This window comes from Dermacentor andersoni, chromosome 3 (genome assembly GCF_023375885.2).
Source record: "Dermacentor andersoni chromosome 3, qqDerAnde1_hic_scaffold, whole genome shotgun sequence".
In the NCBI taxonomy this organism is placed as follows: Eukaryota; Metazoa; Arthropoda; class Arachnida; order Ixodida; family Ixodidae; genus Dermacentor; species Dermacentor andersoni.
The window spans coordinates 137,057,165-137,129,253 of record NC_092816.1 but is presented as its reverse complement, the minus strand read 5'-3'; the positions used below and the strand labels follow the sequence as shown (position 1 = coordinate 137,129,253).

General features: G+C 45.9%; 2 protein-coding genes across 3 annotated transcripts in view; both read left to right on the top strand.

Annotated features, from left to right (window-relative positions):
• LOC126525178 (transmembrane protein 47) overlaps positions 1–23,902 on the top strand; it is a 110,627-nt gene extending 86,725 nt beyond the window's left edge. For both annotated transcript variants that reach the window (XM_050173231.3, XM_050173230.3), the window contains 2 exons: positions 11,466–11,802; positions 13,086–23,902. In XM_050173231.3, the coding sequence (XP_050029188.1) occupies positions 11,466–11,802; positions 13,086–13,315 (567 nt within the window). In that variant the 3' untranslated portion in view covers positions 13,316–23,902. The remainder of the gene's footprint in view (positions 1–11,465; positions 11,803–13,085) is intronic.
• A 6,873-nt stretch (positions 23,903–30,775) lies between these two features.
• Positions 30,776–65,351, top strand: LOC126525176 (2,4-dienoyl-CoA reductase [(3E)-enoyl-CoA-producing], mitochondrial-like). The gene is made up of 8 exons (XM_050173228.3): positions 30,776–31,009; positions 32,005–32,192; positions 37,279–37,336; positions 40,169–40,403; positions 43,498–43,597; positions 49,597–49,669; positions 61,363–61,506; positions 64,329–65,351. The coding sequence occupies exons 1-8, from the start codon at positions 31,007–31,009 to the stop codon at positions 64,449–64,451; spliced, it is 924 nt and encodes a 307-aa protein (XP_050029185.2). The 5' UTR covers positions 30,776–31,006; the 3' UTR covers positions 64,452–65,351.
• Positions 65,352–72,089: the final 6,738 nt, after the last annotated feature.

Genomic DNA, 72,089 nt, shown 5'->3' with positions numbered 1-72,089 from the left:
TTGATACCGATGCAATGGCCCCGAACTTCGTCCTCGTTCGCTCCGCGCACCATGCGATGCCCCGGTCCCATCTCGATCAATTTCTGCGCCATGTAGCATCGGCGAAGTCTCGTCCATCATCGCCAAAGGCATCGCTGAAACTTTCCACAATGGCCTGTGTTATATACATATACGCTGGCTATTTCTCCGTAGTTGTCGTTTCGTTGTTTTTTTTTCTCTCTGTCCTTTACTGGTCTTGTCACTTTATCTTTCTCTCTCTCTCTCTCTCTCTTATCTTTCCAGCCATATCCTCCATCCATGCCTCTCGCTTTACCTGCTCCGTGGCCGTTACTTTCGTTCGTTACTAATATCTGCACCGTTCGAAAGAACTGCTCATTCGACCTACGACTCGTACGTCGTCGATGGTTGCTTTATTCAGCGGCAGTTGGTCGCAAATGTTGGTTGCTTCACGTGCGCGAGGTAACGGTATACTCGTGTGGCACGACTTCAACCCGCTGTTATCAACAAGACCGCTGCGTTTGTGTACAAAAGCAGCAGGGTGCGTATAGTAACGTTGTTCGTCAGTCAAGGTATATGGATGAGGCAAAGCGTTTGTTCTAAGTGCAACCGCTCGCATTTGTTTACAGCTCGACGAGTGCGCGCTTCCTTTATTTCGCCTCTCTCGTGTTTCGTTGCCTTAGCCTGCATCGCACTCTCTCTCCCTCTTTTCACGTGCCCTTAGTACACAGTTGTTTACTTCGACGCCGCGACTTATTGCGGCTGCATGCTATTAGTGACACCGCGGTCGTTGTCTTCATCTTTTCGTGCGCCAAACTGACGGCGTCGCGTCTCCTGACGTCGTTGCAGGCCACTAGCTTGTATCCGGAGCGTCGGAGTCTATACGATTATCGCTGTCTACTGACTTCGAAGCATGAAGTTGTAGCTAGGTTGCCTGTATACGCCAGTGTGGCCAGCACCTTGCAAAGGAATAGGTGCACGATTACATTTGAACAACTGTTACAGCTGGGGTGCGTGAGTGAATCACTTTCGCTAAAGCTTCGCATTTTTCAAGGGTGCGCGGCCGCGCCACTGCACAGTGTGGTGTCCGCGTTTCAGACATTTCCGGCGAAGTCGAGCCACTGCCCTCAAGCCCAACAGCGGGACGCGCGTGTATGTACCACGACGCTTTCCCCGTCGTATTCGCTGCCATTAGTCGCCTCTGCTGTGGATGTATGTACCCGCTAATAGGCCGTATCCACGCTGGAGCTATATATGCCGTGTCTGCAGGGTCCTGCCAACGATTCACCGCCGTCGGAAGTATCAATCTTGGGGCCCGTGTACTCCCCCTCCATGCACTGCCTCGCGGGCCGGTATGGGCTTTTTCGTTTACGACGTTCGCTCTTCTCTTCGGTCCTCTTCCTATTCTTCCGCCTCCAGGTTCCTGTATATGTCTGCCGCATCGCTGTCCCCGGGTCGACAGCGACTAGAAAGCAAGAAACAGGAACGACCGCAGAAGGAGGGTGCTACGGGCGAGCAGCCGCTGTTAAACGGTAGCGTGATGTAGACTGGTGCCCCGGAAGCGTACTTCTGAACCGTTATGGTGGCGCCGGCCTTTTTTTATGGTCGCTGCTTCTGGTGGTCTTCCGGTGGTGATGCGGGGGATGTCTTCCTTTGTTCCCCGCTTCCTTATATATGCGTACGTCGGCGCTATAGAGCGGCTGTATCTTTCTTTCTCTACATTCTTCTTCTTCCCCTTTTCGTGCATTTCAGCCTCGCCGAATTTTCGTCCGGTAGTGCGTTTCGTCTCCCTGCCGCAGAATTGGCAGCCCGTAAGCGGACCCGTTTCGGTGTGATGACCGCTATAAGCCCGTTGTATTATACGTGTATTATTGCACTGCTACGCGGCGTGCGTCTGACATCTGTGCGGTGCCGCTGTGTGACTGCGGACTGGCTTGTCGGTCGCCGACTCCAGTGTTGTCTCTGCATGTCCAAGGCTCGAAAGACAATTTCTTCCTTGCTTGCTTGCTTGCTTGCTTTTCGCGTAGTATGTGTGTTCGGGTCCCTTTGTGTCCAACGCAAGAAGCTGCATTTGTCTTGATTAACGTTTCACCGAATACATCCAGGCGTCGATGTTCACGTGGAAATTTAGTGGTTATGTAATACGAAAGTATACCGCAAGTTCAGGTGTGTTATATTTGCCACCCTGTATGGGTAATTCGAGGGGGCAAGCTCGGGAAAGCGTGAACAAATAATAGGTGCTGTACGCGCGCGTTGCTTATGCTGAGAACAGTTACGTCGGAGACTTGCACGACGCCCTCTCTGACTGTCGTGTCCCCTGTCCCTCGGCAGCTTTTCCATCTGCCGCCATCGCTGGCCTACGATATCTAAGCCGATATGGCGACTAGTGCTAATCTGCGCAATGTGTTTGACCTTTAATAATTTACTATTATTCACTTATTGTTGTTTGTTAGCTTATCATCATTGTAATGTACCCCGCTACATTAATACCATCTGTGCACATGTAGTGATCTTAATACATAAATATAGCAAATAAATAAGTACATAAATAAGTATGGTGCATGTGGAAAATCCGAATAAAGAGATAAATGTTGCGTTTGTTCGCGAGTCCGGGGCGCCTTTCTGCCTTTTTATTTCGCCTGTTCGCATTGCGTGGTTCCGACTCGGAAAAACGAAAGAAGCAAATGGAACCCTCTGAAGTGCCTGATTGTCTTCCTGCGGCTTTCAATCTCCCTTGCCGCAACCGAATATATGAACGTGACGCAGGCATATTTATCTATAGCGATAAAGCACAAGACGTATGGTGTGCCCCTGCGTAAGCTCAGCGTACCTCCGATTCCGCAATATCCTGCGGCCGTACCACTTCGCGTCCGAGCCGAGTCCCGTTTACATTTCTGCGCGCGTAATAGTACTTGCGGTTGTGGCTCCGTGACGCGGAGCATTTGCCGGCGCACCCTAGGGAAGTTGAGAAGGTATGTCCTTCTTTAGACCGACACACTACGGCAGAGACAAAGTTCAGTTCACTTCTGAAGGGAGTTTCGACCTTTCTTTTTCCTGTTTCTTTTCTAACGCCATCGCGCGTGCGGGCTGCAACGTTTATATAAAAGCAGCCTCCGTCACAAGTGCAAAAGGGCTTCTTCGTGCAACAGCCGAGCTGTCGGCCGAGTTTTGAGCTGGCGCTGTTCAGAGCCCGGGCACCCAGTGACTGCACTGCGGGAGATGGATCGCTTCGCTCTGGAGCTGTCCACCGGACCGCGCGGTGCCGTCGTGCTCTGCTCTTGTGCGCCGCCGCTGTGTTCCGTCATGCGGCTGGGCGCCTGTCAGAGCGCCTGCATGCAGGGAACGCTTTTACGCTCACCTATACGTTTTCCCTGTTTCGCCCCGTTAAAAATCTGCACGTGTCTGTGTGCGTGTGTGTGCGTGTGTGCGTGCGTGTGTGTGTGTGTGTGTGCGTACGCGCGCGCGAGCGCCTGTTTCGTTCTTTGTTTGCTGTGATGACTATCTGCTTCTCAATAGCTTCGCCGCTCTTCGCACTGTGCTTCTGAGGCGCCACTCGCGCTATCACTGTTGTGGTGTTAGCAGCGTCCGCTTCTAGAGTATACAGTACGGTCCGCTGTTTAGCATATCAAGTTTAGCGTGTCATTAGCTAACAGGAAAAAAAGGTGGTCGACGTGACGCGTTACTTAGACCTTTAACATTATGTTGTTGTTGTTGTTGTTATTATTGTTGTTGAGGCATTCCAGTCGGAAGTGAGTTGTGATGGATTCCCTTCAACAGTGAAGCGAACTGTACACGCAACCCTGTTGATAGTGTGCATATCCCACTTATATGTGCCATTAGAGTAGACTGCGGGCGATTCTTGTATGCGACTCTCCTTGCGCCATAACCCAGAGCCCGCGGCAGCTTCAGAGATTTGGAGCGATAGTTCCGCTTGCTTAGCAGGCTGTAGAAAGGCTTAACGATGCGACAGCAGACACTGCGCAGTTCTAACTATGATAAGAATTCGTCGCTCTGCACTTTCGACATAGGTTGAGGTGTACCTTTATCGATCGCGCAAGTGAGATGGCCTCCGATTGCTAGCAGAAAGGTGAATCGATGTAAAAATACGGCGTTGTTGGCTGCTATTTCGGAAGAGCGGTCGTCCCACATCGGAAGTTTATGGTTTAGGCCCCCTTTCACGAATCACGTCGACTTGTTTCGGGTTTCCCCACGTTCGCCTTCGATCTGGCCGCGGCCCACTAGTGCGCGCGAGCGAGCGTATCGTGCTTTCTCAACACATTGGAGCTGCGTCTCTGTGTAACCCCTGTCTGCGACATACGGTGGTTGCCGACAAAGGAGAATATTTAAAGAAAACAGGAAGAGAAAAGGCTGAAGACGAAAGAGAGGGTTTACAAAACACTCGCCCGCTATATGTCGAAGGAATCTGCCCGACCGTTCACTGAATTTCGCCTGCCTGTTCCCAAGGCGCAGCGCGCAGTCTTTGCAGAAAACTAAAATATAGAACCGTCGAAGACGCCTTGTGGTTTGCCTGCGTACTCTTGGCTCCGCCAGCTGCTCACGACATCCGACTCCTTATATGGCGGCGTCTGCGTAAGCTCGAGAGAGCACAGTCGAGTCGCTTGTCAGTATTAAATCCAGTCGCCGGGCTGTAAACACTATTTGAACTCTAGCGGGGGCGGACCGAAGGAATGCAGGGGTGGGTTTGATTAACCCGCCTGCTAGGGAGCGTTGACTCGCTGGACCCGCTTCGCAAAATGCACGTAAAAGCGATGAGTCGGTCGGGTTCAGCCCGACTTCTGATGCGCTGTCATTTAAAGGCACACATAACGCGCTCTGGCTCTTGGGAAACGTTAAAGAGCCCCGGAACTACTTTTTATCGAAGTCTAGAAATGTGTTGGAACTTAAAATAGACTACTTCAGAAATATTTTGCCGCGAAAAGTACTTCAATGCCTTCAGCAGAAGCGGAGTCATTGACAATCAAACGCGCCCTTCGCGGTGCTTCCGCTCCTTCTTCATTAGAGAATTTTAGTGCATCCGGTATTCCGGCAAGCGCGGGTGGTTTGCCGGATGAGCGGGGGCGTAAACGTGAGCGGCCACATTGGTGGCGCCAGCTGGTGGTGCAAAGCTGAGCCACACAAACACAGACCCAATTACTATATTCTGCTTAGCCGCTGGTGTAAATTTTCGACAGCAGCGTAATCGTGTTTACAATTACTCCGCTGCCGTAACTTTGCACCAGCAGCGAAGCAGAACGTAGTAGGTTACTGCAATTTTAGAAATGTGTTTGTCTGGTTGAGCTCTGCGCCACCAGGCGGCTGCACCGCCTCGGTCGCTAACGCTTGCGCTCCCGCGGATACGGCAATCCGCCCAAACCACATCCGTTTGCCGGAATAGCGGGCAAGCTAAAAGTTCCTAATGACTTGCACTGCAAATGCTACGGCGCAGTGGGGCGTACATGTCCACAACGCTCCATCTGCTGAACGTCGGCGCGGCGCGCAGTTCAAATTTGATTTTGGGTGTTCACGTAGACGCCGTAGTTTCCGGTTTTGGCGCCTGCTGCGCGCCATCCGCGGTTGTTCTCAGTGAGCCGCCGTGCGTTCAGCCAGCGGACTCGTCGCGCCACCCCGCGGCGGCCGCGGTATCTACGCTACCTAGCAGACTGCAGCTACACGCAAGTGTTCTGCCTATGTGCAGCGTTTGCTCTGGGCACGACAGGGCATCGGCGTGCTTGTCTCCAGTCTGGCCGTGGTGCAGACCGCGGCTTTGTCTTGCACCAGCTTGACTGACGGATAGTAGCCGCATCCAACTTGCGCATTTTGAAGCGAAGTCTGCCAAGGCGTCTGACCGGGAGTGGCCACAGTGCCGAGTGAGCACGCGCTAGCAAGCGTTCGAGGCTAGTTGAGTGTTCAAAACGAGTCGAATTTAGCTAGTCCCGTAGGCCACAACGCCGATAAGCAGGGTGGCCAAAGTAATAATTCCTACTTGGGCGGCCGCGACCGAGCGCCGAGTAACAGTAGGGAGAAGCGCACTGATCCAGGCACCCTTCTTGATTAATGTCGGCTATTGGCCACCAGCAGCCGCGTATGGGAATCTGCTATTTTACGAAATAAAGCGCCCAGAAAAGAGTGAGGAGCAGGCGTCTGTTGAAAAGGGAACGCTAGAGAAAAAGGTGGATTCGCGCTCCGCTTGCGAGCTCTACGTGGCGCGCACGACTGGAACATTTGGCTGAGGGGTTCACAGCACCGTATGCTATCCGCTGTCTTTCTTCACCATACCCAAGGGGTGGTTCGGGATCCCTGTAAACTAAATAACAAAAAAAAAAAATCAGCAGACACGATTAAGGCAGCTTACGCGTGGGAATGCGAAAGCATTTTAATCGCTTAGGTGAAATGTTTGCGATTGGTGTTTTCAACATGCATTCACGTTCTTTCTGGTGAATCGGTGCGTGCGTGCGTGCGTGCGTGCGTGTGTGCGTGTGTGCGTGTGTGCGTGTGTGTGTGTGTGTGTGTGTGTGCGTGTGTGTGTGTGTGCGTGCGTGCGTGCGTGCGTGCGTGCGTGCGTGCGTGCGTGCGTGTGCGCGCTCTTGCTTGCTTGTTCTTGCTTGCTTGCGTATACGTTGGCCACAGGCTGGAAACATTCGGACCATTTTGGTGCCGAACGATGACCTTTATTTTGTCCCTGATGGTAGGTCTGTTGTGAATACGTCGTCTTTGTTTTGTGTCCCCGTGCTTCCTCTTCTGAGGCGTGCTTCCGTGGGCGACCGCGTTTCACAGCTGCTGCTGAGGTAGACGCTTCGGAGCGCATCGCAGTAGGCGCAGCACCGATGAAATCAGAAGAGCAAGTGACGCGCCGGAGGCAGCGACGTGACGTGTGCAATGACGCACGCACTGGGCACAACTTTAGTATCAACCATACCCATGGAGCCACCGTGGCGTCGGGGAAGCGCGATCGTCTCGCTCCCCGGAGGCACGGGTTCGATTCCCACCGAAGCCGAAATTTACCTGATATTAATTAATTAAAATCAGGTGAAGAGTAAATTAATGTCTGGCCGCATTAATTTACTTCGTTTGCAAAAGCTGCCTGACAACTTTGACGTCAATGCGAGCATTCCTTGACTTTTTTTCTTTTTCTTTTTTTTTTTCTGTTCGCGCCGGCGGCCATTTTTGGTACCGTCTCTAGCTCACGCCGGCGACGACAGCGCCGGATTTTCGCGTAATAGGGCATATAATGCTTTTTGATTAAAATCAGCTAAGGGACAAAAACATCCCGCTTTCATTATGAAATAAAGAAAAGACCGTGCTCCAGTACGTAGAGTCTTCTCCCTGATGAAGGCTGCAATCTTTCATCCAAAATTTATACCCGTACTCACGCCAAGATTACGCACGCAGCGTACTCGCGTCAGCTGCAAAGGCGCGCTCCCGTGCGTTGAAGCAGAAGTTTGGATGCTTTGTTGCGGAGAGGGTTGATTTATGACTCGGCGCGAAGCTGCCGCCAGCCCCACGCTGGTCAAGAGTGCGGCTCGGCCGCGCAGGTTGCCTGCATAGCGGGCAAGTGCTGCTTCAGGTGCAACGGGCATGTTTCTCGTAACGGTGCGGTTTATCTTTGCTCCTTCTCTCTCTTTCTTTGCGTTTAACCGCGCAAAGACGCTTTTGTAAACCTATGTGCGTGAGTTGTTCGCGTGGTTTCGCTAAGCAAACGGAAGTGAGCGCTTGAAATGACGTGCGTATGAAGGAAGAGCGACGGACAACTAATCAGAACAGAGGCGCGGCACTCTCGCGTTCTAAGCGCACGTTGAGACGGCAACGAGCCTGTCTTTTTTTCTTATTATTATTTATTGTCCGGCCATTCTCATCGTATATTCCAATCATCGGCGCTCTCGGATACGTATAAAACGTCTAAGGAGCGAACGAACGAAGGAACAGTAGCCCCGGGGTCGACCACCTGTGGCTCGCCCGGCCTCCCCCCCCCCGAGTGTGTGTGCCTAATGGAAATTCGCCGCTCGGCCGCGAGCCAGCATCGTGGTTCGCGTGCGCGACGGCGATCAATGGTGTGCGTAGCCCAGAGTGCCCATGCCACCACCGCGAGGGCTGCACGTATTTTTAAAACAACTTGCTCGCCTCGCGGCGCCTTTTCCCGCCGATCGCGGGAGAGGGTCAGGATCGGAGTCGACGAAAGGGTGGTGCGAGGGCGGCCCGATCCTTTATCGCGCTTCTTTCTCGTTTGTTCTAAATTAGGCACGCCCGCCGCGGTGGCGGTATGTCTCCACTTTGCCGAGGTGCGCGCTTCCCGGGTCACGAAACCACCAGAAGCTCGAGACGGATCTTTGGCACTGCGTGCGCGTGTGCCAGGGCCGTTGAACTTTAAAGAAGTCTCACTTGAAAGTTTTTCGCAGCGGCTATATCTGCAATGCCGCAACGGAGACGCCCGTAAAGGTGTATTCCTTGCACAGCTGTCGTGGTAGCTGTCTGTTCGTTAGCGCGATGCTGCACGCACAAGTACGGGCCTTACTCTAAGAAGGCTCCTGTTCCGATATTCCTAACGGGGGAAGGGGGGGTGGACTAAAGCCACGAAAGACTGTATACTGAGTGTTAAAAATGGTGTTTAACTGAGCTAGTTGGTTCATTCTTCGATGATCGTAGCAGCAGAACTTAAGGGACACAGACACAGAAAGAACGAATAGACGTGGATGCAACTGCTGCAGTTGCGTCCACGTCTATCCGTTCTTTCTGTGTCCTTGTTCAAGTTCTGCTGCCACAATCCCCGATGTATACTGAGGTTTGGTTGCATCGCAAAGAACACGAGGTGGTCAAAATTATATTCAACTTCATTTTCTTAGAGTACCCTATAATTGGTCCGGAGCCTTCGGCATCCTTCACAAGCGTAGGAGTTATCAACGTTATTCCAGTCATTTGTGCAGGTAAAAACTCACGCGTGGGTTACCAGTCAACGTATATCCCAAGCATACAAAGCAAGAGGGAACACTACTACCCTCCGGTAAGGGTTCTCTGTCCGTACCGCGTGACGGAACGCGGCGAGGCTGTTTGCATGGTTATCGTAATGTAGGTGGTTTGGTCCTACCCCTTCTTGAGTATGCCCTAAAGGGCGCGATGTTATAGTTACTGAGCGTGAATACGGGATTCGCCAAAATTCGCCGTTTTCACCGAGGACGCCAGACTCTCGGTAAATGCTTTCGGATTCGGGACTCGTTATTTATTTGGCGCACAGTCGGATTACATTCGAAACCTTCTTTGCTTAGTAGCGGTCCGTCCCTGCTGAAAAAACAATGTAATAAAACCGCAAGGCTGAGTAGGAGCTGTCCAGTTATTCATTGGTAATGTAAGTATCTAGGCGTATAGCTACCCCCGTATGCTTTCGTAGTTCAAAACAGATCACCAAATACCACGCAGTGATACAGCCCTCAGTCTAGACTGGAATACATTCGTCGCTTATGGCGCAGTCACTGCAAGGGATCAGGTTTTCCGAAACGGCTCAGTTCCTAATACCAGCGCAGTTCTTTTTCTTCTTTTTTTCTCTATATTATTTGTGTGAGCATGCGCGCGTGGGCGTGTTTGTCGGGGGGGGGGGGTAGGGGGGGCAGTACACAAGACCCGGAGAAGAAACGTCTCACCGTCTAGGGAAGAATCGTGAAGGCGGCGCTGGGACAGGCCTCCCCCGGAAACGAGGGACACGGCTTCCCTAGCTCCGCACGGGGGAAATGGGAAAACTTTAGGGAACGGGCGTGCGGGCGCTAGCGGCTGGCTGTGGACTGCGGGAAGGAACGGAGGGGAGTGTTCTTGCCCGGGACCGAAGGTCATTGTCCTCTCCCGCTCGTTGTGCTTCGCACGATGGTCGCGCGAGCGCACCGATCGCTTGTCGGAGCTTTTAGAAAAAGAAGGAAGTAAGAGCGCGCGGGGGTTGGTTGGTGTGCAGTATGTCGCGCGCTGCCTGTTGTGATGATGTCGTCACATATGTATTCGAGCGGCGTCGGAGGAGGTTTGCAGGCCACTTGTTCGCGCCCGCCGCACTTCATAGGATAAAGCGTGCCGCTCCGACGTCGCACATGAGCCCGTTTTTGAACGCTGGATGATGTGTACGGCACTTTGATACGCCCGTTACTTTTTAACCCCACCTGATTAATGTTGCGCATTGTTATTCCCTCTATACGTCTCCCCGTTTCTCCACTGTTCCTTTGTCTCAGGCAAGACTTGGTCGTCTCGCCCGCTGCGATGATGCGAGTTGGTCTGAGGATTACCTGTTTCTTTTTGTTTTTGTTGTTTCTGCTTTCGCTTTCAATTGCATTTCACGGGCGACTGTTAGAAGTAACGGTACATAATATACAACTGAAGAAAAGGAAAGGATGTTGGACATATGGCTAACAGCCGTAGGAGGAGTCTTGAAGGAAAACTTTGACCTTTCTGAGTTGGTCACTACGTGGTCGCTTGGCTTGGCCGGTATTATACTTCCTGAGCACGGCAACCCTGCTGACCTTTGCATTCCCTCTACAATATGGACGCTGACAGAAGACTGAAAAGAAGACGGGGCTTTATGAAGGCGGTTTTATTTATTTATTTATTTATTTATTTATTTATTTATTTATTTATTTATTTATTTATTTATTTATTTTATTTACTGTACAGGTTGTTCGAAAGAGTTATATATTATGGGCAGGCGAAATCTTCAATGTTCCTGATCTTTGCTCAGCGTCAACTGCATACTCTGGTGACTCCGTGCTCGCTTAGGTTCGGATGTAAGAACAGTAAGAAAAGTTAATTTAACTTAACTGCATTGCGCTAGCAAGTTTTCTGGAAATAACAGTCGAAAAGCTTCTAAGGCCTTTCACATGGAAAAGATGTGATCATGTTTACTGTTTTGTTTGTCTTGCATTTCTTATTCATCTTAACCTGACACTTTTTGCTGTTGAATACAGGAAGCAGCTTTCCTTGGCAGTTAAAGTCAGTTAAAGGTGAGGGCCAGGATGAACGATTCTATTCCAATGCTATTCCTTTTCGTTCTTAGTATGTGGTCCTAGCGACGCTCCACCTTCGTTATCAGCAGCATCGGGCCGCCATGTGCGCTGGATGATAAGAATAGAATCGAACCAAGCGCAAGCAGTACAGACATTATACCGGCTCTGTTTTTGTTTGTGCCTTTTTCTTGCCTGTGTCAAGTCTCATCGAGCAGTTCGTATCAACACTTCACGCAAACGAAACTCGCATACGGGCTCCGCCGCAAGGTGACTCGTCTTGGGGGGAAGCCCGAGACGCTTGTGCACTGCGGAGAAGCTAGCGTGGGAGAATTTGGGTCTCGCGTGGGATGCCAGGTGGTGGTTTGGTGCCAGGGGGTTTTATGGCGCAAGGGTGAGGCATGGCCAAAGAGGGCCGAAAAATCGTATTGTGCAGTCGCCGTATCGATGGAAACGGCGCGTAGAGCCGAGCTGACATCCCCGCGTGCTCCGAACGATGCGCAGGTGTTCGCCTTCATCTGCGGCCTGATCGTGATCCTGCTGATGATCCTGTGCCTGGCCTCGTCCAACTGGCTCATCGCGCACAAGTTCCGCCAGGGTCTCTGGGAGCAGTGCGTGGAGGAGGACGCGCCGCTCCCGCTGCCCTTCGGCCTGAACGTCAAGCCCGGCTGCTACGTGGCGCGCACCGTCGCCTACATCCAGGCGGCCGCCGCCCTCTGCGTCATCACGCTCCTGTGCGATATCGCCGCCACCGTCATGACCGGCTGCGGCCTGTGCAGCAAGAACCCCGTGCGCAAGTACCTCATGTACAGGCTCGCCTTCTACGTCATGGTCTGCGCACGTGAGTATTACTGTGCCCCTACTCCTCCGCGCCCTCGTACAAGTGCAAAAGCATGACAGCATCGGTAGTCCTCGATATACCTTCTTTATTATCCACCTTCTGTCCTGTCTCCTGTTCTCGCTACCTGTCCTTCACTACGGTTTCCCCAGCCCCCTCTACTGCCCATCACTCGGGTGTTAGCCGTTATGTTAGACAGGTACTGTGCTGTCATCTGGAATTTTTCTTCATTTACTCCTTTTCAGCATTTGTATAATAAAACAACCAAGTAACCCCAAGTACCCAGTGCTTTGAGTTGGTGTTGCCATAAGGTTGGTAATGGAGCTGAGCATTGTAATTGGCTAAAGAAAGTGCAAGCCTTTCTTTACCAACATAGCCTTTGTTAAAAAAGTATAGATGCTCTATCACACGCAACTGGAGTGCACTCGGGGGCACTGCAGTGGATCTCCTATGCTGTGCATGAGCAAATCCTCAAAGCTCCATGGTGTTAAAGCTGTTAAAGCTTGCCGCATTGGCTTCCCATCTGTGATTATTGCATTTTTTATGGATGTCTACACATAGTGTTCACGCCATGCATTTCAACTTGCAATGTTTATCACCTTCTGTACCATGATGAGCTGTGCAGTATCTCTAGCATAATTCGCCGGAAGTGCGGACACCTGCTCATCGTGTTCATTGCTATACTTCTCTGTCACCAGTGCTGGATATATTTTAGTGCTCAGCTTGCAGTAGTTTTGTATGCTTTCTGCATGGTTCTCATTTCACTGATAAGGATTCACTGGTTGCTTGCAAATTCTGCAAAAATTATCTGCTAAAGTATTCTTTTCTTTTAGATATTAAGGCGAAACATTAAGTGAAGGTAGTTTGGAATGCTACACTTCTGCATTGCATTCGAAAGTCAGCAATTCTCGAAATGGTAACTTTTGTAGTAATTTCATTCTCTATCCTGTGCAAAGTGAGCTCGGATGTACAACACTATAATTAACTCTATGATGCCAGAATCACATCGTCAGCACTACAGTTCTCCAGAAAATTCAAGAAAGCGAGATTTGACCTTCATTTGCTCCTCTAATAATGACCATTTTTTTTCTGGTAATCAAATGCACATAGCGTTTTGAGGGACTAGCATTTCAGTCTCAGCTGGTTCAATATTTCTCTTCAGTGTCCCTTTAATGCTGGTGCTATAAGCCACAGCTGGTTAATGCATCCCTCAGTGAAGGTTCCCATTTTCCCAGACTGCCTTCTGCATACACCTGACGACTTATGTTTTTTCCTCTCTGCTGCAGTGCTGTGTATCCTGATCGCGCTGGTGATCTATCCGGCATGCTTCGCGGCTGAGATTGAGGAGAGCAACCGGCAGCTGTGGGAGTTCGGCTGGGCGTATGGCGTGGGCTGGGGCGCGGCCATCTTCCTGTTTGGCGCCATCCTGCTCCTGCTGTGCGACAAGGAGACCGAGGAGATCTACTACCGCGAGCGCGCACTGCCGCACGATGGGGCGGCGGACTCCAAGGCGTAGCCTCCGGGCGTCCGCCTGGGCAATGGACGCGCCGTCGCCGCCTGAATTTAACCACAGCGCGAGCGTGCCGAGGAAACGCCCAGGCGATCGTCGCCCGCAGTGCTCCACCTCAAGTCTGCCTCCTACTGACGATGATGCACCCCCATTGCCTCTGCCCCCTCTGCTCCGCTTATGGAGCTTTGAATGTGCAGGGAAGAGAGGACGACAACTGGTTCTTTGCTGAGCGGACATTTGCATTTCGCTTGGCCTGTATTATACATGTCTTTCTGCACCTCCGGACCACAGCTGCTCATTCACAAAGCGCACATAGTGTGGATTTCAGAAAACGGCCTTAGGTTCCTAAGTGTCAGTAAGAAAAGTATTTGCCATGTGGCTCCATGAGCTCTGCCCGCACTTTCCAAGAGCTTCTCCACCATGTGGAACGAGAGTGCTCCTTCATATCAGACACAGTGCCTTTAGGGCTTCTTAAGGACTCTCAATTCAGAACTGAGGACATTGTGCACAGCTTGGGGACTGTTGTTTGCAGAAAGTGCAGAGTGTTTGCACCTCCTGCAAAAGTACAGGCACATATTAACCTCTAGCCATTTGAACTGTATCGATTATTTCACCAAATCACTTTTTGACAGGTAAATGTAAACACATTTAGCACGTCATCAGCATCGTTAAAAAATGTTGGGCAGCAACTACCTTGCTGTAGTTCTGCTGCGTAAAAAAGATTGCAGCAATCATGAATATGGAACATATTGTAGACAACTTGAATTTGAGTGAATTTTGAGGCGTGCAGTGTACAGATTCAGCAATTCCTGGGCACCTGCAAGACCTCAGGAACATCTGCACTTGATTGCCTCTAGCATATTTCATTTTTTTTTCACAACTCTGGTTTGACGATGCATAAAAGCAGCATCTGCAATGAGTAGAACCTAGGCTAGGCCGAACGTTATCACCCAATTCTTGTGAGTGAAACTGCACTGTGTGCGTTTTGATCGAGTAGCCGTGGCTAGATGGTCTGAGTGAAAAAAGCCTTGCAATTGCCTGGCCACATTGCCACCTGGTGATACCATCGTGAAGAGTGAATTGAGCTGCTCCAGCCTGCGAGACATTTGCTTGCTACTGCAAAGTTGTCCGGCAGCGCCAGCCGGCTGCTGCCGCTGCCTTCTTTGTGTGTGTTCGTGTGCATGATATCATTCCTCTTCCACTCCAAGCCTGCCATCATCAGCTGTGTCGGGGTGGATGACTGGATGTGGAAGTTTTCTTTTTTTTTTTTTCCGGAAGGGCAACACTGTGCTGGATACAACCGCACCACCTCAACATCTGCCTGCAAAGCCAAAGGAAAGGAAGCTGTTGCCGTGATTGCTTCATCAGATCTACTGCCACACCCCCACCACTGCCTATTCATCCGGGCAGTACAGGCTGGTTGATGATGGTTCCGTGGACTTCAAACCATCATGGCACTGTAATGCATCATAATTGTGCACCGCGGCTGCAAGTGCATGTCTGCTGTGACCCTGCACGACTCCAGGAAAAGTGCAAGACCAGCTTCCACAAGAAAGATCATGTAGACGATGCGGTGGCAGATTACTCGCAGTCGCAGTGCTCAGTGTGGTGCGGTTGTCCTGTCGTGTCTCTAGATAATGAAGGTGGCCGCATTCTAGCAGTTTAGTTGAGTGAATGTTACCGTTGTCGCTTTGGACGTGTGCGTGGAACGTGGCACAAAGGTGGAAGAAGTGGAAGCCTTGACACGCTACTGGCTTCATGCGAGAGTGCAAGTTGTACAATTTGTTGGATGTGCCGCACTGTATGCAAAGTGTGAGAGATGATAGACGATGCCTTCAAACGCTGGTTTATGGCGCATACACGGCCTGTAGGCTAAATCAGCACTCCTGTTTCACCCTCTGCGGATTAACCAAACTCGGGTAGACTTCCGGGCATGCATTCTCGGCTGTCTTGTTTCTTTATATAGATAATCAACCTTGACCAAAAACCTACTGGCTGTAAATGAATGAGGAGATTGCAAATTTAAGAACACCGTGCATTTTTTTTCTTATATTCACGAGCTATGGCAGGCCTTGCATTGCTTGACATTGACCGTTCAGCTCGTGCAAGTTGCGTGTGTCTGGCTGGTGGATTCTGCTGCGCTAATTGTTACTTTTGAGACTTTACAAATGAATTGGGGATTCTACTGGTTATGCACGGTTAAAACAAATCAAGATAGAACCTTGTCTTGCTGGAACGGTCTTGCTGATCTCTTCTGGTCCAGGTTTTGTTTCTTCCGCAGTGGTCGTGTCACTTCTAAACCAGTTGTACATAGTAACAGAGAGGTGTTCTATTCATTATTCTCAGTTCTTGTTAGACTGTTTGGTTAGCCTCGTGCTCCCCCTAAACCCCATCCCAGCAGCAAAGGTGTAGGCAGCTGTAATGAATTTGAACACTCTATAAGGTACCTCCCTGCTTTATTTCTTTGTTCCAGAGATTATGAACTTTGTTTTATTGTTCTTGCTTTATACCAGCAGCTCCGGACCCACAGGTGCTGCCCTTCGGAACTGAGATCTTGCCAGTGAAACTTGATTACTGACAAGAGTTGCAAGGGGCAAAGCTGTGACGCAATTTCTGCGCACGAGCTTACAACGGGCTTTCTTTTTGTTGATCAGTTGAGTGCACATAAATATATAGTATACTTCTGTGTCTGGTTACCTTCATGGCAGCTGCAATGAGATATTGCCTGGTTTTCGAAAGCATGTATGCTTACTCTGTGTATAATGGATACTACTGTGTAATTCAGTCTTCCCATATTCTTTTTTTTCATCTTTCTCATCTTCTTATGGCTGTTTTTTTTTATTTGGGGCGGTAGGCAATCGGTGGATAAGTTCCTTGAATTTTTTAGGTGCAATTGTAATGTTTCATTTAATTGTGCATGAATTAAACTGTGCAAAACCATATTAATTTATACTGTTTAACGTGATGAAACTCCGTCTTTGGGTTTTTATGCTGTTTTAGACTACTGTCGAGAAACTCGTTTTGAAAATGCGCAGTAACAGACCCAGATTCTTTAACAGAGAAAATACTGTCTTTGATGTTTAATCCTCATGCATCATTGGGCAGCTTGTAAGGCAGTTTATTTTTCTTCTTGCTTTTAGACACCTTAATTAATCAGGCTTGTACATCCTGCATCAACATCTGCTCCTTACAGTTTACCATGAATTGCATTTTTATTTTGTAATTGTTTCTGGGTCCTTGCAACTGTTGTTTGATATTCTGCCCTTGATTATATTGATGTCCCTGATCAGTGACTGGGAATATCTAAGGTGTTTACCAGAATGTTAACAGCTTCCTGTGCAGTGATATGATGGTTGGCATTTCACTAGTGGGTGTTTTCTTGAAACAGAACCTATGCAGAGCAGATGGCAGCCTCTTTTCTTTTTCCATTTCCAACATCCCCGAAGAAAGCTTGTGTGAACCAACCTGAACAGCACAGTGTGTGAACAGCGTTCAGTCATATATCTGTCATATTTTCTAGGAGAGGCTGTGCAAGACATTTGTCCCCAAGATTTCTTCTTGTTCTAAGTTCTGTTGAAACGCTGTAAGCTTGGTTCTCACTTGGCAAGTTAAGTAAAGCCTCTCGACAAAACTGTCACGCTACTCCTTACTTGACCTGAAATGTGAGCACATTGCAGGTTCCAACGCGTTTCACTTCTTTTTGATTGATGTGTTCCAAAACGCTCGCAACTGATTTGATATAAAAAGGGGAAATAAGCCAAGGGTGACTTTTAATGGAAATGCATACACTTATTGAACTACTTGAAACTACAAGATTTCATCTGTTGGAAAAATCGGCACCGTTTGTGTGCGAGATAAATTCACACTGTTTGTCACTGCGTGCTCACTTGTCACATCTGTGTCCGTGGGAGTTCCTTTCTGACACATGGTTCTGTGGGGTGTGTGTGTGTGTGTGTGCGTGAGGGTTTTGCAGATACGGATTGTCGGTTGCCGTGGGCGAGGCATAAGAATGAAATGTCATCGTGCAAGGGAAGGCATCGAGCATGGTAGAGTTTCTGGAATGCACGCGTCGCGGAAAGGTATTTCTCTGCTGACGCTTCCTCCAAGTTCCTCTCTACTAGAGTCCATTACCCTCTTCATACTCCGACATCCAAACATACCTCCTCTCCTGTTGTTATTTATCTAATTGTTTTTTAAAGCCACTTCTCAAATCTGTCTAAACTTGACTATGTGATGAGCAAGCCTTCATGAGAGGAAGCTCACTTCTTGATGTTTTTTGTTTGAGAAAGAACACAACCTTGGTATAGCATGTAGTAGTAGTAAAGACAAAGGTTTTTAAAAGGCAAGGTGGCTCAGTGCTATATTCTGCCAGCCTTTGTCTTGGTCATATTGTTTATTTATCGTGGTCATCTAGATAAAGGGCACAATTTGTACCTGGCTCATTTTGTATGCCTCAGTTACATGTTTAGCCAATTGCAGGCACAACAGCTCTATAATGTCATTGAAGCAGGCACTTTGGCTAGTTGATCTTTCATTATTCAACACAAAAGGGCAGCAAGGCATGAACCCAAGGAAAGGACCACCGCGCTTCGACATTAGGGGAGAACGTGCGACAAAGTAGGTGTTTAATTTGTTCAAATTGATTGTGTGCCTACGAAGGTTAGGATTAAGGGGCAGTTTTGCTGTGGACATCCTGTCTCGTTTGATGTGGACACGTGAACTATCCTGCAGCTCTGAAGCCCAGTGTTGCCTAGCTTCAGTGATTTAATGAGAATTGGCATATTCCAGCACGAAGTGGTCGGCAAAGGCGTTCCACTTGAGTAGCATCAAGAAAGTGTAGGAACTTCTTTTGAATGGTAATGGCCTTTGCATCTTGTGACTCTTTCCCCTCTGCTCTCATCTTGTAGTTTCTTTTTTTTTTTTTTTGTCCAGCTGAGTGCTCCCTCGTATGTTTGGCTGAGGGAATCGCCACGGACAGATGACCTATTCTCTGGCAGCTAGTCTATTCCATTATTATTTTACCGTCCTTTCATACATTGTGACTTGAGTACTCGCATTCGATATTGCAGACATCGTGCTCAACCTCCGATTGCTGGAAGCCAGGCTTAAGACAAACCAACATGGCGCACCCTTAGCTGACAAAGAACTTGAGGATAGTGTTGGTCCCATTTCTGTTTCTTTCGTCACCCTCTACGCTCGCAGATGCAGATTGTCAGTGTATTACTACTTGGTTAGACTTGAAAGCACAGGAAAGTTGTGCAGAGTGTGTTGCTGAGTATCATCTCGTGCCAAGCTTGAGATTTGTGTAAAATCAAGGATACCCCCAAAAAGGGTAATCGAAGTGGTTAGTGTGTTGATGCTGTAAGAAAGTATGGCGTGTATTTATTATGCAGTAAGCCTGTCTTGCGTGTAGATGCACCACAGCAGCTACGCTGATGGGTTCATACAGTGTCCCGTATGCTTTTGAAAAAAATGCGCTTTGTTATGTATGTTCTTGTATGTACAAAACAGGTGAGTGTGGCCAGGTTCTTTTGTGCCTCATGAATGTGTATGCAATCAAAATTTTAATGGAACATGACACTGTTCGAAAATTTAATATGTTATAGATAAGGTGTCGCTGTTTTGTAGTGGCGCAAATTGTTGGCAGAGGCCGATGACTGTTTTTTTTTTTTTGTTCTTCATATGTTTTGTGAGAAAATTAACTAATTTCTTGCTTACTTTTGTCTGCAAACATGTTGGATGTAAAATTTTGGGCTGCTGAATCATTGATTGACGTTCGCATGGCAGTTGTCAGTCCTTGCATTTAATTATATAACTCTGTTATTGCTTTCTCGAGGGTCTGAGCCTTTTTATTTTTGGCATGACATAAGAGGTGAAGGAGGAGGGAGGAAGCTCCCGAGTCACTGTCCTAGAAATGTGAATGTTGAAACCACTGCCAAACTGTGTCCCTTCAACGTGTACGGACACAGTCTGTTATGGAGTTTTGGCGCGAGTTGTACTATGTCTACATCCTTTTCTTTGCATTCTCCATGAACACATGTATCTTTCGTTGTTTTTTTGTGAATGGGTGTGCGTATGTTGAACCCCATAGGTTCGGCTGCATGGTTTTCACACATCTGCATCCGTGAACACTTTGCACCGTGTATGTGTGCTGTGCATTTTGCATTCTGCTGTTCCGTAGGTGCTGCGGCATGGTTGCCAGCACATTTCTGTCGTGTGAATGTGGCGCTTACGCTGACGTCTGCACGTGACTTTTATTAAGCGTGTGCGACCGTTGACAAGTGGAAGTGCTCATTCTAGCGTTTCACCCTTAGGTGAGCGATGTGCAAAGCGAACTTAAATTGGAAAATTTGAAAACGTTATTTGTAGATAGAGCTGGCGTGTGCTTTTTCTCTTCTTTCTTTATGTTATAGCGTCATATACACTGCGTGTTGTTACGCTTATTTATACAGTCAAGTCAGTAAGTGGGTTTTCACGGAGTTGCATCTCAACCTGAGAAGACTTTGATTCCTTGCTCCAGTGCTTTTTGTGTGCGTTTATTTTATTAGGTCAAGCAAAATTTTCTGCTCACTTAACTGTTGCTCTTGACTAAAGTAATAAACAATTCACTGGAGTACAATGGATCACTTGCAAGAAAGTTTAACATTTGTAATAGTCAGATCATGTGGTTAGGTCTACCCAGTCATTAAAGTGACTGTAGCAGAGCGCATGAAGCTTTATGTGCATTGGTACTTTGCCAGACAATCAATGCACTAAAATAGGTAGAAACATAAGAAGAGGACTGAAATTAAATGGTGTGGTTGTGTTATGTCTGCCGAGTTCACTGTTGCCATTCTTATGGGACGTGCTGTTTTCATTGCATCTCTATGTGCACAACTCTTCTTTTCCTTTCAAGACGAGCTTTAAATGGCATTTAATTTTCCACACTTGTGCAGTTTATAGGCTTCCTTATACTGCGTATTTCAGTCATGTTATTTAGCACTGAAGGAAGATAACTGGACAGATCGTTAATATTTTGCTTTATTCTGACTTGTTTTTACATATTCTTCAGAGTGCACTCATTAGTACCATGCAGTACAGTGGAAATCTGTTGATAAACAAAACGAAAAAAAGACAAGAAAAGTAGTTAAAATGCTAATTTATGCTGGGAAATGTGATCCAAGCACATGATCCAAACACTGTATCTGCAAAGTTCTCTACCATGATTGTACATAAACCAGGAAAGTCCTACGATTCGGAGAAATGTCGAGGGAAGTTGACAGTGTTTGCCACACCGTACGTGCATGCATCCCTTCGTGCACTGCCATATTCATAACTCTCGCCTCGCTCGTCTCTGCACCGTAGTTGAGGTTACCTACCATGTTTTCTGCACCAGTTTTCATTCCCTTGATGCTTGGCAATAGAATCGTACCTCAATGTCATTGACGTGACCCGCCTCGGCTTTGGTCAGCTGCGTTGCACTACTTTGTATGGGAATTGCAAAAAGCCATCTGACGAGGTCACCACGAAACTAGCCCATTAAGTGTTTTTCCTTTTCTTTTTTTATTTAGGTTTATAGAGCCTTGCATATTCGCACAGTGACAGTTGTCAGAAGTTGCGGGGGGAGGTAGCAGATTTACTATTTAGCACAGTTTACCGACTGTGACAAGTCATGAATGCAGGAGACACTCCTCCCATTAAAGACACCTTCGTCTGCTGTCTTAAGCAGATTTACTATTTAGCACAGTTTACAGACTGTGACAAGTCATGAATGCAGGAGACACTCCTCCCATTAAAGACACCTTCATCTGCTGTCTTAACTATGAACCTGCTTCTGTGGTTCAGCAACTGTGGCTAAGTCTGTTGCCCTCAGGTGTAACAGGGACTTCTTTGCCTTCAGTACTGTTGACGTCAACATTGAGATGTGGTCATTTGAGAAAGTGGTCTGTCATTGCCATATGCTGTCACAGTCAAGAGCATCATCTCTCTACACTACAACAGAAAAATGCATGCTAGTGCATGTCACCGAGAAGGCAAAAATGTCACCTAGAAGGCAAAAAAAACCTAAGCACCAAGTACATGACAAAAGGAATGCGTGTGACGGCTACTTGTGAGTCTCGGAAAGTGGCAAATCCTTTCCCATCAGCGTGCAGCAAAAGGAAATGGTCGGTGTATTGATGAGGAAACTTAATTTGCTGGTCAAGCAACAAATCTCTCACAAAGATTAGCTTATATGACGCTCAGACATGCTGCAAGAGGGTGAATGAATTAGGGCAATTGTCTGGTAAGCCGTTAACAGTTCTCTTTGAAGGGTATTCAACACTGCATTCTTGACCGGTCACTGGCCATATGGGATGCTAGCAACAAGGCACGTTCAGTTTTGCTGCATGCTTATGCCTACTAAGGAACACATCTGCATGTTGTGTATGGGCTAACATGATACTGGCATGTCATTTGTTCTGCCTAAAAAAAAAAAAAATTCCGCAAGCTTCTTGTGTGCAACATCAATGGACTGCGGCAGCTGCCATTCTTAAATATATTTTTAATTTTTCCCATCCATAGTTAAAATCATGTATGAACTCTGTAGAATAACCTTCTGAGGGTGTCTTTGTGTGAGTTGCAGCCATTTCAAGTGTTAGTGTAGGTTGGTCCTATTTTTACTTTTTTCCTTCCGTCCGAGTACTTAGATGCCCTGCCTTAATTATAGGAGGGGATCTTGTATTGTAAAAAGAAAGAAAGATATAGGTTTTGGTTAAAAACCTCATTTCTTTTTCTTTGTAAATAAGAATCCAAACACTTGCCAGTTGCTTTTGCTTGTGGTGAGTGAAGGCACGGTACGATGGCGTAGCATGCTGCTAGGCTACCCTTGTGATGATGTAGGGTTGTGCATTTTAGTATCCTTGTTCTGGGTTTTTTTTTTTGCATGTTTAACTTCGCTTTTAATGCTGCTGTGCAGCATAGCTGTAATAGGTGGGCAGTCAGTTTCTAATTCAAGCTGTCGCAGCGGCGGACAAATAAATTTGCCTGCATTTTTTTCATTTTACCAGCTATAGGATTGACTTTTGAAGCTTAGAAAGAAGAAACAAAGAAGTGTGTTTGTAAATATATCTAGCTGGGCAACATTCAAGGAGAACGCTCTAGTTGTGTTTCAGTACGATTTAGTTTCAAAACTGCATGCCACAGCTGTTGTATCTCAGTATAGGAATTTCTCGTTTTTTTCCCAAACTAAACTGGAATCTTGCCTGCTCTGTAAAACTGCCCAAATGTTGCATCATGCAGGCAAGCTAGTATAGATGGCTCTCCTGGCTGAACTGCATCCATGTTTGTGCTCGAATTTCGCTACAAAGGTAGCATTTGGCAGTGCGCTTTTGTTTAAGGCTGCATTTTGCTGCAGTGCTTGCCTCGTTTCATCGGGAAGGAATCCCAATATTTCTGTCGTCCTGCTACAATGCTGAACAAAAAGATTTCTCTTTTTTTTTCATTGAAGAGAATACTAGTAGCATTCTGTCACTACAACTTTGGCAGTGCTCCGCACACTGTCATCTCTGCAATTGGTGTATCGCCTTCTTGGGACAGATGGTGCTGCCATCTTTGCCGATCCAAAAAACTTTTTTCTGGTCTACCATGCCGTGACCTTTGTGTACGCCCATTTAGTTACGAATGAAACGGGCACATACGGCTCTCTAGCATTACAATAAACAAAATGTTCCAAATACCACTGTGTGTCAAATTTGGGTACAAATGAGCAAAGCAGTGGTCAAACTTAAAACATTGTCACTGCCTGTCTGCCTGAGCGATGCAGCATTCAGTATTTGCAAGTGCAGTATGTTTGTACAGGCTCTAAAGAAAGGTAAGAATACATCCTGAAGATTTTCTGTTGAAAGGTCAGCATTGCAGTTAAAAAATTGCCAAGTTTGTGTGCTGCAGCATTCAGTATTTGCAAGTGCAGTATGTTTGTACAGGCTCTAAAGAAAGGTAAGAATACATCCTGAAGATTTTCTGTTGAAAGGTCAGCATTGCAGTTAAAGAATTGCCAAGTTTGTGTGCTGCAATGTCTCTGCTCTGAAAGAGTGCTGTCTGAACAAAATCTCGGGAAGCAGACATGGAATTTCCCTGTGGTAGACATTTCACCCACACACTCTCATCTGTGGCTTTCATGTGTGAAAGTTGCTTTGCGGTGTAATTGGTGAAAGGCGAAAATTGCAAAAAAAAAAATGAAAGCAAAGTATTCAGCCTGTGCAAAGAGGCTTGCATATATATGTACGTTCATCTCTCCGAGTGTTTATAGAACTTTTTGACGTGCTTTGGCGCCAATGGCAAAAATGTTACTGCCGATACTTTCGTGTGCGAGCCATTTGTAGGCACAACTCTTGTGTGTGCAAGAGTTTGCAAATATTTTCATTGCATTTGCAGTAGAGCTTGTTTACTACCATCTCTCTTTAATATTCTTGCCCGAAGGTTATTATTGTCAACAATCTTCTACAGTAGCCTCAGTTGGCAGACCCCCTCTGTCCTTATTTTGCTTTAGTTGCTGAACTCGGTTCAGTAGTGCAACTCTTTCAATGCGGTTTGTTTTTTGGAGAGATCAAATAAAAGTTACATTTTCAACTGTTAGCTTGTGTCCATGTCATTTGAGTTTTGCTGTGCATAGAAGTATATGCCTGTGTGGTGTGCACTTCCTTAAAGCTCATGCAAGGCCTTCATACATGGTAGACATTCTGTGGCTGCCACATTCAACATACATTCTATGAACATACATTCTATGTTCACTACATGGGTAGTGCAATTATCACACATCTTTAGTCCACCTGATTGAAAAGCATAGTCAGTATACAGCGTGGTAAATCTGTAACACCAGTTAGTGGTGCATCTGCAAACAACCTCATCCAATTCATTCACTCAGCTGCTAGCACCTGGAGTACAGCTTTAATTTAGTGTCTTGCTCTTCCTTCATGTCGGCAGTGAAATTTCATTATGGTGAAGTCGACAATAAACACACTTCATTATAGTGAGGCTAAAAATACATGGAAAATACATGGTATTCTCTGAATGACATGTTATGAAAGTTAAAACAATTCATTTCGTCAAGGATTTTTTACATTGCAGTTTGATCAACTGAGATCTTTAACTGTATGGCTGAATCTGGTTGAGGTCCTTCAAAGTGAATGCCGAGACATATTATGAGGCATCCTGGAGAGCACCAAAGTCACACTTCACCCTTAATTTGCCATGAAGTACTTTATAAGGGCTGTATAATAGCAGCAAATATAGCAGCAACTTGAACAAATTTTATAATATACACAAACTAATCAGTAGAATAGAAAGTTAACCATTTATCTGCATTGCATCCTATGAGATTGCTAGTTGGTGCTGCCAACATACATTAATGAATTGCATTTCCCTATTCAAGTTTGTTGATTGTTGGTGATCTAGCTCAAGGATGAGTAACACAAGTAAAACAGTGAGACATGCAGTACAACTTTATACCACCTATTCAAAAAATTGTTGAGTGCGCAGTTTGTATATGAGCATCTTCTGTGAGAGAAGCCTGTTTACAGTGAATAGCACTGAAGGTCTGGCTTGTGCCAGTAGGTTGTCTTGGATATTAACGCGACAGCGTTAAGGAGCTCGTGTCGCAGAAAAGCCGGTGTCGTCGGCGGCGTTGGCCGTGAGCGATAAATCCCAGCAGGCACTTCATGAATAAAAAACAACTTGCAAGATGGGCTGGGTGGGAATCGAACCAGGGTCTCCGGAGTGTGAGACGGAGACGTTACCACTGAGCCACGAGTTTTTTTTTTTTCTTTATTGCCGGAAGTTTCACCAAGCTAACAAAAAGGGCATTATTTCTTGAAATAAGGTAAGCGATACATAAATATACACTAACACACATTCAACTTTGTGCGCATGCATATTGTGCGGTCAGCCACATTGTGGCTGGCCATGTAAAGTTTAAAATTCCTTTAATGTGGCGAGCCACTGAGCCACGAGTTCGATGCTTCAAAGCGGTACAAAAGCGCCTCTAGTGAACGCGGTGTTGCCTTAGAAACGAGCTGTTTCTAAGGCTCAGGCGTGCGTCGCTTGCTCAGGCGCACATTTCGTTGTCGCGCCGAACGCTGCGTTGCTCGACGCTCGCCGCGTCCGATGCGGGGCGCGTAGTCGCTGCGCCGTAGCGCGTCTCACACCCCCTGGCGGGTCGACGGGAACGCTGTCGCGTTCCACTCTTGAAGGCGAAGCTTAAGCGTCCTCCAATTTTTTTTAGTCAAATGCAAAAAATAGTTTTCCCGTAGCTTACTTATATTTTTTCCCTACAAATCCTTCCAATGATGAAAAGTCAATGAAGTTGCCCATGTTTCAACATTATCAGTAATCCATGATAAATTTCTTGTTATAATAAACAACTGCACCGGTCCCAATTGAAATAGTATTGTAACTTATATGGCAAAAATAAAAGCTCTGTAACCGATAAAAACACAGGGCTGACTAAAGTCAGAACTATTGCTCACGTCAGAGTAAAAGTCTCCACGCGACAAGAAACATGTCTGTAAAATACTTTGTATGTGCAATGTTACAACCCTATGTGTATTTATAGGTTCAATGAATGAATGAATGAACCTTATAAATCAAAGCAGCACATGCATGGTACATGCATGGTATCCAAGGCAGCTGTGCTGGTGCTGAAACATCAGACCCCTCCCCCCCTCACCAGAAGTTTTCTATATCTTCACCTTCCTGACTACACCTAGGGGCCCCAGGCGCCAGATGGCCTAGCTACGCCACTGCTTTTCCTCCTGAAAAGAGTAGCAGACTGAATGACCTCTCTACATTTCCTCAGTAACATGTTTATTGAATGTGCTATATCTTGCAGAACCTATGTGCACAATATGGCCATCTGCAGTGTCTACCTTTCATATTTACCTGTTGTTGCAAAACTTGTGACAATATACAGTGACATGTGCTATAGCTTTTATTCTGACACATCAGAGCTACATTCTGCACTTTAATTGCCGTATAAACGCGTGTACGGGCCTCACCCCGCTTTACCGAAATACGTATTAAAAAATTGGAGGACGCTTAAGCTTCGCCTTTATGAGTGGATCGCGGTAGCATTCAAATATTCCTGACTGCTTTTCATGCTTCCCGGCAACTGCAGCGTATGTAACCGTAATGTTTACCGGGAAACGCTCGCGGCGAACGCTATGCATGAAGGCGGGCTTTCTGACTGAAACGCGGCCTCTTGCGTGGGCCGCGATGCGGCGGAGGCGAGCGCCATGTGGAAATGTTTCAAGAAAACGGGCGCACTACTCCGTGGACTCCGAGATATTCATGCACCGGTGCGGCCAAATGGCGGTCGCCGTGGCCGGTCTATGAATGGTAGAAACCGCGGAAAAGGGGTCTGTTTGTGTTTTCGCGTAACATGATTATGTTTTCTCGCATATTCAAATTACAATCCGACACTGTCATGTCTGTATGTTGTGTGTAAGTCGTACTTTACGATTTTTAATGTATTTTAGCTTGAGAAATATAACTAGTTCAATAACTTACTTGCGCCACGTGGAGGGCCTGAGTATGGGTGGTTCGAAAATCTTTTTGTCAAAACGACGTTCAACGCTGGACGCCGACACCGGATTTTCTGCGACACGGTGCCTTTAACGCTATTGCGTTAAGAATCCACGTGAGAACTGCTCACCCCAACAACCCAAGCTACCACCCAGCGTTGTATCGAAAAGGAAAAGAATTTCTAGCGAAGTTCTCCCCACGGGAATCGTAGTTCAAGTCCAAGAAAAGGGCTGGATGAACGATTACCTCGTGCTCGACTGGGTGAAAACCGTTTGGCGGAACCGACCAGGCGCCAATATAAACGGTCACTTTTAGTCTTGGACAGCTTCAGCAGTCACTTGATGCATAACGTAAAGGAACATGCTGTGCCGTGTCGGCACAGACGTGACTTATTCCAGGCGGCCTCACAGGCATACTGCAACCATTGAACGCCAGCGTGAATCGGAATGGATGGCAATTAATCGTGGTGGCCACGAGCAGATGCCGACTGGACGGCTCACGAGGGGATCTGCTTGGCTGGATCCTGTTCGCGTGAAGGTCGGTGTCGACGGACATCGTATCCCGTAGTTTTAAAGTCACTGGGATCTCAAACAGCTTGGACAACACCGAAGATGTGTTCTTGTGGGACGATCGAGTGTGTACCGCAGCACAGATCGAAGTCTGAGGACTCGGCGAGTGACGATGATTGAGTGTTATGGCGACTGTGCCATGTCGTATACTGCGATAAACGGTCTTCGTTCGCCAATTGGTACGTTGCTTTTACTCGAAAAAAAAAAATGAACTTACACATGGCGTGTATCCCAATGGGTATTTGAACTGCTCTGGAGGTCCACTGGACTACCGCTTCTCGATATATCTTGGTCATCCGTAGGACGTGCGCAGATCGCATAAGGGAGTACGGTGGACATCCGCATGATTACCAAGCGCATACTAAGTGGCAGTCCGAGGGGTGTCCCGCGAATGTCTAGAACGGATATACGGATGTTCCACGGACGCAAGAATTCGTTTATGTTTTCATTGCTAAACGTCCGTCAGACATATATACCTATACGACGAACCGTGTACCATTAAAGGATGTCTGCGGGTTGTTCATTTTTATTTATGATCGACTGAATTGCATTAGTGTAAACATTAGCCTTCTGTAGAATCTGTGCTGCAAAGATGATTTACCAATGAACATACAACTTTCACCCATGAAACACAGCTAGGGTCCAAAAGCAAGCTGTTTGCATAAGATGGACGGAAAATCACTTTCACAGATATTTTTGTTCATTTCCATGAAGAAAATATGATTTAATGCATAGAGAGCGGCTAGTATTGCAATTAAAATAACTGTTACAAGCACTCAAACACAGAACTGGTCACGAGACAAGATACTGCAAACCTATAAAATTCAGAGAAAGGGTGCATGCGACAGTCCTGCATTATAAGTGCTAACAACTTAATTAGCACAAACTATGACAAAGGCTGCAGGTAACAGCTTTTACAGCACTATCATAATATTTCCAGCCCCAAGTGCTGCAAGAGTTAAATGAGATCACAGAGTATGAGGGTATCTACTAAGCATCACTATCAGTAATATATATTTAGAAGAAAACAAGGTGGGCGGGACTGCATAACCCTCAGTGTAACAAGTCCGGCTTGGGGCATGTGCGAAAGGTCCAGCACGAATGGCCTAGCTAAGGACGTCCGCAAGAGGATAAGAAGTGGATGTTAAAATTAGTCCGATAATGATATCCCCTGGATGTCCCCAGGACGACTGCTCTTGGACGTTGGGATCTTAGCGTCCAAGGCAGTTTCAATGCCCATTGGGATGAGCCGCACCCTGAAAATTAGCCCTGTAGCTTAAACAAAAAATGTGCGGCCCTTACACGCGTTTATACGGCATGCAGCAGGATTGAATATTTAGTTGGCATTTAGTAACATAATTGAAATCTTTTCCTAATTGTATGGTTCTTCCAGAGAAAAGCTTCTATAGTCCGGACGACTGCAGGGCATCATGCACCAAAGCTGTCAATATAATAACGTACAGGGTGTTTTTTAAGCTACACCAAATCCTTAAAAATTGTCTCTCACAGCACAATTTTAACCCTTGATATAAATTACTCACTGAGGCGGTCATTACTTCTACGAGAAATGAAAATGCCGAACAGATTAATTACCATAATTAGGATAATTAACTCTTCTTTTTCAACAGCGCAAAGTACAAGGACGAGACGAGTGCACATACACAGCGCTGAGATAATTAACATTTTCATTTATTACGGTACATACGAATTGTAGCTAGTGAGTATGCGAGGCATATTGACTTGGAATGAATTTTGAGGGTGTCACGGAAACGAACTGGGCCGATGTCGAAGGCTGGCCGAAGCGAGTGGACGCCAAGTTCGCCTTCTCGCACGTATAATCTGAAAAGCGACGTAAAAGCTTTGGGACGATCCGGAAAATAGCCACAGATGACTCCAGAGCTTGGACCCTAACATATGAAATTTAGGCTACCACCAAAAATTAATCGTAGGTGTGTCACTCTTGTGCACAGACTTAGTCTGTGGGTGGCGTTTACAAGCGGGTACGTGTGCTAGCTAATGTGACGCACCGAGTCTCCAGATTGTGAGCTGTAACATCTGAATATATAATAATATATGTAGGATGTGTGCTAAAGAAGTTCACCAATGATCTTGCGTGCATCGACAGCCCACCGTTGTTGCAGGATATTATTTTAGGGCCTTGGCAAGACGTTAAATCTAGTTTTAATGGGCCACCCAGGTCTTGACTTTTTTTAAAGTACGAGTATGGGGTTGAGTAGACCTAATTGCTTGTTATATGTTTTGAATCATCTTCTGTCATCGCCGTCAACCATCACGCTCCTCTTTCTCATCCTCTTACCCTTCCCCCAGCGCAGAGTAACATGGCTAGATGAACGCACCTCAAGCCAACCTCGCTGCTTTGCACATCATCAAACTTTCTCTCTTGGGGATGGGTACCGGTTTCGAGATATGCTCCGTCAAACTTGCGGTAAAAATGCACTGTTGATCCACTTATTTTTTTAAAGAAAACGATGTTTTATTCATTCGAGTACAAAAGTACCTGGAACACCAATGCATTTCTTCGGACACTTTCATAATCAATATCCCGAAACTATAGCCTCATCTGCGCAACCACCAGCGCTAATCCTGTTCTCGTTGCTCTACATATCGCACCATTCAGCTGCCTTCATTTAACCTTAATTATTTACGGCTCCTCTCTCACCCTGCCAGTTGCTCCGCCTAGGTCAAGTTTTTATCTATGATATTAAAACACCCTTACGAGCACTCAAAGCGCACGCTGCATGGCATCAGCTAGGATTACGGGTCGCGCGATAGTGATCGATCTGCCCAGGCACTGCTCTGCTCTGCAGTTTACCATGCCAACGGCCCGGTGTAGAATGCTATTTATATAAAAAAAAAGCATCGGGTAGCTGGGTCAATTGCTACGGTTGGTAAACCACGATGCCAACTGTTTTATTCAACAATGAGAAGTAAAAATACAATCGTGTGAAACTCGAGCGAAAAAAAAAAAGCAACAGTTAATAAGCACAAGATATTCTTTGAATGTTAAACGAGAGTAAAGGTGCTGGCAGCCGCCTTTCGCGCTTCGTCACAGTGGCATAGAATCGAGCGGAATTCCTGGCTACAAAATTGCGGCCACGCTATATATATAAGCATACATAAACGCTTATAGCATAAATGCTTGGGAAATGTAAACCGTGTGAAATTGCTTTGTCTGACGCATAGAGTCTTTTACAATAATTATTGTATGAAACTGTGTGATCTGACTTAAAGCGCCTACATGACGTTTTCCGCCGACCCTGAGGTGCGAGGTCGCCGACAGCGTCGCAGTGAAAGTGACGGTTTCGGTTTCGAAATAGTCGTCCCACTGTGGTTGGTCGTTCCCCTCGACATTGCCCCTCGATCACTTCGCCGTCATATGTGCAGTGCCTCGTTCACTTGGCGCGACAGTCTCGTTAGTTCATGTTGTGAGTAGCTGCGAATTGTGTGTCGTAGCGTATTTTGCTTGGTTCGAAGCTACTGCCAGCGTTGCTACTGTAAAGCGTGGCTATATAGCGTAGTGCTACGGTTGTGCTTTTGAGCGTTGTAAATCTGCCCCCCGAGTCTACTCAAAATGGTGAGCCGTTCTTACTTTGCGTACTTTATTAAATAGCTGTTTCAGTAGTACTGGTCGTTTGCTAAGTTCGCCACTTCTCACTTTTCTTGTCACCTCTTTAAAAGCTTTTCTGTTGAACTATATAAATCGCTTAGGGAGTGTCAAGGTTGAATTGGCATGCGCTTGAAACGTTACGGCCAAGGAAGTAACAGCACCTCACCCATCGAGTGTTTGCTTTCTCTATTCAAGTACAAGATTTCTACCTGAATGAGCGCAGCTTCAGACGTCAAGCCGGAGAAAATGGGCTGCCTCGCCATAGCGCAAGGGCTTCATGAATTGCCAGATATGTAGCTGCATTAGGGAAATAACAGCCCGTATCGAGTGATTGCCATAAAATCTAATGTCACGTACAGCAATTCAAGCTGAGTATAGCTAGTCATACTGACTCTTGTTCGACGGCGCCTCCGATAGGAAATCTTTTTGGGCCTGTTCACATCGTTTAGGCCATTTTTCTTTCTCTTGGAATTGTCAAAACAGATGGCACATTTATTTCCTCAGCCATGAGGGAATGATGGGGGGTGATCTGACAGTATCTGCACGGTTGTCAAAGTGACACGAGAGGGGGTCATGTACAGCACGTCAAAAATCAATTTAAGTAAAGGTACATTGCAGTAAGTACCCAGCACTAATTAAAAACGCACGATATCAGTCCGGCACCAAAAAGAAAAAGCGAGAAAATCGGCTGAGAACTGTGGTGAAGGTAGCGGTCTGTTTTTAAAAGCTATACCTGATACTGTAAAGTCCGTCATATAACATTCCAGTTTGTTGTGCCTGCTAAGATTCAGTGATTCTTTGTTGCAATGATTCTGTTTGTTCCAAATATTCCTTATTTTGTTCAGCCTTTGTGCTTGTTGGAGTACAGCTTGTATTTCACATTTTTGTCATACAGTCTTGTCTGTTTAGTGCAAGCCAGCAGCTTTGGCTAATTGCAACTGCATATATAAATTTTATTTCAGAACAGGTTGCAATGCCTTCGCCAGTATTGCACAGCCAAGAAGTTGTTTCCACCTGTCATGACACCGATGCTACCACCTGGTACCTTCAAGAACAAGGTTGCCATCATCACTGGTGGTGGCACTGGGATTGGCAAGGGAATGACCGAGATGTTTGCACAGCTTGGAGCCAGCGTTGCTATAATGAGCAGGTAGATCAGCCTATGAACTGTACCGTTTCAGATGGGTCCACAGTATGCCTAGATTTGTTCAAGCGCTTTCGCATAATTTCCCCGAGTCTTGTGTTCAAATTCTACTTGATAATAGGGCACGGATCGAGGAGTATTTTTGATGACCTGTTCCCTACCCTTTCCTTCCTAAACTTCTATTGTCTACTGTCCCGTAAAAGCCACAATCAAGTACTTTCACTGTGCCTCTGTGTTAGGTATTTAGTCTGAGTTTTTTACTGTTTAATCCTGTCAGATGCTGTTCACCATTTCTAGCAAAACTTCTTTTTTTCCCTCTCTACTTCTTCCCTATGTAACCAAATAAGACCAAATGACAAGGTTGTGAAAAAAAATAAGTGGTTTATTTTTAAGACAGTTTACACAATTGTGTATAAAGTGTCTCAATCGTCATGAAACTGGCCTAGGGGTTTTAGTTGTGAAATTGAAAGAAGTGACTCCACTTGGTGAGGCACAGTAGCACCTGCCACTTCATGCAAAATATTCTCAACCAACCCTTGCATCCTTCACAGTTACATCTGGACGAATCTGCTTGTTCCACAAGCTTCACGCCAGTGCTCAACGGCATCATATTGGGCATCTGCGTTCGGCTGTTGAATGTGCATTTTCCTGAAGAAGTTCGGGTGGCAGGTATTGAAATTCATGTGATGGTTTTCCTAAGTTCCTTGCACTTGGCACAGGTGTAATGAGTGCCTCTGCAACCTATAAAAAAATGAATAAATTATGGTGTTTTACGTGCCAAACCACCATCTAATTAAACGGCATGCCATAGTGAGAGACTCCAGAATAATTTGGACCACTTGGGGTTCTTTAACGGGCACCTAAATCTAAGTACACAGGTGTTTTCGCATTTCACCCCCACCAAATGCGGCCGTCGTGGCTGGGATTTGATCCCGTGAGCTGTGCTTAGCAGCGCAACACTACAGCCACTAAGCAGCCACAGTGGGTTACCACAGCCTGTAGTCGGAAGTGCATCAAGACTTGGATCTTTGTCCTCCATCCTTCTGGGTGACCTTTGATATACAGTAAAGAGCTTTCCTACATCTTCAGATTTGCTGATGTTTGCGAATGTCTGGAGACTGTGTAAGTTTGCCCTGCGGTGTGCTCAAATACAATACCATGTGTTAGTATGCGGCTTCCCAGCTCCCATATCCTCTTCCAGAAATTTGGGCACATACCTTTCAAAGTAGTTGTATGGAGTATACAATTCACCTTGCTGTCATTGAGGTCGCTAAACTCTGTCTTAGGTGGAGTAAAATATTGTTTCCTTCTCTATTGTAAGTTCCTCCGAACCTTGTCTGAAGAAGGCATTTCTCGGAGTGATGCATCCAGCAGCTTATTTTCACCTTTGCACACAGAAAGCTTCATGGCCAACCTCATCTTTGTCGCTTTCACCAAAATCTGATGTGTTATTGGAAGCAGTGTTCTCTAGCAATGTCCTTTCCTCTGAATGTGGCGTGACATTGTGGGACCTTTCAGTATGTTGCACAGGATACTCACAAGATCCCTGAGAAAGAAAAATAAACAATAAAGAACCAACGCATGTGGTCGGTTATTACACGAGGACTGAATGGGGGTCACTTCATGTCCATTGTTGTGCTTTGTACACATTTGTGACCACGCATTATTTATGCTGCTGCTAGAGCACTCTTAGAAGCATGGCAATATACTTTGTTGTCAGTACAGTCACAAGAATGTCACACATTTGACAAAATTTATAAATGTTGCTGGGCATTGAAAAAAAAAAGCAGAAAAAAAATATTTGTGCTTGCCTGCTGATGTTGCTACAAGAGTGACCACGCTGTTAGTTTTGACACATATTTAGTGCTTCTTTAGTCAGATGGCACTGCAAATGTGCAGATTGCCAGAGCAGAAGCACAAGATTCGGGTAAATTAAAGAAAGACACATAGTGTTGAATGAATCTGCTGTTATTAAATGCATCTGTGTGTACATAGTGGCGCAAAGGGTTAATTCAAACATTAGTATTATTTCCAGAACATTACAGTTATCCTTCATGTTCTTTTATTTATCATTGCCCCCTGACCTCTCCGTGTCTATGCTTCAAGTATGATCTACCCATGCTAGGTTGGTATAGTCTGTCACTTGCCATTAGACTGTGTAAAAATGTTCATCAACTGTGTTGTGTTTGCATAAAGAGGCTGAGGGAGCATGAGCATTCATGAATAGCTGCTCTCTGCTTGCATTACTGAGCACTTCTATGAAGGTATCTATTCACCAATTTTCAGGCCTTCGCGGTTCTTTCGAAGGAAAGAGGAAAAAAAAATAAACAGACTCAGCTTCAAAACCCATCAAGGCATTTCATATAAGAGAAATTAAAGATATATATGTCAACAAGTGGTTGTTGTTACGGTTTAACAAAGCATTTGCAAGCCTCTAAGGCACCCGTCTCTTCATTAGCTGTTATTACTTTTGTCGTTTTATCTTGTAAGTTTTTTAATGCTCAGAGTTATACCAGTTCTGTCAATGTAAGAGGGTCTAATGGCCTGTATATTTCATAATGTTCCACTTTAACGCAAATCATACATTTTGCTCCAGTATTACCAGAGGAAATTATGGCACCACTGTCTACGTGAGTTTCCCCGTGGGTGTTGTACTATTGTATAAGGATAACGGTGGTGTGGCATGTCTTGAATCTGATTTGGCCTAAAACATGGTCAGCGCTGTGCAAGTAAAGCTTTCTTATAATCAAACCATCATAAAAATATATTGCAACAAGTAAACAAACAAACAAAAAAACATGATTGAAACCAGTGTTTGAGGTATGTCTCAAAAGTTTGTGCAATACGTTTAAGGATATTAATTTTATGAGCTTTCAGATACATCAACATGGTCACCTTCAAAATACTCTCAATTAGACACAGTACACTGGTTCCACCTCTTCTTTCATTACTGGAAGCACCGTTGGATGTCCTCTTCTGCTAAGCACTCCAGCGGCGATGTTGTTTCCTTTTTATTGTCACATCCCCGAAATGTCGCCCCTGGAGCACCAGTTTGCTATTGGGAGAGAAAAAAAGTTGCAGGGTGCTAAATCTGGTGAGTAGGCAAGATTTAGTAGCATACTGATAAAATTGCATGCCAATAATTCGTAAACTACCAGTGTGGAGTGCACAGGAAAATTATCGTGGTTCAAAATCCAGCACCCCTCTTTCGACAAATTTGGTTAAACTCCAATCTTCCAGGTGCTTCAAGACATCCATGTAGACAGCTGCATTCACAGTTTAACCTTCAAAAGTCATGGCACACAACTCCATGGCAGTCAAAAAACACAATCAACATGACTTTAAATTTTGCTTTGTTCTACCACACTTTCTTTCGGCCTTGGCTCATCTTCCTTTTTGCACTTCTTGCACTGTCTTCAGCTTCATGTCATATTCGTAAATCCAAGTTTCGTCCTTAGTGACACCTTCTTGCGAGAATTCGTCACTGTCATCTTAAGTTGTCCAATAAACATTGTTTTCATTGCAACTTTTCCTCAGGCATCAGCAGTTTCAGCATCATCTTTGTGCAAATCTTCTTTATTTACAAATTGTCAGTCATAATCCATTGAACGGCTGACTTTCCAAGACCATGTGCTTCTGGCAACATTCTAAAAGTCATTCGACAGTCACTGAGCACAAGACAGTGCACACGATCGAATGTTTTCATCTTCGCATGAGGCGGAAGCTTTCTGATCTTCCATCGTCCTTGGGGTATTCACGGCCTTCCTGAAAGCAAAGAACCCACTCGAACACATTTCTTTCCTTTAAGGCATACTTTCCATAGGCCTCTTGCAACATTTGATGAATTTCTGCCCCATCCTTACCCAATTCCTCAAGAAATTTAATATTGATCCTCTGTCTGTTCATTGATCTCTATTTCTACAAAGGATAGAAATGGGCTGCACAAAAAGTGCACACATAAAATTCTCTCATTTCGTACAGCAATTTGGGTTGTACTAGAAGGTCAACCAGGTCCCTTCGAGTGGGGAGAGCAGTACCACTGCACTCCCTCCCACTGTTGATGCGAAAGCGCGAACTGGCCCATTGAGCAAAAAAGCCAGGGTCTGTCATCTGTAGCAGCGAAACAGAACCTAAATTTGTATTGGTTATGATGCCATGAGCACGCCTCAGCGGAGCAGAGTGGATGAAAGGGTACGTGAGCAGCAGCAACACCTGCTGGTATGGTAGTGTGCCAGGTGTTGCGCGAGGGGAGAGGGCATAGCTGCGATTCCACACCACCCTCGCTCTCAGAATATTGGCATGTTCCTTGTCCGTGCAAGCTCTTGCCTGCGTTTTAACTGTGTCTCGGTAAGGCCAAATCAAAACACGTCAAGTGTTTCAACGCGCTCGCTTGCCCACAAGGAGTTCATAACTTGAAGGCCCGCTTAGCAGCGTTCAATTGGACATTAATGTTTTTGCATTCTCAACTCATAGGAAGTGCTTAGGTGTCCTAGTATTTTCTTTTGCTCATGCACTGCATTAACTTATGGGACAGTCTGTTATAGTGAGTGCAGGCATTCTTGTCTTTCCTCCAGCTTTAGTAGCCTACTGGTGCTGTTAACATTCCATAGAAATGCTCACTCTGCTGTATGTCCCGATGTGCATGCTGACATTTAAATAAAAAGTGTTTTAGCATAACACTACACCAAATACTGCATTTTACATGCTGTTTTGGCGGAGACTCAATTGGGTGTAACAGGTGGAATTCGGTTGGCCAGACACTTATTTAAAGTGTTCTGGCTCCCTGAGAAAGATCTGAGTCTGAAGCCCCCAGTTCTTAACATTGTCTTATGTACAACACCACAGTGCCACTTTTCTTCCTGGTGTAAGGAACTTTATCATAAAAGTCACTTGCCAGCTGCAAGTGTCATTGTTTGTCATCTTTTGCCTGTGCAGTCTTTAACTGAGCAGTTTTGAAGAATGCAAGTCACACTGTTGTGCTTAATCTGTGTTCAACGTTACTCAGTCTGGTTTGCGTTTTGTCTGACATATCCTGCTAAAACGGAATGCCTATGTAAAATTTACAATGCCCATCTATATATTTTCTTTACAGGAAACAAGAAGTCTTGGACAAAGCTGCCAAGGAGATTTCTTCAAAAACAGGCAGCAAAGTAAACATTCTTACTTCATCGCAGTTTTTATGCCAGTGCACATATGACAGGCTTATTGTGATTTATTAGTGTTAGGCTGCTGAGCACGAGGCCGCGGGATCGAATCCCGGCCACGGCGGCCGCATTTCGATGGGGGTGAAATGCGAAAACACCGGTGTACTTAGATTTAGGTGCACGTTAAAGAACCCCAGGTGGTCCAAATTTCCGGAGTCCCCCACTACGGCGTGCCTCATAATCAGAAAGTGGTTTTGGCACGTAAAACCCCATAATTCAATTATTGTGATTTATTAATATTGTCACATATGTTTTAGTCAGATTGAACATGATAAGTGTCATCATACTTAAGTTGTGAGCTTGCAATGTAAGGGTATTTGTGCATCTTAAGTGCTGTAACCACATGTAGACAGAAGAAAGTATTGCATCACATGCTTGAATTTGTGCAGTCATCTTGAGTAATCTTGAGTATACAATGACACATCTATAAATATGCAACAGTGCGATAGCCACATCATTTGATCCAAGAACTGCTGCCAATCCCACTTGTAGCTACATCTACCTAAGAGTTGTACCTTGGCTTAGAAGGCACAAGCTTGCCCAATTAAGAAAGAATTTCCATTCAAGTTGATTGGTTGCCGACTGGCCAGTGCTTTACCCTGCCACATGATAATATACAGGGTGTTGAACATGACTTGAGCCAAAATTGAAAGATATGTAAATGCTACGTAGCTGGACAGAACAAAGGTAATGTTGTTTGCCGTCGCTTGGAGACACTTAGATTATTTTCTGCATTCTGCCTAATTTCATTAGTCTTAATTAATTAATCAACTTTTCAAATATTATAATTGGATGAAAAGTGTCTGAGGAAGTTGCAGAGCAACATGAAAAACTCTCGATACAGCTTTTTGTTGCTTAATACATGCTGCATAAAAGTGTTTTTCGAAGCGTGAAAGAAGCCCGCGAATACGCGTAAGGGACCTCGACTGGCGGGTTGTGCAGAAAATTACTCTCTAGATCTTGGAAGTTCGACCTTTTGTTGTTGTGTAGGTGAAGCCCCAAACTATTGGGGAACACAGTTGCAGGCTTGTTAGTTTCTTTGTCATTTTTCTTGCCACTGGAGACCTCCATTTCTGGTAGTTGTTGCACCCCTCCAGCAATTGCTTCACCAGAGGCACTTCCCAATCGACATCTATGCCGTCAGCAGCAGCACCGGTCGCTGTAATGGCAGCCCAAAACCAATTTGTTAACCTCGCCAGAAAGAGAAAAAATTGCTCCACGCTGTTGGCGTGTATTCAGGGTAACCGACCTAGAGTTAGTTTCCAAAGCCACTTCGGTGTGATCATATTAGTGAAGGATCAACTATATTCCTGGTCAGACGTGCCAAACTGTTGGACATTGTAAGGAACTGGTGCAGGAATTCCAAGGTGGCGCCACCACCTGGTTTCCAGTTGTAGTGTATTCGGGCATGTCATTACAACGTAAGGCTTAAAGGGCTTCTCACCAGGTTTGGCCATCCTTAACAAACTAGAATAGTGCATGCAGTGCACTAATGATTATGTCTGCAAAGTATAACGGCACTGTGCACTACCGAAAACAGCTGAAGTTTGAAGCTAAACAGCATACACCTTCCCTCTCGACAACGGCTCCCAGCCAGAGAGTCAATGTCCCATGCACAAATGCCCCTTCGCAGTGCGTGTTTCGTCACTCACCATCAGTAATAATGCAATGTGGAAGGCGCAACGCCGCAAGGACAAGAAAGGAGGCGGGACTTAAAAGGCAACTACAGTGCGCTTTTTTAACCATATGAGGATATTGTGATTTTCAAATGGCATTGACAGTCCTATCATCCGTAGGGTGGTTCAGTTTGCTTAGAAATTCATCAGTAATTTTAGATAACCAATAAACAAGATACCATAATTGAAACGGGTAGCTCCTTCATGTGTTGTCACGATGAGTCGATAACGTCAGATCCTACACTACCATGATGTAAATATGCTGAATGCGTGCTGAACACGCAGTACACATGGCGCTAATTCCAAACAAGCGAAGCTGATGATGTCTCCTGACGACACAGGGAGCTTCTACAGATATTTCGAACTAGGCAGCGGCGGTTTCAGCGACACTGGCATTGTAGTCTCTGACACCACAAACACAAGGTGGCCAGTAAAAAATCATCAGTCAGGAACACAACCAGTCTTTAAAATTGGTTTTCAGGAAAACTAAATGACATGCAGCCACATCGCTTAGCACAGATAATCAGAGTGTAAAAGAGAATGTAATATATTCAAAACTTTATTATGATCAGTGGACATAAAAAAATCACCGGAGTTGCCCTTCGATGCCGTGGTACATCTCACAGCTCCGGTATGGGAGAAGGCAGGGAAGGAGCACCACTTGGTGACTCTGTGTTGACGCAGAGGGAGAGAGCATCCCCATTGGCACTGGCGCTCACCTTGTGGTGGCATGGTAACAGGATGGTTAATTTCTCCTCTCTCCTCCATTAATGGACCGATATAAAGAAGTATTTCGGTGAAAAACCTATGAGATGGCGGTTTACAGCTATCAGTGTATATCATGAAAATTTGTAATGGGGCCTGGAGAGGGGTCTTTTAAGGTACAGCATAAGGGGTAAGTTTGGCATCTGTGAGTGTCTTGCTGGATAGCCCAAGTACTACAGGTGATGAGCATCCCCCTTAGGCACAGGCACCAGGCACATGGGACCTGTTCCAAGGTGATCTGCTGTCAATCTCCAGGCCTGGGTGATAAGAGGCGTTGGGGCCGCCTCAGCCCATGCATTAAAAAAAACTTGTGCCTCTATGATATCTTGTGCTGCAGATCTTTGCCGTTGCAGCAGACGTGAGAGACCCTTCTGCTGTAGCCACAGCAGTGGACAGGTGCCTTGACGAGCTTGGCTTGCCCGACATTGTCATCAACAACGCAGCAGGGAACTTTATCAGCCCTACAGAGATGCTGTCCACCAATGCCTGGAAGACCATCGTGGACATTGTGCTCAATGGGACAGCCATTGTGACATTGGATGTGGGGAAAAGGCTGATTGAGGCTGGGAAAGGTAAACACTCATTGACGTTGGCAACTTCAGCATGCAGCTGATGGATCAGAGTAGAACAGGAAAGGACGTCCCAAGTGCTGCAATGCAATGAACGTTTATCAGAAAGTGGCAGGGAAATGTGGACACATATCAATTCGCACAGCTTTCCCTCTTAGTTCAGTATAAGCTTGTGCTATGTTACCATGCACATCTCAATAAATTGGGTGAAGAGGTTTATCACCTTAATTATTCAATTTGGGTATACTGGCTTCGTGCCCTTGGCTATTGTGCATACTCTGAATGGTCAAAAGAAAGAAAAGAAAAAAAAGTCACAGAAATAAAAAAAATTGAAGTGTGTGGAGCACCTGGAATAAATGCATCTCATTAGTTTGCTATATGTAGCCATATTGCAATTGCTGACCAAATCAAACTAGGGGTGGGGGCAGGGATAGGTTCCTGATCAAATGGCACGTGAACAAACTTTTCTCAAACTCTTCACTATGCTAGGGAATCTTCCCTTGACTTTTGTGAGCAGGTCAATGTGCACTTGGTCATAGATCTGTCAGGGCTTCCAACTACTGCTTACTAATATACTAATAATTTTTAACTGGCTTCTGAGGTTAAAGCATTGTAGCATCATTGAGCTTGTGATTATACACTTATGGACCTTCTGTACTGTCTTTAACAAGCACAACTATATTCAAGGGCTGCAGTAAATGGTGAATGCTGTTAGAGCTCAGTAAAGCGCTCTACATTATTTTCGTGCTTCTTGATTGCTGTTCTCATTTTTTTATTTCACCTCAAGATTGCTTTCCCACTTCTTTGGTCTGTTAAAGCCTGAACCAAACTGCTCAAAATGAATCGTAGCTCTCGCCATATGAATTGCTGTTCTTATAGCTGGTATGCCATATTCCTAAAACTGGCTGCCACACTGAGAAGATGACACTGTCCACCTATGTCCCAGTTGCAGCTTTTTCTTTGAACTAGTATATGTACCAGTACATGACCCACCAAAGAAACAAACAACGTTGAGGATTATTAAATGCCAGTATTCATGAGGTGTGTCAAAAAAGATTGCCACACTTTGGAATTACACGGGAACTGGGTGAACAAGAAGAAAGGGGGTTAACTGAGGGGCCCGATTATTAATAATCGTAAGATGAGAAGCCAACAAAGACACCAAGGACAACATAGGGGAAAAAACTTGTACTTACTAATTGAATTAAAGAAATGATAAATTTAACGGCAATGAAAGTGGATGAACAAACAACTTGCCGCAGGTTCGTGTTCGTTAGTGCTCATTCAGGCTTGCATAGTTTGAACTTCTAGTGCATGTTGAGGACCCTGATGTGATCTAAATACAAGTCATGGGCTCAATCTTGGAGAGCAAAGCTTTCTTAGCGAACCTACATGCCCTGGTGGCGTAATGGCTTTCGCATTGCACTGCTAAACCCAAAAGTGCAAGATCAAATCCCGGCCACGGGGTCTGCATTTTGATGGGGGCGAAATGTGAAAACACCTGTGTACCACACATTGGGCGCACGGGAAAGATCACCTGGTGGTCTAAATGATTCCGGAGTACCTCACTTCGTCATGCCTCATGGCATGCCTCAATGTTCTTAAAATTGTGTGTAACGGCATTAAGTCTTGGTCTCCCAGCATAACAGCCTGATGGTCTAACCATTAGGCCACAATCACGCATTTGCCTCTCTCGTGCCACTGCCAAGTAGCTCTTTGAGATGTTTACCGGGTGCGTCACGCTTTGTAGCATTTGTGGGCAGATGCATGTGTGGACGAGGCATGCACCAATGTGCGTGAGAGAGCCGCTTCCTGAACGCTTTGTTTCATATCCATTCCAATGTGTGTGTTGTAACTCCATAATTTTTTTTTTCAAATCTATGTTGAAGGTTTCTTATAAGGGTATGAAGTCCTTATTGCTCCTGTTGCTGCAATCATTGTATGCCCTTGATGCCAAAGTGTTGCTGCAGCAGCAGTTAAGAATATAGAGAAGGGTTTAAATGGTGCAGTAATGTATGTCATGCACCATAGCCACGGCACCACCTCCAGGCCAGCTACGGTGATTAGGTGTGCATGTTGTTGAAACTTCGGGGTGGAGGACAAGAGATGGACTCTTGAAGCATACGAAGAGTAACAAAAAGTTTTAAAGTACAACAAGTACAATGATAACAGAAAATAGCATACATATAGCGGTAAGAGCACACCAGACCGACTGGGCGAATGTGGCGACTTTCTGATCTGAGAGAGAGAGAGAGAGAGAGAGAGAGAGAGAGAGAGAGAGAGAGAGAGAGAGAGAGAGAGAGAGAGAGAGAGAGAGAGAGAGAGATACTTTATTTGCCACTGCAGGGTTGGAAGTTGGGGCAGGTAGGCCTAGTGTGGCTCCCTGGTGGGGGCGACGTATTGGGCCCACAAGACGAGTGCCGATGGGCCGGCTCTGCCTTAAATGCTCTTGCCAACCCAACATTGGGCAAAACGAGGTGGGGCGGGTGCTGATATCACCCACATCGCATTCCTTCTTGTTGCGGGAGAAGTGCTTGATTGTTGGTGCTGGGTGCCATCGGGCCCTTCACTTTGACCCACGAGAAGGGGTGAGCAGTTCAGTGGAACTTTGAAAGCTTGAACTGTGGCACAGAGGCAAGGAACTCGAGGGGGCAAGCAGTTCAGTGGGTATTTGAAGCATGGCACAAGGGCAACAACTACAGAAAAAGCCGGGGAGCACCCATCAGAACGATAGGCATGTAGTGGGGCACCATAACATGCCTATTCTTGGTGCCACACCAAGGCTCATGGCATTTGGTTCTTCACGCCATGTTCCCAGCTGTGAGAAGCTACATTTAGACAAAGCAAATGCCATGACATGTTTGTCTGTAAAATTGTGCTGCATGAGATATGAGAAAAGCCCTTGTATCATCCTACATTGTTCTTGCATGCTGTTGTTCTTGCATGCTGTTGCTCATGCATTCTACTGACAGAAGCTTGTAGCTCAACACTTGCACTTGCCTTATGCTCTGTCTGCACTTCATCAAATTTGCAGGATTTAATGGAAGCCACTCTGACTTGCTTAAGTCTGCAAAGGTTTTCATGTTTTCTCCACCAGGTGCAAACTTCCTGGCTATTTCTGCAACCTACACAAAGCATGGCTCTGGATACGTTGCGCCAAGTGCAGCAGCCAAGAGTGGTGTGGAAGCACTCATGATGTAGGTTGGCATCATTCCTTTAGGTCTATTTTGTTGTTTTCATCCATCATGGTGGCTTAACACCTATCATGTTCTCCAAAGAGGGAGCCCAAGACAGCCTCCCCCTTTGCAAAACGAACACATACCTTCGAGCAGCACATACCTATGAACACATACGTACAACACATACCCCCAGTTCTGCACTGGCAAAATTGAGCAGTGAGCCCCTCCTCCCATTGTCTATATGTGTAAATGAGGCACCTACCTTTGATGCTACCCTGAATCTAACCTTGGGTTCTGGGTGCGATTCCTAATTGCGTCTGCCATGTTTCAGTAGGCGTGAACAGCAAAAACTCGTGCTTGCTCAAATGTACCGTAATATCCCGACTGTTCACTCATCCCTGAGATGTCAGACTTCTTCAACTACTGTATTTTCTGCTGTAAAAGGCAAATTTTTTTCTTCCCCAAATTTTTGTTGCCGTGTTTTATGCAATGGTGGAACTTGTAGAGTGATACCTCGGAATGAAATCGGCGGGGAAAATGCAAAAAAAAAAAATTGCTTTCTTGGAATTTTGTTGTTGCGAAATGGGACAACCACAGACAGGGAATGCATTGCAAGATGAAAGCTTAATGTAAAAATGCTGTTAACCTGCTTTGGCAAGCCTTGCTCGAGGGCATTGAACTGAATTGCCGACAGCACAAAACCATGCATCGGTCAGTGGTGGTGGCACTGCTATGGAGTGCTATCCTCAATCAATTGCTTTCAGAGGTACGATCACTCACATGACATTTTGCATAACTTGACACCCGCCATAGTGCACCAGTGTTTTTCCAGCACATGCTGTGACCCGTAGATGCCGATGCGTCTGGTGCCAAGCACGAAAGTGATGGTATCTCATATCCCAGAAAGCGATCGACGGAGAATCAAGCTTCTTTGCGCAAACCTCCTTCTAGCAACGCCGAATCTGCATGCATGCCTTTTGGGTGGCATCACCTATCCCTATATTTTGCCCCCTACAGAAGAGATCAGTGGGTGATACCAAAATCTGCGTTCTTCAAGTAGGGGACCCGTGTTCTCGGTCACAGTCACGGCCACCGGCATAGCAGCTCACGCTGCAGCCGCTATCTGAAGTGCCATAAAGAAGTCCATGCTGGTGGGACATGGATTTTTTTGTTTTTGCTGCACTTTTATCACCAACCCAGAGCTTGTGCACTGTGCTATGTACACGGAAACCGTTTTCACACGTTCATAAAGACATGCAACCGTGCCATTTGAAACGGGTGATCAGCAAACAAGATGGCAGCCATAAAGTGTTTGCAGTGCATGTGATCGCTTCCAGTGCTTCACTTTTCTTTTTTTCGTCAACAAAAAAATGGTGGCGGCTTTGAAAGTGGGCTGTGATGGCTGTTTATACAATTTAAGTGGGCAGAAAATGCATTTGATCATTCTTTTGTACTTTGTTAACATTACACAAGTATAGTGAAACCTTGTTAAACTGTAGTTGGCTGGAGCTCAGAAAAAGTATATACTAAACATTAGTATTGCTTAACCGAAATAGCACGAGATCGCCCACTTACATGTATGTCAAAAACGAAACACGGATAGAGTGCGATGAAAGGGCAAAGACATGCAGTATTTATTCACTTCGTGTGACAAAAGCCTCTTATTTTTGTTTGATTCCGCGGCGGCCTAGCAGCGATAACAACGACCTCAAGCTTACTGAATCTGCGAGTCAGCTTTTCAACCAGCCCTCTCTTCTCGGCAAACACACGCATGGCATATTCCTAGTTCTCTGTGCACGGGTGCGGTAGGGCTGCAGAAGTCGTGGGAAATCTTTTTCATTGTGGGGTGCTGTTCTCTTCACGACGATTGCATTCATGAGGCTGACATAATGCGCAGCTTTTGCCACTGTCGAGCCCGAAGTGCCCGCGCTTTCCGTGTTGTCTTCATCACTGTCGTTAGGGAACACTTCGGCAACAGATGCCCGTTTGGGTTTCCCGTTTGGGTTTCCTTTGTAGCAGTTGCTACGAATGGGTGGATGTCTGATTTTCCCTTTATTTCATTTTTCACAAACATACTTGTGGCTGTAACCCAGTATGGTAGCCCCAAAGGAAAGAATTATAGGAAAAGTCAAATTCAAGCCAAGCTTTTGGAATTGTTCTTCTAAAAATCTTTTCCGTTTAATAATGAAATGGCGGCAGTAGAAGTCAACGGTAGATCCCTGTTGCATGCAATCGCCGACTTCTTCGTGCCACGTTCGATAGCATGAACGATACCCAATTTTTCTTCCATGATGAGCACCTGGTGTTTTTTATCAGAGCTTTGGCATGATGCGAGTCTTTGCTTGCACGACGTTGAAATGATGTTGATGTTGATGTGGATGTGGCTTCATGCGCAAACGCACAGGGCGCTCGGAGGCCATTCTGATCTCTGAGGCTTGTTCTGACGAGCGGCCTGATGGGGACGATGCACCGCCGTGATTGCGCGATGAAAAGTGGAAGGACTACGTGTTAACCGATACGTACGCAATAAGCTGGTACGGTTTATGTGTATACAAAACACATTATGTTCAATGGCCGCTGAGTCGGGGATTTGACTTTACTACTTTTAATATGAAGCTACTGTTTAAGCGGGTACGTTTTAACGAGGTTTTACTGTACGTAATAGTAATATGGGGTTTAATGTTCTGGTAGACTTTGTTGATCACGTTTTGTTGTTCAGAGGTATGAAATGCATTGAATCCTATGGGCATTCGCCGGGGATATGAAAATATTTCGTTGTGGTGTGAATTTTATTGTAGCGATAATTTTGTTGTCTCAGGCTGTCATTACCGCGGGGTTTGACTGTATGTATAAAACCATGCGTGCTAGCACAACAAACTTTTTTTTTTCTACAAGTACGAAGATACCGGGCATGGCAGCGTTATGAAAGATAACGAGTCTTGTTTTAACAGGGGAGTGACCGTGGTATCAGATGTCAATTTCTTGGGCTCACCCTGTAGACAGCGTGGCAGCAGTAGTAAAGGCCACCAGCATGGCATCTGTGGCATGGGTACCTCTGTGTTGAGGTAACGCATACAGTCGAACCCACTTATAACGATAACGGTTTTAACAATATATCAGTTATAACAATGAGAAGCTGCTGCACCGTCGACTTCTGTATGTTTTCCATGGTGAAATAACCCGCTTACTACAATGCCCAGATGCCGCATTATTGTTTTATAACGATGAAGTCTGGCTGCTGTGTGTCCGAGCCAAAGATAGTGAGATGCGAAATCCTCAAAAAGAAAAAAAGAAAACGAGAAAGTCGAGCTGCTGCTTGATGGGCCGCTGCTCCAACAGCCGCCGTGTGCTCATTTTTCAACCATCTCCGCACGATTCTCTCCTGTCGCCCTTCCACCCCTCCGAACACGAATGGGCTGTGCCATAGCTCTATGTCACCCCACCCTCCGAAACACGAATGGACCGCACCAACTGCGTCGCAAGCAGATTGCTGGCATGTTGCTCGCTGGCTCTTCATTCAGCACAGTTCTTTGAACAGCTTAATAGCTCGCATTCGTCTTTGTTGGTTGGGTCGAAGTCGTTCCTGGCCAAGTGGTTTCTCAGCTTCGCTTGGCTCGCCACTGAAATGGAAGATGGCTGATCTGCCCGCTGATCATCAGCAATGCACGACGTTGCCGGTGAAAAGAAAGCGCATGGCTATAGATTTGGAAACTAAGTGCATCTGACAAAATGATCATCGCGAACGTGCTTGCATCAGATAGCGACGGCGATGACGGCAGCGACGATGCATTAGGGCAGGCTGCCTCAACATTGGCCTCACAGGAGGCCCGGCAGATGATTCAGTCCCTCTGGGGCTTCGTTTTCGCGAGGAACCTTCCGCTGCACTACGTAAAGCACTTGGATGCCTTGGAGAAGGATGTCGGCAAGCTTTGCGTAATGCATGCATGGCTGACGGACATAGGCTTTTCTCGTGCAAGCCATTGAAAAGTACATGGTGAGATGCTTGCGGCGATCTCTCCTCGGCATTTATTCTGGATTTCTCAAACTGACAGACTGCCGCGGCAGCCTTCCCACAATTTTTGAAAGGCCCCTTTTGGGACCACCAAAATGATGCCTCGGCGGTGTTTGCATATCACTTGCCACTTGTGACACCTCTTTGCAGTTGTTATAGGAGTGCTATTCTTTAACACCGACAGCCGCAGCTTGTTATATGCGATCGGAGTGCCCGGGAAGCAGTTAAACGAGGGAACGCAATCAGCGGCCGGGTGGAGGAAGGTGGTGGAGAGGGGCACTGGCCTTTCCACATATATAGTTTTCTCATATCAGCTCTGCCATCCCCCTATATTGATTTTTTCATGCAAGCCGGTTATAACAATTATGGATTATAACAATGGAATTTACCAGGCCCTTGAATATTGTTACAAGTGGGTTCGACTGTACTAGTTTGCTGTTATGTTTTAGTTTTTCCTAAATGTTAAACCAACTCAACTGTCACAAGAAATATATAAAAAATGCACCACACTTTTTTATTGTTACATAGTGGCATTCAATATCTGCCATCAAAAAATTCATGGACAATTACGATACTCCCTAATGCAAACTTTAGCGCAGCCGTATACGTGTTTTCATTTCGTGTGTCAATATGTTGTATTATGATTATATAGGTACAGGGTTTATATTTGGAAGGGAACGTTGTGAGTAGGGTGGCTGGCAGGGGCGATCTGTCTCCTGTGCCATGCTGCAAACAGAGTTAAGTGTGGCGCAACTGCCTAGCTAATCGGGATATTGCGAGAGGCAGCACGTGGGTGACGCTTGGACGCGATTCAGAGCAGCCACCCCAGACAGACCTCCACTCATGCAGCACTCTGTATCCATTATGTCTGACGTGTGCTACTCTGGCACCATCTCATAGCCGTCGTCGCCGCAGAGCCCGTCTTGCGCGGCACTGTGCTTTTCTTCTCGTGCTTTTGCCATATCCTCCTCCTCCGCTTTCCTCTTTCTTTGCTATCGTCATCTTTCATCACCCACTGCACTCCGTGTTTGCTCTTTCGTCCTTCGCTGTGCTCGTTCACTCGGTTACGAGTGACGTCGAGGCATGCAGACACTCGGCGCAGTAACGAGCGCCTAAGAGCTGTGCTCTAAAAGAAAGCAACACTCGGTTATCACCGTCATCAGTTGCCCGTGTGAGAAGTCGTAGCAATTCTAGCATTAGCCGCACTGCTTCCGGCTTTCAGTTGCCATTTGTGTACGTGTTCAGGCATGATGTGATCTTTGTTTGTGTGTTTGTCCTGAGCATTTCACACTGCGGGGGCAATGCCAGCAACACACTTCAGTAGGCTTATGTACTGCACAAATAATTCAGAGACCAATGATGGTTAACCGGCGATGTTGTTGGCCAAAGTGGTTCAACTTTTTGACCATGCGTCGGAAGACTGAAGATGGAAGTCTTCGAGTGAAGTGCAGTAAAAGTCAGTTTCCTGCATCTAAAAGGAGTGCTGGTTTAAGTATTATTCTGCTAAAATTTCCGGCTTGCAATAACATTGTTTATGACAATTTAGTGTCCTGAAAAGGGTGAGTACGCCATTTTGCGATAAATGTACAAGGTATGCTTAATCATGCCGACTGATTTAAATAGGCACATCTTATACGCAGGCAACTGAGGAGCCAAACTGCATCAGCCTTCATTACCAAACCTTAATTGGCTGTGATATGTGCAGCCTTGACTCACATGCGACTGGTGCCCTTTCTGTTTGATTCATATTCGGCTCGGTCTCAAAAATTGCTATCTGTACACTCCTGCATTACTCCAGTTGAAAGTGTGGTTTCATTTTGTGCTCATGCAACTTGCAAGTGCTGTTCATTGTTTTTTTTGGCTAAGCCTCTTGAAAAGAGAATGTTTTTGTTCATAGTTTTGGAAATTGTGACATTTTTATTATTTCTTGTGTGGTGCATATACACACTGGTGCATTTCAATGCTATGTGGGTTTTTTAGTTTCTTAAACCGGACTTGCTTTCAGGTCACTTGCTGCAGAGTGGGCAAAATATGGCATGCGCTTCAACTGCATTGAGCCTGGACCTGTCTACACCAAGGTGAGCTTATTATAGCACATAATGTGTGAAACAAAGGGATTGTCAGTTCACACTATAGGACATTTAGTGTTGCAGTTGTAACATGCTCTTTCTTGCTCGTAACAACCAAATATTTTTCGGGCATATTGTGCCTCATTCTGTTTTTCTTCACTCGGAACTTCCCATGATACGCCTCAGCTGTTCATCGAGTGAGATAAGTGTAACTTTCATATTGAACTTCAGTTTAATCAGAACCGTAGTGAAATGAACATTTTATTTCGATCAACTATATGGACATTGTTGCTATGGGGCTCTGCATATATTTAGGTTATACGCATGCTGTATTATCGCACTCAGTATGAGCTACACCGCTGGAGTGCGTGGCCAAGCGCACTGTAAGGTTGTGCAGTGCCGCCAATCGTGGCATGTTTTCGAGTTATCAGGAGAGGGTTTGGCTGTTCCTGCTAGCGTGCATTGCCTCCACTTGCTTGCTTTCACTCTCACCCTCCTTTATTTGAAGGAATTTTTGTCATTTATTTTTTTGTACATTCTGTCTTTACTGAAGAAAAATTGGAAGATGATACAGCAACTTTGCCGCCTACCAGAGATGGCGTGCGAAACGTATCAAAGAATGAGTGCTACTTTCGTCCAAGAAGGGCTATGCAAATGCTTTTTACTTAAATCGAACACTTTCTGATCGCATCGTGCTTCTAGCGAAGAGGGAGACCTGGTGATGAAATGTGCCGTGCAATATTTTCTGTAGAGAGTTCTAGCAGAGTTGTGCTGCCAATGCCTAACGCATTGCCGTTGATATTACCATTCCGATGCTCGCATGCAGCATTTCTTCTATGGCTGCAGTAGCCATATACTTTGCTTGTTTACTGGAACTATGCTGATAATACACTATAATAGCACCCGTTATCAACGTATACCAGTCTCCAGTCAGTTCTAGAAGAGGGAGAGGCAGGAAACGCTTTTCTTGGATACGTCAACATGAGGTCGTGTGCAGCGCTCTAAGAAACTTACCTGGCTTCCCAAAAGATTGTCTGACCATCAAAAGAGAGCAAAATGCGGTGGGAATGAAAAAGAGGGTTCCGATATTTGAGCAAAAACAAAAGATGTGCCGCTTTTTTGGTTTCTTTTATTTTTGTATGATAGGAATTGCCAAGTATAGCGTAAGATGGCAAAGAAAAGCCAATTCCTCGTAGTCAAAGAAATTAGGAACAGAAACATAACACGAGAATTGTAACATATTTCTATTGGAATGCAAAGCAAATAACATAGTGAGCAAGCCCTAGTCAAGATATATATATGGATAACAATGAATAATGCATACTGACTGCATTCAGAATGCATAAAAAATGGAGGAAGCTAAATTGTAGTAATAATAGAAATAATTACATTTTCTAATATGAAAGGAAATATTAAAGCACAAAAACACGAGTAACGAGAAAGGAAAATATATGGAGTGGTCGTCACGCCTTAGTAGCGGGTCATGGCCCCTTGAATGGTAGTCGCGTTTTGAATCATCAACAGGAGTGACGAGTACAGATTCTCAGTGAAACTGTGTTCATTTTAAAGTGCATCCATTATTCTTCTACAGCGCTCCATAGCTCATACCATAATGACCATAGCGGAGCCGATGGTCATTAAGGGTTATGAACTGTATTCCAAGGGAAGGGAAGTGTAGCAGGGGGTGGCAGAAAGTTAGGTGGGCGGATGAGATTAACAAGTTTGCAGGGACAACATGGCCACAATTAGTACATGACCAGGGTAGTTGGAGAAGTATGGGAGAGGCCTTTGCCCTGCAGTGGGCGTAACCAGGCTGCTGCTGCTGCTGCCGTCGCCGCCGCCGCCGCCGCCGCGCAGGCAGACGCAATTTTTTATTTATTACGCCGCCAAATCCTCTACTGACGTTGCCCACTCATCTGAACCTTCTTGACGTGCAAGTCGACGGTGTTTCTGTGTCTGCACTCATAGACACTAGGGCGCATTTGTCCGTAATAAGCGCTGACCTTCGTAACCGGCTCAAGAAAATTATCACGCCCGCCACGACGCCTGTTGTCCGTGTCGCCGATGGCGGAACAGCCCCCGTAATTGGTATGTGTACCGCCCGCGTCTCCTTCGCCGATCGCTCAACAATCGTGCTATTCACAGTCATCGCCCACTGTCCCCACGACATCATCCTTGGCTTAGACTTCCTCTCCGCACATTCTGCTCTCATCGATTGTTCCGCCAGTACTCTCCGCCTTGACCTGCCTGTTCTGGATCCTGCTGAACCACATCCCAGTCGCCTCAGTTCCGTCGACTTCGTTCGCTTGCCATCTTCGGCACTGACCTACGTTGACCTAGTGTCATCCCCACCAGTCCCCGACGGTCACTACATCGCGGCTCCTATGCAAGAAGTCCTCCTTACACACGGGATCACAGTACCTCATACAGTTTTATTTATTACGGTGAATTGCGTCTGCCTGCCAGTGGTCAACTTTGGCTTGACGACACAAGTGCTGCCACGCGGGATGTCTCTGGCCCAGCTTTGCTCATTCGCGGATCACTCAGTAGCATCCATTGCAGTAGACGACACTTCATCCGATACTCCTCTACCATCGCAGTCGGCAAATTGTACCATCGCTGACTTACAGAAAATGATTGCGCCCGACTTGCCGTCCGAGCACGCTCGTGAACTCTACCGCGTTCTGTTTTCATACCACAATATTTTTGACTTTAACGATCGACCTTTGGCCCAAACTACAGCTGTCAAACATCGCATTATTACCGGCGATGCACCTCCTATTCATCGCCGCCCGTATCGAGTGTCACAAACTGAGCGTCAAGTTATTCACGCAGAAGTTCGCAAATTGCTTGCCAAGAACATTATTGAACCATCATATAGTCCATGGGCGTCACCTGTTGTACTGGTCAAAAAGAAGGATGGCTCATGGCGCTTTTGCGTGGACTGTCGGCACCTTAACAGGGTTACCAAAAAGGACGTGTATCCCCTACCTCGGATTGATGACGCCCTTGACTGCCTCCACGGTGCTCGCTATTTCTCCTCTATTGACCTTCGCTCCGGCTACTGGCAGATTGCCGTGGACGATCTCGACCGCGAGAAGACTGCTTTTGTAACACCCGACGGTCTTCATCAATTGAAAGTGATGCCGTTCGGTCTATGTAACGCCCCTGCCACTTTTGAACGCATGATGGACTCCCTTCTTCACGGTTTCAAATGGTCCATGTGCCTGTGCTACTTGGACGACGTTATCGTATTCTCCCCAACGTTCGCTACGCACCTCAAGCACCTCTCAGCAGTCCTGGACGTTTTTCGTCGAGCCGGTCTGCAACTCAACGCATCGAAGTGCCAATTCGGCTGTCGCCAGATTACCGTCCTCGGACATCTCGTTGACGCGAACGGAGTGCAACCGGACCCAGGCAAGATCCATGCTGTTGCGCACTTCCCTGTTCTGAAGTGTGTCAAGGATGTGCGCAGCTTCATCGGCCTTTGTTCGTACTTGCGCCGTGTCGTGAGAAATTTCGCCGCCATAGCACGACCACTAACCAAGCTTTTGAAAAAAGACACCCCTTTTTAGTGGGGCGATAACGAGGCCTCTGCATTCTCACATCTAATCGACATTCTCACAACGCCTCCCGTTCTGGCCCATCTCGATCCTTTTGCGCCTACCGAAGTCCGTACTGATGCCAGCGGTCACGGAATTGGCACAGTACTGGCACAACGCCAGCGTGGCCACGACCGTGTTATCGCTTATGCCATCAGGCTCCTCTCGCCTGCGGAGCGCAATTATTCCATCACTGAGCGTGAGTGTCTGGCCCTAGTTTGGGCGGTTGCAAAATTCCGCCCATACTTATATGGCCGACCCTTTTCCGTTGTCACAGACCATCATGCGCTTTGCTGGTTATGCTCACTGAAAGATCCTACAGGAAGACTTGGTCGCTGGGCCTTACGCCTCCAAGAATATTCGTATACTGTCACCTATAGATCTGGCCGACTACACAAGGACGCTGACTGCCTGTCTCGCTACCCGGTCAACGAGCCTGACGCCGCCGACAGTAGTAGCGCCAACGGCATTTTCTCTGTGTCTGCCTTCGCTAACATCGCCGATGAGCAGTACCAAGACCTATCGCTGCGAGCACTTATCGAGCGTCTGCGCTCTACACCTACCGACGCATCCGTTCGCCGATATGTCCTCCAGGGCGGCATTCTGTATCGAAGGAACTTCCTCCCTGATGGCTCTGATCTTCTTCTTGTCGTGCCAAAACAGCTATGACAGACTGTGCTCTTTGAGATGCATGACGCACCCACTGCAGGACATCTCGGGGTAACCCACACGTACGACAGCGTCCGCCATCGCTTCGATTGGCCTGGTTTCGCTCGCTCCGTTCGACGCTATGTTGCTGCCTGCGATCCCTGCCAGCGCCGGAAAACACCTCAGGTGCTTCAAGCTTTTAAGGGTGGCAGAAATTTTGCTGCACCTGTGTAGGTCATGTCCACATTAGTCGGACCCACGTATAGTTAGAACACCATCCGAGAAGTTCAAACGCAGCATTAACCCGTGCTTTGGGGCTTCCAACCTGAAGTTTGCGGCGCGAAGCCTTCGCAACTTCCCGTAGTGGAGAAACTCCGCCACCTGCTGCCCGCAGAATAAAGCAAGTCAGAATGCCATAGTTTGGCGTTTTCCTGAATGCTAGCTATTATTTGCGGTAGCGTTGTTGCTACACCTTGCAGCTCAGTCGAGACAGTTTTCTCGTAATTATGAGATTATTACTACAGCTCTGCTTCGACATAATTTGAGTGACGCATTGAGCTCCGGCTAATTTGCATGTGAGAATCACATTGTGCTTTCTCCTGTTTGTATGACAATGTGTGTGGACTGTTTGGACAAGCTTCTTGATGGGTAACATTTCTGTAGTAGCAAATTGCAAGCAATTGAGCGCTTTATCACAGGCGTATGATTAGGTGTCAAAGGCATGCTGACTCTACTGCGCGACATCTATACTTCTCGAGTTGTGTTGCGAGAGGAGGGCAGCGGCTTTTCGAATCGCTTGGATTTTGCGGTAGTTATTTAATACAGATCCAACACAGGCACTTCGGATCACGATCAAGCCCGATCCAGATCAAGTTTGTTGAGTGGCATGACCCCGCAAACGACAACCTGCAATCGCGATCGGCTCGATCGGGATTGTGAATAATCGTTGTTGAAAGTACCTGTGTAGATGCACTCGATCCGGATCGGACTCGATCGTGATCCAAAGGGCCTGTGTGTCAGGGGTATGAATTTGTCATGTATTTTGGGACCTCAGCGACGGGACACTCGTTTCGTGCGACGGGATAAAGTAAAAGGCTCTTTCTATACTTGTAAGGTGGCTTTCCAAGGGAGTTTTTTCATGCTCTCTTAGTTTTTGACGAATATGTTGGCTCTTTCTTCATTTCTCTTTTTAGTATGGTGATCGCTTCACATCACGTCACTCGCTGCACTTGCACAAAGCTGTCGCTGTTGCCGGCGCTCAGCGGTAGCAACCAGCTGAGGCCATGAGTCCTAGTGCCCCCTTTAATAATGGACCCCAGTTACACGCGAGAGCCCCATTGACTGACTGCGAGACACAGATAAAAATTTGGCACGCGAAAACGAACAAGTGCAACTTACTTGACTTTGCCGACAACAGCAGGGGTGCACGCTTGTCTTCTCTTTTTTTACACTACCTGCTCCGAAATATTTAGAATTTCATGGACATATGTCGGCACTTCGTGTTTTCGAGGCTGTTGTGGAATTTAATGGCAGGCTTGTGCGAACAAATGCACAGGAGACAATAGTGCATGCAGTCCTTACTCCCATCTTGAGGTCGAAATAACAGAAGTGTATGAGCACTGGCTGGGACCTTCGGTCGGGATTGAATTAGCTGAAAAATCGAATTAGGCAGAGTCTGTTTTACGGAAGTCTACTGTGTAAACGTAAAATTGATTGAACAAGTATCGGATGTAAATGGGACGGTGTTTAGTTCTCCAATTTTTCATATGTCAGCACAGCCGTGCTGTCTTGGGGCCCTTTGACCATGGGCACCATGCTGCAGCTTATATAGAACGTGACTGTACATATGTTCTTCGAGTCTTATGACAAGCTTATAAATGAAGGAGAGCAACATTGCCTGATCCAGAAATAATTTGTGCGCATTCTTTTGCTAATGTTGCTGCAAGCAGCAAAAAAACATTGATTGTAAAGCGGTGAACAAGACATATCGCTGTGGCATCGGTCAGAGTGGCACGGAAACCACATTGGGCCAGTTTGCACTCCGTTCATGCTCGTGCGTATGCTCTCAAATGTGTCAGCAGCCGTTGCTGCCCTTTAAAGAACTCGGGACTTATCTTTGGTAAAAACCGCGTCTCCATCGGATCGATAAAGACTTACACTAGCGCATTGAATGAATGAGACGAAAGAAGGAAGTTCTTTTCGTACACGTTTATTTCACTTTAATTTATAATTTCTACACTTCAATTATTACTACAGATAACTTTCCTATGCTTTTCGTGGATTTGTCATCTGTTGGCTTCATCGTCACCAATGACCACCTCGCGGCAGCTTTCAAAAGTACGCTCGGGATGAAGTAGCAGACTTCAACACTTTGCAGCAAGGTTGGCTGAAGTTCGCGGCTGTGATTTTCCCTCTTTTCATCTGCCAGACCGCTATGTCAGTGGTAATAGCTGCAGGAAAGGCACGGTCGTCTTATGAGAGTGGACATGTACACGATGTTACTGGAATTTGGGACACCCCAGTCCACATATGTGCCAGGTGCGTCCTGCAGACAAGCGTGATGAGGCCCAGTTATTCAAAGAGCTCGTGCTAAGTAGCCAATTTGTTTTGTTGGTCAATGTGCGGTCTCTAATTCTACACTAGCTGTGGTACTCTTTCTGTGCCTCAATGACAGGCACATGTTGTTGGTGCTGACTTATATTGGTGCGATGCCAGCACACATTATAGGGGTCTTAGTATTGATGAATACACATAACATCACCGAATAAGTGTTGTCAAAATCACATCAAAAAGAGCATAATTACGAAATCGGTCATGGAAATACGTACACTAGTCAACGAAGCCACCAAGTGCATGGGTGAATAAAAGCACGAGTTAGTCTTGCACGGCCGATGCAATTCCACTGTGTACGTCGATGAACTGCCCTGCCAGTTACAGTTTTCACAACCTGAAATTCCCTTAGTGACCTGCTTGGAAACGTACAAAGCTAAAATCTGAAAAAAAAATATGAGTTTTTTTTTTTTCAAATATTGCGAAGGAAAGACGGCCAGAATACATTGAAAGGTGTAGCAATGGCAGCCAAGGCAAGTTGGCAGTGGTCACAAGGCCGGGTTTAGTCCTTTGTGGCGTAGGCATGCATGCCTACACCACAAGGTCACAAAACGACATGATAATAGGAAAGAATTCAATTGAGTATAAAATGCAGACACAAAAAGGTGGTCCGCATGCTAAATCCGCTCAGAAAGATCAAGGTGTAATCAAGTGACATACATGATGTGAATTTTTCAGCAAACATTGAACAGCAATACGTTATGCAACAGCTGTTAGCTGCTGCATAGTTAATTTTCGCATTGAGCTACCTCTTTCCTAACACATGTCCCAAGCAACCATAATATTGAACATGTTCTCATGTGAAAAGAATAAAGCTATAGAAGAAGTGCTTGCCTGCTATCATTCTGATTAAGCATGGCGCTGTTTAAGCGCGTTACAGAGGAGGGGAGGTCGCAACCTCATTCTTAAATATACAGTCGACTCTCGTTACAACGGACCCTGATAATAAAAAAAAAATGTCTGCTTTATCCTAAGTCCTTAATATCCGAAACACTTCTCGTCCGAAACTTTCACTGTGATGTCTACCAACTTTATTGCATAGAGTGAGTGACGAACGTCGAAAGTAAAAAACGAACAAAAGAAGTTGCAGTTTCACTCTAAAGCCGAAGCATCGATAGCAAATTAAGACAAGTATGGCAGCAGCAGCAGCGAGCGAATTGGCCTTTGTGTTGTCTCTCGCTTCAACGCGAACCAAACATTGAAAGCACAGCGCACATGAATCTACCAGAATTGGCCGCACTTTGCACGCATCGCAGATCGCTTTGAAGATCAGGCCCACGCAGGCACACACTTTGTTTACAGATTGCTTTCAAGATACAGCGGCCACGCCATAAGTAGAACCCTCCTTTCTCTTGTCCCCCTGCCCTCCACTTGCCTCGCGTGCGAAAGAAGACGGTGCGTTTCCGCTCTGCCTTCCTCCCTCGTGAACTTGATATCGAGCTGCAAAAGTATGTTTTATATGCCCGATGTTGAAAAAATTTGCAGCTAATTTCGTCCGCTGTAGCTGCTAGTCCGTTGTAGCGTGGTCTGTTAAAAGCGAACTTCGTTGCATTAATAAAATAGGTAGAACAAGCTAAGGCTGAAATATGGTTCGTTATATCCGAAAGTCTGTTGTATGCTGGTCCGTTGTAACGAGCATAGACTGTATCGTCAACAGTTCTACATGAAGCAACTAGTAGCAGTTCAACATGTGCAAAGCCACATTTAAGATTGTTAAAAAATATAGGCAGCTTCATCCGAGGGGTGAAACACCGACTGTGAGAGCAAGATTTAGCATTGCACTTGACTTTCTTCAATGGGGTTCTAAATATATATGCGGACGTGACATATGCGGGTGTGATAAAAATTCTGGCACTCTTGAAAGCTTTAACATGCCATGCAGGGTCTGTAATGACATTGCACGGGTACTACTGTACCGCCCGTAAAGAGCTGTGTAAATAAAATTACATTACTTTCAGTTTTGAGCACTGATATTGTTTTGTACATTTAATATTTAATAAGTCTGAGAATTCTTCAGATAAAAGGCATGTGCTGTGAATGTTATGTTCCACGAGATTTGTTTGTGGGCTGCCATTCTCAAAATTCTGAGGAATAATTTACTCATGAACATAAAAAGTGGTATGAACAACTTTAGTGATTGAATAGTGTAGCAATATTGTTATGGCGGACCGAAGAGTGGCGCCAGTCAGGAGAAGACCATTGGACGTGTAGAGGTGGAATTGCTCTTGACAGCCATCTTATTTATGCGTCATTATCTCTCGTGTAAATATTGTAAATACATCGTTACATGCGACTTCTGCAACGTAACAAATAGGCGGAGGTGCGGGTTACCCACGAGAAACAGCGGAGCTCTGCAGTGGTTGTCACCTTGGAGCTGACGTGACGAACGAAACGAGACCCGACATGGTGCGGCCCTCATCAACGTCTGCAACCCCGACAGTTGTACTGGTTCAGCCGCGGGATCCAGGAACATTCTGCGGCACCGACCACCTCGACGTGGAAGACTGGATCGCCACGTATGAGTGTGTAAGTGCCCACAACAAATGGGATCTGACTATTGTGTTGGCTAACTTGGTCTTCTACCTGCAAGGCACAGCGAAGGTGTGGTATGAAAATCACGAGGAAGAGTGAACGACTGGGACACATGCAAACAGAAGCTGAGAGACTTATTCGGCCATCCGCCGGGCGGAAGAGCACCGTTAAGGAAGAATTAGCAACCCGCGACCAGATGTTCACAGCATCATACGTCTCTTAAATCCAGGATGTGCTGGCTCTGCGGCGTAAGGCCAACAGCGATACTGCTTAGTCAGACAAGGTTGGGCATGTACTGACAACGCTGACAATGCTTTCAACCTGCTCATGTGCGAAAATTGTGAAACGTACGGACATCATAAAAGAGTGTCAACGCTTTCAGCAGGCCAAGAGCCACCCCATTGCAACGTCGTTCGCACATCTGCTGAACACAGCTGCGACATCCTCTTGTGATGACGAGCCAGGAGTGCAGCGACCATCATCATCAGATGACCTGACACGTATAGCGTGGCGAGAACTTGAAGCCATGCCACCTGCAGCCCTTTTTTCCCGCCCCAGTGAGCCGAACGACTTGCCTGCAGCACCATTTGTTCAGGCAATAGTCCATGAAGAACTGGCTAATCTTGGAGTTCATTCTGTATGTGTTGTTGCCGCTTCACAGCTGTCTCGTGCTCCAGGTCCATCAACTGGTCCGCAGTATCCTGCAAGCCAGGGAAATCCATCCGAGTGGCGAACCGCAGGTGATCGGCCATCTGTTTTGCCTTCTGGCATATCGGTCAAGTTGCTCACCATTGCAACAGCCGTACTGTCTCCTCCCGTCTGTGACTGCGATTTACCAGTTATTATCGTTCTGAACAGAGTGAGTGTCGTTACCCGCCTCCATTGGCACCGCAACATCCAAACAATGACGCTCGTGCCGCTCTTTCGAACAGTTCCTTGTCTTCATTCCAACGTCCCCAATTCCGCCATGAAGCAAACTTCATGAAGTGGATTTGGTTTTGTATGCGATCACACCACGCAGGAAATTTTCGGCTCAATTTTCATGGAGGTGCACATTAGAATCAGGTAAATGCTGTAATCAGACAATATGAGCTATAGTTACTGCTAAAATCTTCCTGTGGCTGACCAAAAATAGGTGTTTTTGACAGAATATGGATGCATGCTCAATGTATCACTATCCCCTAAGCTCTGCTGAGACTGATGCTACCACTAGAGTGGTTACTCTTAAGGTCACCATGAGGGTCAGGCATGTGCGTGCTGACTGGTCAAGCTTTAACTCTTTCCCTACCATAGGGAAAAGAGGTTTTTTTTACGGTATGCCAGATATCTTGTTCTGAAGGAACTACTGCACTCAATATTTTATGTAATGCACACACAAAAAGCACATTGAATGCACTTTTCAGGTATACCAGTTTTATTAGCGTGATTTATGTAATAAAAAAGATATAAATTGCTAGAATCAAGATTGCGGGATAAAATTTAACAATGTTTGTAAAGACACGCTTGTATCTACTAAGAAAATCATCTAACAAAAACTATGAGATATGCAAGATGTATTGCCATCTGATAAACACTATCTCCAAAAAAATCTAACTTTCTGTGAACAGGTATTCCGCTACAAATATTTAACTGCAAGCACTACAGTTCGGCGTGCCGGGCTGTGGCCGCCAATGTTCTGGGCTTGTTTGCGTCTTCGGCGCTCTCTGAGTCAAAGTCCGACGTAAAGGCAGCAACCTCAGACTCGCTGCTGCTCGATCCATCGATAAAATAAGCTGCAGATGCATTGGAATCGCAAAATCCGCGATCTTTCGAAGTGCGTGTACTGCTCCCGGAGACAGCCATTTTCGCTCTCTACTTTGACCATCGCAATACTTTGAAGCGCATTCAAAAATCACTGCCTGGTGGGAAAAAAGCAAACTGCTTAGAAAACAAAAACATAGTTCTCCTTCTCAACCGATTATACAATGTGTCCGTGGGCGGCATGATAGGTCTTGAAAGCGGCATTTGAATCCATCATTAGTGGGCTAACAATGCCCAGTGGGTGCGGTACGGAAAGTGTTATCTGGCGACGGCCAATTTTAGGATTTAAATAACGAAAGCTTGGGCCCATAGAAATGCATGGGTGCCGGCCGGGACCTTTGGTCTGGATTGAATTAACAGAAGAATCGAACTAGCCGAAGTTGAATTAATGGAAGTACACTGTATTTGGCTGTGTTTGTTCCGTGTTTGAGTCTGACAAGCTGATTGTAGGTTTTGAGGAGGTTTGTTCTCTGTTTACGCACAACCGCTTCTTTTGTGTTTTCTGCCTAGGGTGCCTTCAGCAGGCTAGATCCCGATGGTCGCTTCTCCAAAGAAGCCGTGAAGGGCGCCATAGAGAGGCAAGGGGAAATACCCGAGGTTGTCAATTTGGCAGCGTACCTGGTCAGCGATTACTCCAGTTGGCTGACAGGAGAGGTAAGCTGGCAGACTTGTATGATGTAAGAACTGGTGTACAGGGAAGAACGAGGCAATGTAATTTGAATCCACCACTTCCAAATGTAAACGGTAAGATACCCACCAATTGTTAGCTGCTTAGTGCCATTCTTGTTCCTTTGTTAATAGCATGCTTTAGTGCAGGTGTAAATCAAGTTTCAGTGCATAAATACTTGTAAAATACACAAATGCATTTGTGAGATGTCTCTTTGACCAATCTGAAAGAAACTTGTTGCGTTTGAAGAAAAGGTCAGATATCAGATGAAATATGAATTTTGAATCATGCCCCCAAATAATTGGTCAAAACTGACAGTGGTTGCAAAATTTTAAAATGCTCAAGCAACGAGGGGCGGCATTGCATAAAGATCTCAGTTTTCAAATGTTCGCTTAGCGTTTTATATTACTGAGTAGTTTGCTTTCAATTTGTGCTCCCACCTCACTGTGCTGATGACCACTGATAAAAGTGCAGTGCCAGCAAATTACGAGAGCTTAAGCGAGCATAAAGAAAGCAAGATGCTTATGTGATCTCGCCCAAGATTACCACTCTTACATTACGGTAAAAATAGGCATTAAAGCTATGGAAATTTCGCCTTTATGTTGGGGCTTGATAAACTGGTTTATGTGGTTGTTACCTCGACAACCTAGGCTTTGCAGAAGTCCTTTTTATAAAATGCTGCTGTGTCGTAGAACCAAATATGTAGTACTACAAATTTCGTTCATTTGACTGGTCAAGACATGGATTGCGGGCAATAAGTTGCTAACTGGATACTGTAGTCATTTGCACAATAAAAATTTGGAGGCTTGTTCTGGCAAAGTGTGTTGCGCTTGCTGTACAGCCCTTGGTGCTCCCAAAGACAGTTCAAGGACAGTTTGCCAAGGCAGTCATTGGGATCACTGCTGTTGTTCAAGAGACAGAGAGAGAGAGAACAAAAAAAAAACAAAACAAAGCAAAAACAAGCACAAGCATACCTGCACTTATGTACCATGCTCTGTCAAGTGTAGTGTTCGGGAGACATGAAGACAGTAGAATCTCTCACATGCTTTGAACACAAGGCAATTTGGAGAAAAAGGTGTTATACTTGCGTTCAAGGTTTAAAAAATTCATTAGTCCTTTGTTATCACCTCAAAGAAATTTTGTGCAATATCATTTGAGAGATACTATCAGTCGATGATTTTCTGCCAGTTATCTGCATTGAAGAAACCTTAATTGTTCAATGAAACACACTGCGAGACATTTTTCAGACAAATTACACAAAGGTGCAATTCGAGGTTCCTCCAACATCCATTAGGATCATGATTGTTTTCCCCATGTTCAGGAAAAGAACACCCGCAGAGGCTGAGTTCCACGTGAGCCATGGCTGTCATCTTTTGTTCCTCTTGAACGAACAGTATGCTTCGCTTCCCTAGGGCTTGTGCCCCTACCTTTCTGATGAAGGTAAAGAGGGGAATTGGATCTTGAAAGCGAGGGCTGCGAGGTTGATAAAATGCAATTGGTGGGCATGTGTTTAATAATTGCCATCTGCCATCATTTCATCTGCCGTCACTTTCCCCTGAATTCATTAGCTTAGAATTGACTGTCATGTAGCAAATGGGCGAATATCATTGTCGTCAGAAAACTGTGTTGAATGACAGGTTCCCCTTTGCATTTGTTTAGGTTTTCATGCTATAATCTTCCCCTAATTTTGGCACATTTGTACGAGATAACAAAAACAAATGAGCCTTGCAAGAACATGCTTGTAATTTATCGTCATGGCTACACAGTTGCACCATGTGTGAGGAGCCTGCTTTTGGGGAGGTCGCGGGCCTGTTGCCGGCTGCGGTGGCCACCTTGTGCATGCTTGTTCTAATATGTGGCATGTCTAGACAAGTGCTCTCAATTTGCAACACCAAGCACTGTCGAAGCGCGCACAAGCAGTCACACCAACATGCACTCGCTTCCGAGGCATAGCACTCGGACGCTGTTTGGTTTTACCGATACCTGACATGTGTGAAACAAACCAAGAATGCTGTGCTGTCCAAAAGTTTCACAGCATCATAGCTGCAGCACTTTGAACTCAAAAGCATTTGTAATCACCAAGAACCACACCACTGGTATTCGTCTCTGTGACGTGCTGTTGTGGCCATTGGTTGTTTATTGGTTCTGAGGCAGCATAAGATGCAAGTGAATGTTGTGAAGACCAGTAAGAAATAGCCCCACGTCTTATATTTCTTGTGCCAGCGCTCGTTCATGTGAGCTCAAAGCAAATCTTCATTTACTTTCTCATTGGGCCACAGGTGCAAGACACGGAGGGCATTGTTTACTGTTGCTCGTGACAGTATAATCACAGTTCAGTCTTTTCTACGTGTTCCATTACAGCATAAGCAGTCTCCAGATTACATTGAAGAAACTTTTTCAAGGTAACACTGCGAGAAACTGCAGCGAGCTTAGCAGAGTTCAGCCACTGCTTGCTGTTCCAGTCGTGCCTTTGTATGGATGAGCATGATGACATTTTCATTGTGCACAGGAAGAAGAAAGAATTTGTGGCAATGTTCTGTCCGCATAGCCGTTTTGCGCACGGGAGGAATATGGTGGCATTTCTGTTCTGCACCAGAAGTGGGTAGAAAAAATGAGGAGGATGAGCCAAGGGGGAGGGGAGGTTGACGGTACTTTACCTGGTTTGCAGAAAATGTCATGGAGGGGCTTTAATCACTTCTTCAGCTGTCATGTCATGCCTCATTGCTGCATTCCACAGTTCATTCTTAAGTTCTGTAGGTGCATCATTGGCTTAACAACTAGAATGAGCAAATTTCTTTCCTGTCTGCAGGTTATTCGAATGGACGGGGGTCACCTAAACTACAATGCTAGTGTTTTCAACAGACTTTCCGATGTACCCAAGGACCAATGGAAAGCCATCGAGGCTGCCATCAGGAGTGCCAAGGGTTCATGATTATTCATGGTTCGGCTAGAGTCGAGTGAAATGTGCTCCTCAGCCATAAGGTCTGCTGAGCTCTTTCTTTGTTTGAGCTCCATACTTGGTGACAACCTAGGAATTCAGTACAAGATCCAGCCACGAAGAAGCATGGTGATTGCCTTCTGTGCCTCTGTGCGCTGAAACATAATTCCAGAGAGATGCCAATATTGAAAGACATTCGCCTCCACTCTGACAACCCAGAAACAAGCGAATGTAATTTGTTGGCACATGTATGGAAATTCTGTTTGGGTTAGAAAGCAGTGTATTTGCAACTGCATCCTTAGGCTGTCACAAACTGTATTTGTAGCGTGAGGTTGTAAAAAATTGCTGCTGGTTTTGCAGCTTGAACTTACACTTGCATATCTCTAGGTTAGTAGTTTGTAAACTTTGCAAGAGTTCAGCTGCATACTTATAGCAAACAACCTTAAGTAAAGCAAGAGGGTTGTTAGCCAAATGATGACATATTCATTTGTGTGATGGAAAGAGAGCAAGAAAGAGGGCAAGAAAGAGTTCATATTGCCTAAGACTGACTGGTTTGTGGAAAATCATGGCAAATGGTGGTTTACTGGCAGCCACATGTTTGATACATTGAATTTAGGGTGTCATTTACATCCAGTAAATTGTAGAACAGAACCTGGACTGAGCCTCAGTTTTCATGTAGTTGACATGCATGAAACTGTGGTCCTGTTTTTTTCTTCTTCTCTAATGCAGTATTGGTATACACTCTGCGGGAAGTTGTAACTTTTATCTTTCTGTAGCTGTTGATGTGGGAAATCTTTGTCTACTCCTGTTAACAGTGGGGGGTTTCAAACAGGAAGTTCTTGTGCCTTATGTAAAACTATTTTTTAGAGAAATAAAAGTTATATTTTTACTGTTGGTTGCATTCTGCCCTTTATTGTAGCATGGGCTGCCACGACCTTATTTACTAGGTGTGACTTAGTGTTGCTATAAACCTGTCAAAGTGTCCCTGAAGAAAGGAACCTTCCCCCCCCCCCCCCCCCTTACAATTGGTCACTAAAAAGTGGTAAGTTTTTTTCCTCCCTGTAGTGATCACATCTATAACTCTGCATCACGAGTGGCGCCCTGGTTTTGATTTTAACTGATGATGATAGCTAACCACGGGTGCCGGATGTGCCATCTTTCATAAGTAACGTGTTGCTATGCGGCAGGCGGAAGACGATAAATTTCGGTATTAATCACGTGTTCCGTTAATGTGTTTGTTACCGAAATAAAACTGTGTTTGTGCCCTTATTCTAGCTTGTCATGCAGCAACGTTTAAATATGCAATGTGATGCACATGCCAGTCATCTTAAACAACTAGTTGTTGACATGGGAGATGTAGATTGGCTCCAGAAAGTAGAACCACTTGTGACATAAAACAAAAATTTAGCCCCTGAGAACAACGTGCATTGGGCCAATATTGTATTGTTTCATTAAAATTTGTTAATTCTTTTTTCTTTTTTTGTTACTGTGCCGTTTAATTCAGCTTGGGCAATAAAACAAAGGCGAGCATTGCTTAAAGGCTATGACGTCGGGCTGTTTCGTTTGGAGGCCAAAGTTCGATCCCAGCTGCGGGATCTTTCTTCTTTCAAAATTTTATTTCATTGAAGAGGCCCGAGACAATGCGAGAGAGGACCTACAACAAAATGCCTAGAATGAAGAGAATGTCTCGCATAAATAAGAATGAGGAAACATTTCTGAACTTATTATTGAGTGTGTCATCCTACCCGAAGCGCATCTAAGGATGACCCATGTTCGCTGAGCCAAGACTGTAGGCAACGTCCACCTTCCAGAAGCTCTGGGGTTCAAAGCTGATGGAAGCATTAGGTGGTCAGCAGTAGGCATGAGAATGATACATTTAGAGCACTGGCATCACTCGGCTTCCCAGCACCTGGTGGGTCAACCCCACCCCCTCTTTCTCTAGCAACTCCTTCCTATTTCTTGACTTACATATTGTATAGCGAAAGTGAAATAGTTTAAAAGAGCAACATTCCTTTCTTCTTTTTTTTTTGCCTGTAAGACATCACTTATTTATGTAAAAATAAAAAAGGACAGTATGGTAGCAGTTAGATCTGTCACATTTCGTGAGCGTTTAGAAATGTATTTGTTGTTTATTCACAGTACCCTTTTAATTTAATTTCATTTCATTTATTTACTCTCAGGGCCGTTCGGCATTACAGAGAGGAGTGGGTATACAATACAAGAATGCAAATGGGTATACAAGAATACATTTCTAGTAGGCAGGTTAATGAAGATGTTCATATACAGTAGACTTGAAGGCTTTGGGTACTGCGATGGACACGACGGAGGCAGGAAGGTGGTTCCAGTCCGTGCTTGTCTTCGGAAGAAACGAATCAAAATAAAGATTACTCTTGCAGCTTGGCACGCCAACTTTGAACCGGTGGTCCATGCGGGATGAAAAGTCTGAGTAATAAAGAGTGATTGCTTTAGAATGTCGTTGGTGAAATATATTTTGTGAAAGAGCCATAAACGAGAAATACGATGGCGTAAGGAAAGGTAGGGAAGATCTAATGTTTTCTTCGTAAGTGTTACACTGGCTGAACCAGAATAATTACAAAGTATAAAACGAACAGAACGATTTTGGATGGATTTGAGGACTTGTATGAGTGATTTGGTGTGAGGATCCTAAACGGAAGAAGCATACTCTAGTTTCGGGTGCACAAGAGTATTGTATAGAAGTAGTTTTAGGGACACAGGAGCCAGGGAAAATTTACGGCAAAGAAAACCAAGTGTGCGGTTAGCATTATTAGTGACACCGGTGGCAGAACGTCTTGAGCGAGACACTTGGGCCCACTTTGCTATTTACTCTGACCAAATCACAATATGGATGGAAGCGGCGGATTATTCGGATGAGCAGAGCGTGCAAACTGAACAGCAAGCAGCGATTATTAGCCTTACCAACACTTGAAATAGCTTAGGACTGCAACTGTCGCCAGAGAAGATGGAACTAATCAGCGTAGAAGGAAAGAAAGCGACTAAAGTAAGCAAGCAGATCGTGTTACACATCGGCCTAAGTGACATTATATCGACCAATGGACAAATTAGGATCCTCAGCACACAGATTGCTGGCTGCAGTGGTCTCCAGCAATCGATTCGCACACTGAAGCAAAAAATGCGTAGCTCTGCTATCGCAAACACCAGAGGCCAGCTGAGCTGGGGGTCAGTATAATAGTACCAAACCGCACACTTAGTCTAACTTTTGATGAGATTCCTCCAGCTCCGCTGGTCTCTGTTGTTTGCGATAGCAGAGCCACGCATAATTTTTTTTCCACTGCGAGAAAGGGGAGCGCCGAAGCGAGCGCGCGGGTTTTTAGCGGAGAGAAATGACACTACACCACCTGTGTCCCCGCCGCGCCGCTTCTTCTCCCCCGTTAGGCTCCACCCACCCTCGCGGCGTCGCTATGCTGCGCGACGCTATTTTTATACTCTGCTTTCACTCTCTCTCAGCTATCTCCCCCAGCTCCGCGAAGCAGCGGACGTCAAGAGAAACCCAGCGAGGTTCTAACAGCTCCACCGTAAAATTGGAGACCGCTGTTGCACATTGTTCGAGTATGGAGGGGCGCGTCAGAAAGCGTGCCAAACACTTGCAAGAGCAGTCGCGGTTGGTAGGATTCTTTACGGGGCACCCATGTGCGACTTCTCTGAACGAAACCTCGACGACACCAAAAAGTTACACAGTGCCACCCTTCGTACGATTACCGGGCTACCGAAGCACACGAGGAACGAGGACCTACTCAAACTGGTAACGATACCACTCATACGGGACATAATCAATGAAGCATGAATTCGAGTGCGATCCCGGTTGGAAAACACGACTCGAGGAAACCAGATCATGGCATGGGATAAACAATTCCACGGGAGGCCAGAGACCGTGGAAGCGACCATAATGCCGCCATGGGAAGCAGCACTGGCCACACGGAGGAAACAACGGCCTATCGCCAGATGAAAAATGGAATCTAGAAAAATACTTGAAACAAGGTTGGAACTAAGAACTCCACAGGGCACACCATTGACATCTACACGGACACTGCAATCAGAAATAATATAGCCAGTATGGCCTGGGTTAGCACATCGACACCCCAGCACAATGGCTAACACACATGTCAGCTTCCCGGGGATGCAACGTTGCACGCAGAACCCTTAGACATATGGGGAGTGGTCAACAGCATTCCCATTGACATGGGAGACATTGTAGAGCAGTGTGCAAAATAATTATCGGATCCTTACTGAATCGTACAAAGCGGTGGCCAAATTAACGACGCCTACGACAGATGATGCTGTGGCCAACGACACTAGAAGAAAACTAAAGAGAATACAGGACAATGGGACAAATGGTGAAATCCTATGGACACCAGGGCGCACCGGTACGGATAGGGGAAACGCAGCCGCTGACGCAGTGGCCGCGCAAGCGGGGGGAGCGGGCCCGGGGGCTTGATTACACGTATGGCACCCCACATTCCATTTCCTCGTCAAACTCCGCGGACCAAAATCCATACCCAGAGATATGGGCCGAAGGCTCTACTAGCAGAGCACTGATGCAATCCATTCGCACCAAAATAAAAGCAGACAGCGAACAGAGACTATTAGAAGCTACGCCACTGCAAGTGTTTGACGACAAGGGTGGGTTTAGTCGCACGGAAGAGGTTTTCTTGAACAAGGTTATGGCCAACGCTACATGCACACCACACATATTTGACAAATGGCGCCAAACAAGTGAAGTTACCACTGCGAACACTTGTATGCAATGCAAGCATTGTAAGGAGTCATGCAGAGCAGAGCAACACCTCATTTGGTGCTACGCACCTTTTTCACACGTTATATCCAACACTCAACACTTAGTGCACGAATACATTAGAATCCTAGAAAGTCAAATACAAACGAACCCTGAAGCGCAGAAAGCCATCGCGACATATGGCAGACAAAGTGACTGCTTCGAGTAGTGTAGGAGGGGTCGACCGGCCCATGCGAGAGCAATGGAACAGAACATACAGCTAATAATACCAGAGTATGCATAAAGGGGAAAATCAAAGACAAGACTGGGATGCGTCTCAGGCAACAATCCGGCAACCTAAATTCCTTTCCCACCTAATCCCCAACAGCGGCTGATAGCCGTTCCCCTCATTAAAATGAAGCCATTCATTCATTCATTCATTCATTCATTCATTCATTCATTCATTCATTTCGCGATATATTGGCTGGCGCTGACAATCTGTCTCGTGCGGCAAGTTGCAAAGGGAGCGAAGTGTGGTGCGAATGTCTCGCTAACCCAAGATCGCGAGAGGCAGCGCATGGGTGAAGCGTGGGCACGATTCGCAGCAGCTGCCGCAAACAGACCTCCGCTCATGCGACCCTTCATTTCCATATATGGTATCGATGGATGCACTCGCCGCATGCCATCAGGGAACAGACGACGGCGCGTTGCTCTGACGCCACCTCGTAGCGGTCGTCGCCGCAGAGCCCGTCTTGCGCGGCACTAGGCTTTTCTTCTCACGCTTTCACCATATCCTCCTCCTCCGCTTTCCGCCTCGCGCTCTTCGCCATCGCCGCCTTTCATGCCCCGCTGCGCTCGGCGTCGGCTATTTCATCCTTTGCTGTGCTCGTTCGCTCGGTTATGCCGAGGGCCGACGGCGAGGGATGCCGACGCCAAACGCAGGAACGGGTCCGTAAGAGTGGCGCTCTAAAAAGAAGTAATGCACAGAGCACAATCATATGGTGAAAATATGTACGCTTACATAGACTACAGTATTAATACGAGTATTTTATAGTAACTCAAAACAAAGAAAAAAACTTATAAAAAGGCAACTAATTAACAGTGAGTAGCATTTCATGCAGTTTTACCGGGTCAGGTTGAGCGGCCATACGAGAAGGCAAGCTGTTCCATTCAATGATGGTGCGGGGTATAAAAGAGCGTGCGTAGTGTAACTTGTGACTCGATATGCGCTTGATTTTGAAATGGTGATCCCGGCGTGGGAAAACGACAGGCGGTGACTGAAAGAAATCGTCATGAATAGAAGTATGGTGATAGAATTTGTGAAGCAGGCAATGACGGCGTTGATTCGCGGCGAAGTGATAGCGCCTCTAAACCGGCACGTGCTTTTAATGACGAAACGCTAGCGTAAGATGAATAGTCGGAAAATGATGAAGCGAGCAGCCTTGAGTTAGCGCTCGGTTTTGAACAGATTCAATGTTGTTGACGTTGTATGCCTCACCCAGATCCCATATTGCCTATGCGCATTCGCGCTTCGGGCGGATAAGTGTAGTGTAAGCAGTTTACGTGTGTTAACAGGAGCGTGCTTTAGCTTGCATTTATTGATGCCAAGAGAGCGCTTAGCAGCTGCTAAGGTGGAGTATAAATGCAATGATTTCATGGTAAGTCGTAATGTAAATAAACGCATGGATAGTTATAGGTTGAGACGAGTCTCATACTCATCATCATCATCAGCCTAGTTACGCCCACTGCAGGGCAAAGGCCTCTCCCATACTTCTCCAACTACCCCGGTCATGTACTAATTGTGGCCATGTTGTCCCTGCAAACGTCTTAATGTCATCCGCCCACCTAACCTTCTGCCGCCCCCTGCTACGCTTCCCTTCCCTTGGAATCCAGTCCGTAACTCTTAGTGACCATGGTTATCTTCCCTCCTCATTACATGTCCGGCCCATGCCCATTTCTTTTTCTTGATTTCAACTAAGATGTCGTTTACCCGCGTTTGTTGCCTCACCCAATCTGCTCTTTTCTTATCCCTTAACGTTACACCCATCATTCTTCTTTCCATAGCTCGTTGCGTCGTCCTCAATTTCAGCAGAACCCTTTTCGTAAGCCTCCAGGTTTCTGCCCCATATGTGAGTACTGGTAACACACAGCTGTTGTACACTTTCCTTTTGAGGGATAGTGGCAACCTGCTGTTCATGATTTGAGAATGCCTGCCAAACGCACCCCAACCCATTCTTATTCTTCTGGTTATTTCAGTCTCATGATCCGGATCCGTGGTCACTACCTGCCCTAAGTAGATGTATTCCCTTACCACTTCCAGTGCTTCGCTACCTATCGTAAACTGCTGTTCTCTTCCGAGACTGTTAAACAATACTTTAGTTTTCTGCAGATTAATTTTCAGACCCACCCTTCTGCTTTGCCTCTCCAGGTCAGTGAGCATGCATTGCAATTGGTCTCCTGAGTTACTAAGCAAGGCAATATCATCAGCGAATCGCAAGTTGCTAAGGTATTCTCCATCAACTTTTATCCCCAATTCTTCCCACTCCAGGCCTCTGAATACCTCCTGTAAACATGCTGTGAATAGCATTGGAGATATCGTATCTCCCTGTCTGACGCCTTTCTTTATAGGGATTTTGTTGCTTTCTTTGTGGAGGACTACGGTGGCTGTGGAGCCGCTATAGATATCTTCCGGTATTTTTACATATGGCTCATCTACACCCTGATTCCGTAATGCCTCCATGACTGCTGAGGTTTCGACTGAATCAAACGCTTTCTCGTAATCAATGAAAGCTATATATAAGGGTTGGTTATATTCTGCACATTTCTCTATCACTTGATTGATAGTGTGAATATGGTCTATTGTTGAGTAGCCTTTACGGAAT

Excerpts from the sequence above, each read along its gene's own strand:
- LOC126525176 (XM_050173228.3), top strand. Across the intron at positions 40,404-43,497 it reads GCTGATTGAGGCTGGGAAAG|GTGCAAACTTCCTGGCTATT; the intron begins GTAAACACTCAT and ends TTTCTCCACCAG. Across the intron at positions 61,507-64,328 it reads CCAGTTGGCTGACAGGAGAG|GTTATTCGAATGGACGGGGG; the intron begins GTAAGCTGGCAG and ends TCCTGTCTGCAG.